Below are 71,627 nucleotides of genomic sequence, written 5' to 3' on the forward strand. Positions count from 1 at the left end.
GAAGATATTTCTCCTTTTCCAGCATTTTCCAAGGATCCTCTCACAGAGAAATGAGCAATTCCAGTGTCACAGGCATGAATTTTAAAGGGATGCTGCGCTTGGCTGCTGCCAGTGTTTGCTGAGCAAACGTTAAAATAGTTGCATTCAAATGCTGCAATTTGCAGATTATGGGAGTTCTTAGCAGTGGAAGGGCTGCTCTTACACTTGCTGGGGAGCATCAATCTGCCCCAAAACTCATGGCCAGGGTAGAAAGCCACCACTTGAAAGGGACTATCAAGTGCAGCAAAAAAATAACCCAAAAGGGAACCAGAAGGAGAAGTGGAAATACCCCATCCGAGAGGACAGAAGAGGCAGAGCGCTGCTGCACAAGGCAAGCTTCACTCTGCTTCTTCACCCTATGTCCTGGCATATCTCATGATGATATTGCAACTGGCACATCAGCTCTTCCCCATCACTGATTCCCAGGGCAGCACGAGGCTGTGCAAGCGCATTCCCATGCAAAAGCAATATTGGCTTTGAAATTGCAGACAAGACTTGAAAATGTGCCTGGGAAAAGCATAGAGGCCAGAAATTTGATGATTTTTTTTTTTAATCATCCATTATGTCTTCAGATCTTCCCTTCTAACCATTCCTGTGTGATGAGGAAGACAAGGAGTCAGTTTTAGTGTTGCTGATCACTAGTTTAAGGCTGACAAGCACCAATAGCATTGCATGGTCTCCTGCTCCACTGTCCCCAGCACCGTTCTCGTGTGGAAATGCAGCAGGGAAATGCTGGGACCGCAGGACGCCTTACACTCAAAGCTGTGCTTTTCACACTGCCTGTGAACTGCATGGAAAATGCAAGCAAAATCATGCAGATGATTACAGAGCCTGAGACCCTTGGGTGATGTGGGGAGAAGGAGAGCCTTCAGCCTCATTTTGCAAAAGCAGGAAAGAAGGCAGGATGGAGAGGGGAGGAACAAAGCCCTGACCTCAAAAAGGAGCCAGCCATAGCATTTAATGTCTTTCTTTTTCCACCCTTTGCTAAAAAGCCATCTGCAGTCAGCCAACACCAGCAGCACCAGCAGCAAAGAAACCAGGGTGGGATGTGGTGAGAGAGGAGCTGGGGAGCCCAAAGGTCTTCAGCTCTGAACCAGACCTATGCTTGCACATCCCTGGGCTGCGAAACCAAAAATAACATGGGCTGTCATCAAAGGAGGAGAAGCAATATTGCAGAGCAGGTGCCTTTATACCAGTTACTGAGGACACCATGCAAGTAATCAATCCTCTTTGGAAGCCTCCAGAAGATAATGAAGTGGTGAGCAATGGTTTGTATTGATTTGTAGGAACAAATCGCATCAGCCCAACCTAATCTCACCCCACAATGTGGCGATGGACTCCTGGTATCAAGGAATCATAGAATCATAGAATCACCAGGTTGGAAAACACCCACCGGATCAATGAGTCCAACCATTCCTAACACTCCCTAAACCATGCCCCTACACACTTCATCCACACTGTTCCTTAAACACCTCCAGGGAAGGTGACTCAACCACCTCCCTGGGCAGCCTCTGCCAGTGCCCAACGACTCTTTCCATGAAGAATTTTTTCCTGATATCCAGCCTGAACCTCCCCTGGTGTAGCTTGAGGCCATTCCCCCTTGTCCTGTCCCCTGTCACCTGGGAGAAGAGGCCAGCTCCCTCCTCTCCACAACCTCCTTTCAGGTAGTTGTAGAGAGCAATAAGGTCTCCCCTCAGCCTCCTCTTCTCCAGGCTAAACAACCCCAGCTCTCTCAGCCGCTCCTCGTAAGACTTGTTCTTCAGCCCCCTCACCAGCTTCATTGCTCTTCTCTGGACACGCTCCAGAGCCTCAACATCCTTCTTGTAGTGAGGGGCCCAGAACTGAACACAGTATTCAAGGTGCAGTCTCACCAGTGCCAAGTACAGAGGGAGAATAACCTCCCTGAACCTGCTGGTCCTTGCCTTTAATGGCAAGAAGTCTTCAACGTTGCTTCAAATGCAGAATTATGATCTGGGAGAATTGATGAAAGAAGACCAAAAACTGATTTAAGTTCAAAGGGAGGTTGAAGGGGAGCAGGTGTTTGAGCGGCTCCAGGATCCCGTGTGACCATTAACAACTGGGAATGAACAGCATTAGCTTGGTAGTTGATGCCAAGATGTCAGGACTGAGACTGAAGACTGGTAAAAGGTAGAAAACCGATCTGGGACCACCCAGCAAGGACAGGAGGATTTTGCTAGAGAGGAGGTGAACACACCAAAACAATAGGACGGATAGCAAAAGGAGACCATAAATCTAAATCCTTTCGGGGATGGAGGAAGACAGGGTTGTCCTTCTGCTCCCTGGGGTTCTTGGAGGCTCACTTTGGGGCTCTGCACTTCAGGAAAGCTATAATCCAACTGGAGAAAGACCAGAAAACAGTGGCTGCAAAGAAAAACAGGAAGGAAATTGCCTGCATCTGAAAGGACAGAGCTGTTTTGGGACTGGACCAGGCTGAATTGAGGAGCAGAGTTGCTACAAGGTGAAAAGGAAGAGCAGAAGGACAGGCAGGTGCAGAGAAGAAGCACTCACAGACTTCAGCACAGTCCCAGCCCCAGCTTCCCCGTGATTCACAGCTTTGCTGAGATGACAATGGCATCCAGTTCCCATGCTAGGACTTCATCACACCCCTCAGGACCCACACCAGTTTTCCCTGGGCAAACCCATAATATTTGCAGCAGGCCAGGAGGGCACCATCATCCCACCAGATAAGAGTCCCCATGTCCCCAGAGCCACCTAGGCACAGTACGGCATCAAAGCACACAGCCCCTCCAAACCTTGGAGCATCTCCAACCTTCAAAAATCAAAGGGTTCAGCTCCCTTTCAGCCGCAGACAGCCTTTTGCTCTCCCATAACCTCTAACGTCACTCACCAACCATGTTTTATGGATTTTGGAGATGGAGCAAAAGTACCCTGCCTCAGGCTCCATTTTTACAGCAGCTGCTCCTTCTCCAAGGAGCCATAGAAAAGGACTAAAAAGTGCTGGGATTTTTGCTGCCCAGCAGACGAAAGCTTGCCAGGACCTCCACACGAAGTGGTGGATCTGGCCCACCAGCTGCTTTGTTTTCCACAGTGCTATTGATTTGTTAAATATAGCACTTAAACGTGATAAATGTGTCCCAAAGTGCTATTTTCGGGAAAAGGAGTCTCCATCCATGAGTGCCACAGCGCTGGCTCAGCACTACCCACTGTGCACATCTGGCACTCCCCACTCGCCCTCCTTCATTGCAAGAGCAGATGCTGTTTCACGCTAACATATTTGATGGTGCACAATCTTTTGACATAATCCCAGGTTTATTCTTCTCCTCCTGCCCCTCCCATAAGCTCCCTTGATTTCTCTGGCTGCTGTTAAAGGCTGTCACTTTAAATAAAGGGTTCGCCCAATTCCTGGGAGCACAGGAAAGGGTGGTCAGGACCACCTCAAGCCATGCAGTCACACCAGCATTCAAAATTGCCATCATCTCTGCAAAATTCAGGAGAGCGTCATTACCTGGTCCCTGCAAAATTCAGGAGAACATCAGGAAGGAGGAATCCCAAGGTGGAAAAAAATCCTTTGGAAAAAAGGGCAGGATAAGAGATTAGGGCAGAGAAGAGGAGAAAAATCAAGATGCAAGAGAAAATGTACCCAGGCTGCAGTTTATTTAATGTGACTCCCAGCTCAGGCTTGCAGAGGTGTTTAGGCACCCAAAGAGTGTCCAGCACCTAAAGAGGGTCCAGCATCCAAATCCTGCTGCCAACTGTGCTGCTATGTCTGGATCCAAACACAGCACAGGCAGCTCCTGGCTGTTTATGACTCCAGCACCCAGTCATCTCGTGCCCAACATAACACCATCCTCTGCGGCCAGGAGCTTATGATCCCCAGGGTCACGGCAGCCTGTGTCCCTTGGCAGCCCCCCAGGGTGGCGGCAAGACCAAGGCAGGCTTTGCAGCAGAGGTAATATCCTTTATTAGCCTGGCAGATACAATTAAGAGAAAATAAATCTGAGAGTGCACTCTTCAGCACTGTGTGCCCCGCGCTGGTCAGTTTTTGTCCAAGCCCATCTAATAAAAGCAATGATCTCCCCACCCCTCAGCACCACCTCTCCCAGGAGCACGGACTGTGCTGGTGGCTGGACCCCACAGCTCCCTGCAAAGTTGGAGAGGGGATGGGGATCCACAAAGGACAATGCAACTAAGTCCCAAAAAGCAAAAGCAATGATAAATTTGAGGCAGCAGTCATAACCCTGCCCGCACCTCTCTCCAGGCTGCAACGCTGATGGATGCTGCAGCATGTCCAGCTCATGGGGCAGGTCAGGGAATGGGGACCAGTGCTAGAAGGTGACCAAGACAGCCCCTAAATCCTCCCTGGGCTGCAAAGGGGCTGAGACAGTCCCAAACCCTCCCTAGGAGGAAGGGATACTAAAACAATCCCTCAAATCCTCCCTGGGCTGGAAAAGGATCATGCCAGCTGTCAGCTTCTCTCCAGGTCTGGTGGGGGAGGACCACAGCAGCCTCCAGCTGCCCCCATGCCGGGGAAGGACCGGGACAGCCACCAAATCCTCCCGGGCTTGAAGGCGACCGAGACAACCACAAAACTCTCTCCAGGGCTGGAAAGGAACTGGGACACCGCCACCACCCCGCCTCAAATCCTCTTCGGAACTGGAGGGTGATCGTATCATCCCTCAATCTCTCCCGGGTGTGATGGGGCCACGGCATCCCCTAACCCCTCCTCTGGCTGGAAGGGGAACAGTACAGCTCCCAACTTCTTTCCAGGGCTGGAAAGGGGCCGCGACACCCTTTAATCCTTCTTCGGGTTGTAAGGGGACCAGGAAAGCCCCGAAATCCTTCCCAGGCTGAAAAGGGTCTGGGACGGCCCCCAGTACCTCTCCGGGCTGGAAGGAAAGCGGGACATCCTGCAAACCTGGGCAGCCTGATCCAGTGGGATGTCCCTGTCCATGGCAGGGGGGTGGAACTGGATGATCTTTAAGGTTCCTTCCAACCCAAACTATTCGATGATTCAATGAAATCCTGTGCGGGCTTCATGGGGACCGCGGCACACCCCAACCCGTCCCTAGGGCTGGAAAGGGTCCGTGTCAGCCCCCCGTAGCGGTGCCGAGTCCAGCTGAACCGAGACGAGCCGTGCCAAGCTGAACCAAGCCGTGCCAAGCCCTTCCAAGCCGAGCTGTGCCAAGCCGTGCCAAGCCAAACCAAGTCGTGCCGAGCCTAGCCAAGCCGAACCAAGCCGTTCCGAGACGTGCCAAGCCGTGCCGAGCCCAGCCAAGCCGAACCAAGCCGTTCCGAGCCCAGAGCCCCGACGGCAGCCTCTCCCCCGCCCATCCCGCAGCAGCAGGCAGCCCCGACCCGTCCCCCTTCCTCCTCCTCCTCCTCCCTCCCCCTCCCCCCCCCCCCCCCCCCCCCCCCCCAGCCCGATTTGGGCAGCGGCGCGGCCAGCGCTGCCCGCAGAGCCGCCGGGTGCGGGCGCGGCGCCGGAGCCAGCGGAGCCGGGGGGGGGGAGAAGGGAGGCAGAGCCGTCCCCCCCCGCCCCTCCATCACCCCCCGCCCCCCTTATCGTCTTCCCCCGTCCCCCCCATGGCCCGCGGCGGAGAGCGGGCAGGGCGGTGCGGCGGGCGCTGGCTGCCCTGGCTGGGGCTCGCCCTGCTGCCGCTGGCCGTGCCCCCCGCCGCCGCCCCCGCCGGCTGCCCGGCCGCCTGCTACTGCGTGACCACCCCGGAGCTGGTGCAGTGCCGCTACGAGAGGCTGGAGGAGCTGCCGAGGGAGCTGCCGGTGACCGTGCGCAACCTCAGCATCGCCGGCAGCAACCTGAGCGCGCTGCCCCGCGCCGCCTTCGCCGCCCGCCCGCTGCCCGAGCTCCGCCTGCTCCGCCTGCACAGCGACAACATCCAGGTCGTCGAGGACATGGCTCTGCAAGGGCTGCCCGCCCTGCACACCCTCGACCTGAGCCACAACCCGCTGCTCTCGGTAGCGCCGGGCGCTTTCTCGGGGGCGCCGCTGCTGCGCACGCTGCAGCTGAACCAGGCGCTGCTGGCCGCGCCGCTGGAGGAGCAGCTCGCCCTGGCCGTGCGCAACCTCAGCCTGCGGCGCCTGGAGCTGGGGGGCAATGCCCTGCGAGCGCTGCCCACCGCCCTGCTGCCCGCGGGGCTGGAGGAGCTGGACCTGCGGAACAACTCCCTGCAGCGCCTGACGGCCGCCGAGCTGCGGAGCCTCGACGCTCCGGGCTTGCGGGGTCTGCGGCTCACCTTGGGGGCCAACCCGCTGAGCTGCGACTGTGCCCTGCGCCCCTTTCTCGCCTGGCTTCGCGCCACCACCGCCCGCGTGCCTGATGCCCGCAGCCTGCGCTGCAGCGGGCCCTCGCCGCTGCGCGGGACTGCGCTGCTGCGCCTGCGGCCTGACGGGCTGGTGTGCACGGGCAGCGAGGGCAGCGAGCCCGGGCAGCTGGAGACGGCCTCGTACGTGTTCTTCGGCATCGTCTTGGCCCTCATCGGCATCGTCTTTCTCATGGTGCTCTACCTGAACCGACGCGGCATCAAGCGTTGGCTGCACAACCTGCGCGAGGCTTGTCGCGACCAGATGGAGGGCTACCACTACCGCTACGAGCAGGATGCCGATCCCCGACGTACCAGCGCCGTCAGCACCCCTGGGCTCTGACGGCACCCTTGACATCCCATTCTTATCCCTCCATGATCCACCTGCCATGCCACCCCTCAACACCTCCGCTCTTGGCATCCACATTACCAAAGCCCCAGCCCCATCTCCCTGCCATGGCACCACTGAAAATTGGTTGCTGAGGACAAGCCGGACACAGGGATGGGTGCCGGGGCACATCACAGTAGGGCGCACTCTCCTCAGAGGGCTCCGGACTGGCACTTCCTGCCCAGGCCCTACTAGACTCTGGAGAGGACCAGGATGGATCCGTTCCCCCCATCCCGGTGCCCATGGGCAGGGGGAAGCACATCCAGATTGATCCCACAGGATGCTGGCACATGCAGCCCCAGTGCTCCCGGGAGGATTATGAGCCGCTTCCTGTGTCTCCCCTCCAGCAGCGAGTTTCTTCAGCAGACTGTGGGATGCCACGCTGTCGGCAGGGCTCAGCACCGAGTGCACGTGAGTGTTGGCTTGGCACATCCAAGGAAGCAGCTGAAAATACCTGAAACTGTCCTGGATGTTCCTGGAGCCTGGGCTTGACTTTGACCATGTACAGTTCTCTTTCCTATTAGATTTCTATTTGACAGGTGCAAAACTTATCTTGATTTCTTTTTTCTTTTCCTTTATTTTTTTTCTTCAAACACAGAGGAAAACACACCGTCCAGCTGCTCCCCCCAAGAAGCAATATGCTTTTCTGAGCCCATTTATCCATTTGATTTTGTTCAATGACATTTCCATCTCCTTCCAGGCACAAAACGATGCAGCTGTGTAGGAAACGCCTCCGCCGGTTGCGTGCATGTTCCCCAGGGCACGCAGGGGTATCTCTTTTCTGACTCTAAAATATATCCTAGACTAGGCTGTCTCAGCACTTTGTAATTTAAAACGAGCGAAGCAAAAGCTCTCGATCTAGTTCAGCCGCCCGTGTTTGCTTTAGAACTGTGCCTGTTACTATATCCTAGAGCAAATATATTGAAAGCTGCATCCACTTTATCGTCTATTTTCCGTAAAGCTTCTTGCAATGATTTCCGAGTGTCCCCCTGACTCAGGCAATGCCGTTGCAATTTCTTTGCTGGAGGAAGGCAGCTGTGGTCTCCTCTGTAGTTTTGCTGGTGCTCAGAAACTTCTTTGCTTGGGCTGGTTTGGTGGCCAGAGATGCATAAAGGTTTTGCATGGCTTGTGCACAGAGCTCAGGCTCTGCCAGTCCTAGTCCTGGTCCTTCCCTGGTAGTGGGGCAGGGGTTTGGGAAAATGGTCCAGGTACTAGGTTTCTAAAGCAGGTTTTATCTCCTAGGTGGTTTGGTACCTAATTCTTGAGATACCAGAGTACTGAGCATCTACACATATGGGGGGTTGGGAGGGGGGGATGGTACCAACAGCATTACCCTGAAATGAAGCCGTAGCTTTTGCAAAGTAGTATCTTAAAATGCTGAATTTCACTGCTGGGCTGAAAACCTAAGTGTTGCATTTGATACATCTGTGTTTGCCTTTCTCCATCCCAGGAGGCTGGTACGAGCAAGTGGGAAAGGGTAAGGATGGGGGCTGCATCCTCACTGCCTACGATCATGCTAGGGCCAGCACTGATGTTTGCTGGGTGCTTTGGTATCCTTGACATGAGGAGCAGCAGGTACCCAGTGTGTTTGGTTTGTAAATAAGAGTTTTGTTGGATTTATGGTCCCCTGAGCCTCTGTGTATGTGCATATCCAGCTCCTACGCCAGACAGAAATCTCTGCCAGGGCAAAGCACAGTTATTTCCATCCCAGGTGTGCCCAGAGACTCTGGGAATGATGAGACCTGGTGTAGGGTCCTTTGCATTTTTTCCTCTGTACATTTTCTTCCCTTTCATGCCCATGGTCAAGGTGGGCAAACCGGTAGGGAAAGGAACTGGGAGATGTGCAGAGCCGTGCATCTGGGCTGTGTTCAGGTAGGGATACAGCACTGGGAGTCATGATTAGTTTCCTGGGTGCTCTGGGCTGGTCCTGCTAAGCAAGGAACTAGTTTGCCAGCGGAGCCAGGTATTGGCTCTGTCCCAGTTCCTGGTGAAGCCCCAGAGACCCCACAGTTCAGGTCATCAGAGATGAGTTTCTCTGGCAGAAACTTGTTACATTTTGGGGACTTTTTCCTGCAGTTTTCTCCCCATGCTAAGAGCTTGTGGGCTCCATCCCCGACTCAGTGCCCCATGCAATGAGTTACCAGGCAGGTTTATGGGAAGAAATCTTAGTTTGCCCCTCACCCTCATCTGCTTTTCCACCTCCTCCATGTCACACCTCCATGCAGCCAAAACAGAGCCCCTGAGCAAGAGAAACAGCAATGGGGTGGATTTGTACATCTGGCAGAGCACCCTATGCCAGGAGCAAATGCTGCTGAGCATCACGGCTTGTCCTGGACCGTGACTTCCCTGGAGCAGCATCAGTTTGTGGGGACAGTGCTGGGAAGTCCCGGCAAGATTTAACATCTTACAGTGAGGAGGAAAAGTGCCTGGAGGGCTCTGCAGACAGACAGGTGTTTTTTTGAGCAGTATCCACCCAGCAGTGGCCACCGGTGCCTGGCAACAGATAAAGGGAAAGAAATCTCTGGGCAGACAGAAAAGTGGCCAAACACATCCTGGCCCCAAAGCCTTTTCCCAAAGAGGGTGGCTAGCACAGGCAGCTGGTTGCTCTGGCTTTCCCTGAGGCCAAAGGGAGGGATGCAGTGGCTTTTAGCCCCCAGTGATGGGGAAACTCCTCCTTTCAGCACTAAGCCGTGAGAGGTTTGGAGCATTGCGCTCCCCATCCCGACTGGGTGCACCGAGACCCTGGGGTGGGGGGGGGAAGGTGCTGACCCTCCCCGGGAAGGCAAAGCCCCATCAGCCCAGCAAAGGTAATATGCGAGCAGGCAGATGTGGGTGGTTGGGTGGACAACCAGCTGTAAGAGTGTAGCTCTTATGGCTTGTGAGCGTTAGGATTATTCTGTACAGCACACACCCCGTGCATGACAAGTCAGTAGGATTAGGGAACCACTGGATTAGTGAAACCAACACTTGTTACCAAGCTGATACTCAAACCGTGCTGCTTGGGTTCCTAAAGACAGCTCTGTGTTTAGAGAAATTTAGCTGCCGTCATGTTTCCGTGCAGTCTCTTTTTGTAAAGGGCTTGGCCAGGGGGATGCAAACCTCCCCCTGCCTCAAGCCTTCGGCAGCGTGCTGCTGCCTGAGTGGAAAGTTACCCTGACAGCTCCTTGAGCCTAATTAAATGCAGGATATAAACAGCATCTCTGATACAAATCAAGCAAAGGACACTCAGAGCCCTCCACAGTGGCTCATCTCTGACAAACAGGGGAAAACCCAAAAATGTCTCTTTATATGCCCTGTGTACGAGATCCTCATAAGTCATTGGTCTTTCAGATCCAGTTTTCCTTCCTTATTTTCCAAAGAACTCAGCTGTTTCTTGGGCTAATCTGGCCAAGAGGCAAACAGTGAGATTTAGCTGAGGAGGTGGGCGAAGGTGTAGCTGGAGTTGGGCGAGGCAATGGTACCTGCCTTGCCTGCATCCATCCTCCCCCTGCACGTGCCCTTGGGTATTTGAGGTGCTCATGTCACTGGACCAGGGCATCCCTCGGTATTTTGAGAAGCATTTTTGCTCAAGTTTGGTGGAAGTTTCTCCGTAGCGCCCAGAGTTGTAGAAGAGGTGGCCAAGCATGGTCTCGTTTAGTGCAGAAGAGGCCAAAAATACTGGCACAGCGATTGCTATTTGCTTCATCAAGTGGAAGTAACTGGGCTGGAGCATCATCCTTGTCCCCATCGAGCGTGGGGCTGCGATGTCCCAGCACTCTGGCAGAGTCAGGGAAGAAAATTAGCCACTGGCTGCCTCCTCCTTCCAAAACTACACAGAATTAATAACAATACATTCTCCCCAGGCAGCTTCACCTCTGAGAAGCTTCACACTAGGCTCCTTGATCTTCATCCTCCATTAGCAAGGATTAACCCAAGCCTACAGAGAGAGGAAAAAAAAAATTCTTTTTAAAATGTGTTTATTTTCTTTATTTATTCCTTTAGAAAAAGCAAGTGGAAGCTGTTGCCTTTGTACATTGGGGAAACTGAGGCACAAACAAAGCAGGGCCAAGTGCCGCATAGAAGGGAAGAGTTTGGGCAGAAAAAACAACCCCACAGAAGTGGATTTTAAACTTCAGCAGGGTTTACTTAAAACTGGGCTGCTCTGGGACCTGCACGTCCAGGACAGTCTCCAGTCTGCTTGCACTTCCTCCAGCTCAGAGGTGGCCCTTGTGCCCTGCCAAACAAATCAGGGTTAAATAGCATCCCACCTATTTGTGCGTGTGCCTGATTAGCTGGGGAGATGGGGTCTCCCAGCTGCAGCCGAGCACGGACCTGCTCAGCACAGTGATGAGCCCCCAGTAATAAGGGGGGGTCTGGGGACCTATCCTGGGAAAGAGGGGGTGGGGGGACCCAGCCCAGTCACAGGGTAGGATGTCAAAGCTTCCAGCATGACCAGTGGTGTGACCCCCCCCTGCGCACAGCCTGCCCGGGGACAGCAGGGACACAGGGCTAACATGGGCTGGGCCTGGAAGAGCCAGGCAGGGGAAGGAGGCTGAGGCAGGGACGTGTAGAGTGGGGATAGACAGGCCAGGATGGGCAAGAGACAGGCAAATCAGGGACCTGGACAGGCAGGGGCAGGATAGGACAGACACTGTTGGGAGGCAGAGCACTTGAGACTGATGGGAGCTCAGCTGAGGAAGAACCCCCCCATATCCCCCAAAGGGGTCCAGCAGTTCCCCCCACACCCCAGGGCACTCCCGGAGGCTGCAGCCCCATGGCCTCATGCCCTCTCAGCCATATCATCCCCTTTGGGGGTGGGATTTCCACCCTGGCTCTGGGCAGCCCTGCAGGGAGCTGGCACAGCACCACCTGGGCAGATGGGGAAGGACGTGTTTCCACTAATCTATCCCAATCTGGATTATTTTTCAAAATAAACCTGCTTTCCCAGCTGTTTTAAGCAAGTTTTTGGCACATTGGGGACCAGTGGGATTCTGGGGATAGGGGAGAAGCTGGCAGAGTTGGAGGCAATGGAGTGGATGTCTGCAGAGTGTCCCCATGCTACCAGGCTCCCATCATTTGCTTGGAGAGCAGGGACCAGAACAACTTTGAGGTGGTTTTGGCAGCACATCACCCAGCGCACGGGGCTGGGATCACCGTGTAGTACTTACTGCAGTCAGTGGGGGTCTTTGCTGGAGTTTTCCCCCATTGAAAGCCACTGAGAAATACCTTGCATCAAAGGATCAATCTGATGCCCATCTCTACCCACCCCATCTACCATTTAAGCAGAGCTGGGAAGTTCTGCAGCTCCCATCAAAATAAAACAGAACAGAAGATGCCTCTGGCCATAGATATCCAGGATGATCCACGTCAGCTGGTTTCTGAGGGTTTGGAGGTTTCTCAGAGGGCCAGGATGAGCAGCATCAACCCAGAGCAGATCACTATTGATCCGTGATCCTGCATAAGGATGCACCATCACAGATAACCCCACAGAGCTGCTCCATTCTTCCAGCACATTTCCCAAGCACTCACCAACCTGACATTTACAAATACCTATTTTTAGATGATCTTCATCACTTTTAATTGTTCAGCCTCAGGACACATCCTCAGCTCAGAGATAAAACCAGTTCCCTCCCTTCAATTCTTTCCACTCCTGTGGTTTTACACCGGTGTGGCTGGCCCCAGCCCTTGGCAATGCTGCCACATTACAGCTGCTCACAGCTCCATTCCCTTGCCATCGTGATATAATTTGCACAACTGCCCTTCCCTTCAGGACAGCTCAAATTGGCAGACACTTGCAGCTATCTGGCTTGGGAGAAGTAAGAAGCTGAGGACCGTGAGCACACCATAAGCTCAGCTCAGTCCTGCCCAGCTCCCTGTCCCTTGCGTAATGAGGGGACGTCCTTGCAGAGCAGCAAGGTGACATTGTGCAGTTGGGGTAAGCAAGCTGGGAGATGGGACCCAAGTTTGCAGCAACAATCCCAGGTATTTACCTCCTTTCCTGTCCCTCTTGGCTGTGCAGGAGTGAGAGCTGCTCAGGTTGCCCATGCCTGGCACACTGGTGGCACTGAGGGAGAAGCATCACTGCTATCTCTCTGCTGAGGACCCTGTATCCCAATGATCAATCAGTAACCCACAATCAAGGTCTATCACCCATGGACCAGAACTGGTGCTCAGGGAACATGGGCTGAATTTGGCTGTACTGCTGGGCTTTTGGGTGCTGTTTCTCTCTTGCTTTGTGCCTCAGTTACCCTTTTGGGGACCAGCACAGTTGAGGGTCTACTCTTGACCCCAAGGATCACGTTCTGGGTGCTGCTGGTCCCAGTCTAACCCCAAGCCCTTTGAAGGGACTTCAGGTGCTCTGGTATGCTCCATATCTTGCTGCAAACACATAGAAATCACTCATTAGCTTTCCCTCATAATGCGATGGAAGCAACCCTCATCACTTCCTGCTGCTCTGACACAGACACCAGCCCATGGCCCCCACAAGCATCCAGGGCACCAGCCACGTCCTCCCATGGTGAGGTAGATCCAACTAGCAGGACATAACCATGAGACATGGACACCCTAGAGATTCTTGTGAGCCCCTGGAAATGCTGAGCCCAAGGGGCAGACAATGTGGACTGTACTTGGCACGTTGGTAATTAATTTAGTTACTAAATTAATATTTAAATTGACAAGACTTGAATGTGAAGCCAAGCACCACTTTCTGCCAGGACTTACCAGCCTCCAGCGACTGTGGCTGCTTCCAGTCTGATGTTCCTGGGTCCCAGAGCTCAGCTAGCAGCACAGATGGACCCGGGAGCTTCCATGCAATGCTCTGGTTCCCCAAACCGCTCCCACGTTTCCAGGAGTAGGCTGTATTGTGCTATTCCTGGAAGAGACGTCCCCGTTGAGCAGGAATAACAGCAGCAGAACCTTGTCCCAGAGTCCTCCCTGCTGAAGCCCACCCAGCTCCTCTGCACCCCAAACCCAGGGGTGCCCATCCGATCCCTTGGTTTTCCACATGCCTCCAGAGGGGTGCAGCAGGCCAGCTGCAGCATCTTCCAGGGCTCTACACGGGCTCGTGGTGACATCCAGTGCCAGGTCCTGTAACTACAGACCAGGGGCTGCTGCAGAGGCTCAGCCATCGCTCCCTGCCCTGCTGTGTCCGTGGGCGATGCCACTGCTCCCCTTCCCCCCAACCCAAATAAACACTTCCATCGCCACATCCTTCCACGGTTTTCTCATTTAAAAACCACTTTGAATCATATAATCACCAGGTTGGAAAAGACCTCTTGGATCATCGAGTCTAACCATTTCTATCTGCCTCTAAACCACGTCCCTGAGCACCTCATCTACCCATCTTTTAAATACCTCCAGGGATGGAGACTCCACCGCCTCCCTGGGCAGTCTCTGCCAGTGCCCCATGACCCTTTCTGTGAAAAAAATTTCCTGATATCCAGTCTGAACCTCCCCTGGCACAGCTTGAGGCCCTTCCCCTTGTCCTGTCCCCTGTCACTTGGGAGAAGAGGCCAGCTCCCTCCTCTCCACAACCTCCTTTCAGGTAGTTGTAGAGGGCAATAAGGTCTCCCCTCCGCCTCCTCTTCTCCAGGCTAAACAACCCCAGTTCCCTCATTCTCTCCTTGTTCTCCAGCTCCTTCACCAGCTTCGTTGCTCTTCTCTGGACACGCTCCAGAGCCTCAACATCCTTCTTGTAGTGAGGGGCCCAGAACTGAACACAGGATTCGAGGGGTGGTCTCCCCAGTGCTGAGTACAGGGGGAGAATAACCTCCCTGGACCTGCTGGCCACGCTGTTTCTGATACAAGCCAAGATGCCATTGGCCTTCTTGGCCACCTGGGCACACTGCTGGCTCATGTTGTCACCATCAATCAACACCCCCAGGCCCTTCTCCTCCAGGCAGCTTTCTAGCTACTCTTCCCCTGGTCTGTAGCACTGCACAGGGTTGTTGTGCCCCAAGTGCAGGACCCGGCCTTTGGCCTTGTTAAACCACATGCCATTGGTCTCAGACTGTAGGTCCAGCCTGTTCAAGTCCCTTTGGAGAACAATGCTGCAAGGGTGCGGTTAAGTTTCTCCCTGGAAAGCACCATCTGTTGCACCATCAGTGCAGCATGGGGGATAATTCAGGGCTAATTCTGGTGATCTGGGAGATGGAGAGGGGCTATGGTATTGAGCAGGGGGGACTCTTCAGTTTTGGCAAGGAGAAAAAATAATGACTCACCTGCAGAACCCCCACAGATGGAGCCTGCAGCCATCACTGAAGGGATGTGGGAATCGTCCTGGACTTGCTGTGCCCTCAGGAACCATCTTGTACCAACCTTGACAACGATTTATAGCCTTAAAATATTAAAGCCAAGCCAGGGTGAAATCAACTGTGGTCTCCAAGTTTGATGTAAGAACTCCACAAAATCCCCAGCAGATGGTCATCTGACAACAGCAAGAGGGCAGTCCCTCTCCCTCACGAGCTTCCCTTGTGGGGCTCTAAAATGGAGCCAAAACCTTCATTTTGGACAAGCGTTCCCCCTGGGTTGGACCTACTTTCTGCCTTGCAGTGCCCTACAACCCCAGCCACTCCACTCCTCGGTTCCCTTTTCTGTGCCACAGGCTCACTAACAGATCCCCTCACTGCCATCACCTGCTCCCTTCTAGGCTGTTGCTCTTCCCGTAGCAACTTCACCCTCAAAACACCATCCTCTCCTCATTCTGGCTTGTGCCTGCCTGTCCTGTGGCCCTAAACATCCAATTTTCTTCCCACTAGCTCCGTAGTGGCATCAGTGGTGACCTCAGGTCACAACCTGCATGTCGGTCCTTGGTGCTCTGCCCAGGGACACCTTCGGTGCTGAGCCCCTTGGAAATAGTATCACAGCTTGACAGAAGAGATCACATTTAGCACCGTCAGAAGGATGAGCTCTGAACATCTTCTTCAGGAAACACTGTTGTTCATGGGACTTTAGGTATCTAAGTAGCACACAGTCAATATTCCTCCTACAGTAAGTCAGGAACATATACTGTCAGCCCTGGTTTTGGGGCAATAGTGTTTGGCTAAAGAAGAACAAAGAAACACGAAGAATTACAGCTACAAAGGGAATATTTTATTACTTATAACACTTCATTCAGCTAAATCCACATAGCAATACACACAGAAATACTTCAGAAAAGTGCAAATTCTCACTCTGTATTTGTAATATGCCCTAGTTTCACAGAAGAACAGATACCTGGTAAACAAGAGTACAGATCCAGAATTCCCCAGGATTCTAGACAAGAACAACGCAATTTCAGATACTTCAATCACCTCGAACAAAGCTATTCTTGAGCACGCAAAGGGTGAGGGAGGATGGAAAACATGCCACACACCTGGAATTTGGTACCAGGATGGATTCTGATCATCCAGGCATCGCCATGCAAAAAGTCCCCCTCTTTTACTTGGGGAGAGAAGATGGCGAAAAGAGGGGGGGAAGACAAAATGAAGTGATGACAGTAATAGTTTTAAAATTAGAGAACATTCAAGTGCTTTCTAAAGCAGACTGCCGGTTCCACCCTGCTCCAATGACAGAAACCATCATCGCCCATGGAGGCTTCTCTCACAGTACGCCAAAAGTTTCACACAAACACACTCCCTTTAAAAAAAAACAGAAACTGAAATCCCGGAGACTTCAGAAGTCAGACAGAGAGGGGATACAAAGTGCTACCTGAGTACCACTAAATCATCGATTGCAACACGCAGGTGTCCTCCAACTAGAGATACAGCAACAGCTTGAGATCAGTCAAGAACTGCTCGAGGCAGGTAAAGGAGCCACAGTGTGTGCTGTACATTGTAAGTTACCTCAACATCTGGAACAAACACACAGAATTTTTATTCTTAATTTAGTCTGTGAATGACACAAATAAGTATTTCCTGTCCTAAGAAGTAAGAGACAGGTATTTAAAATTAAGGACATTAGGAGACTTACTCAAGCAAGATTCCAGTTCTCCTGTAGCCCAAGGGAAAGCTGGGTCCTTCAGACTGCATCCTGCTGGGGCCCAGGCTTTGGGAAGGGCACATGAAGTAGAATTGGCTCACCATCTGAGTGGGACACCACACCAATGACAAAGAGAAAACAGGGTTTGTGCCACTAGAGCTGTGCTTGAAGCTTCCAGTCAAACTCACAAGTGTTAAACGCATTCCCTCCTTCTTGTCCATACAAAAGTTTGATTCACTTCATACCATGGCAGGAAGCATCCTTTAGAGGTGCAGGAGAAAACATACAAATAGCACTTGAAGCTATTTAAACCACACGCCGGACACCACATCACAATTAGGGTAACAAATTCTTCTACAAGCTCTATATCGTAAACATTCAACCCTGCCTTTCAAGTCTCCTGTACTCATAAAGGTCCTGTCTTAGGCCCACAGAAATGCAACTTCACCATGTATCTGAGCAGGATAGACATTAAGCCTATCACATCAAAAGGGGAAAAGAAAACCAAGCCCTCGTAACTTTATCAGATGCTGAGATCAAATCATTGGCTGTATGACTACAGTTGAAACCAATGACTTGCTGGAGACAAACTTTCAAAAGATGTATTTTAACTGGAAGCACCTAGTAAACAACATCCAAAGCGTACTTTGATCTATTATCTGCTTCCTTCCTACTCAAGTTGGAGAAGCCTTTGTTCCTATCTGTAAAGCAGTAAAGGACGGTTGACAACTGGAAGTGGGTTGTACACAAGTCCAACAACTCTTAACACAACATATAACAAAGTTACAGGGCAGTAAAATAAGATAATTGTAGCCCTTCACAGTAATACAGGTAAGGGAAGGAAGATCAGAGGGAGGGGATAAAGGAAGAGGTCCACAAATAGAACAGTATAAATATATCAAACAGTTCAAATACAGCAGGAAAACGGTAGCAGCAGTTTAAAAACAGCAATAGTTACTATACACTTAAAATACATTCAACACATTGTGCCTGTTGCTGTCCTTCCAAAAGCACTATGCGCTGGTTCTGGAATGCCGGGAGAGATTGCAGTGAGTGCAGAACACAGAGGACCAAACACAGAACCTGGATTGCTTCTCCGTCTCCCCGGTCCAATTCCCATTTTTATAATGAGTATGATGGTATGGTCTGGAACATTCCATTGGCAAGTCTGGCTAGCTCACCCTGCACTGTACATTAACGAAACATGCAGAACTGAAAGAGTCCTTAGTTTCTTCACAACTAAAACCATCAGTGAATTATCAACACTTTTCTCATACGAGATCTATAAAACAGCTGCAAGGAAGAAAATGAATTATATCCCAGCCAAACATAAACATGACCTGGCAACAACTAAAACAATATGTGTTGTCAACATAATTCTTATACTAAATCCAAAACACAGCAGCTGCTGTGAAGAAAACTAACTCCATCCCAGCCAAAAGCAGGACAAGTATACCCAGGCAGCAGCAGTGGAGAAGGAGGAGCAGCCTTGCCCAAGTCACCAGCCTGGTATCATGTTTGAAGCATCTCAAAGCTGATTTTACCACCCAGATGGACAGCAGGGGAGGGATGGGTGAGCTGCATCGTCCCGAGACAGGATACCAACTGCATGCAGGCCAAGCCCAAGGATCTGTCTGCTTGACTGGAGAGGGCAGTGCAGGTGCAGCTGCAGCTGGTCAAGGAGACAATATGGGTGGAGGCAGCTGCCCAGGAGCAGCAGCTGCATGCTGTTCAGCTAGTAAGGGCTAAACTACAAAAGTTGTTTTTGTTAGCTGGTAGAGACATAGCTCTTATTTTGATGATCACATCCATTGGGACCTGGCAATGCTCATCTTCCCATCTTATTCCTAAAACCTGGATCTCTTGTGCAGGTCCTCTTGACCTTACTTTTTTTTGTAGCAAAACTGGTTTTCAGAAGGATTTGGATTCACTGCCTCCCATCAGCAGGCAGGTGTTCAGCCACCTTCAGGAAAGCAAGACTCCATGATGTGCAATGGGACTGGAAAATGGAGCAGCAATTTTCCTGGAATATCTCCCATCTGTCATTGCTCTTCCTTGCAACTCACTCAAGGATAGGGATTGGTGACTATGTCTGATTTATAGTCATAGTATCACAGAACGGCAGGTTGTAAGGGACTTCAAGCATCATCTGGTCCAAACTTTTTGGGTGATACAGAGTTTAAATGAGATCGCCCAGCACCTGTCAAGCTGAGCCTTAAATGTCCAGTGTAGGGGAATCTACCACTTCCGCGGGAAGATTATTCCAATGTTTAAGTGTTCTCATAGTGAAAAATTTTCTTCTGGAATCCAATCAGGATCTCCCCAGCAGCAACTTATATCCACCATCCCTTGTCTTTTCCATGTGACTCCTTGTAAAAAGGGAGTCCCCATCAAACACCCTTTATGTACCGGTACATGGTAATAAGGTCTCCCCTAAGCCACCTCCTCTCAAGGCTGAATAAGCCCAGTTCTTTCAGCCTTACTGTGTATGGTAGGCTTCCTAGTCCTCTGATCATCATAGTGTCCCTTTTTTGTATGGCAGGAACCAAAACTGAACACAATATTCCAAATGCAGCCTGACAAGTGCCAAGTAGAGTTCTGCCTCTTCCTCCTCTGGACAGCCCGGCTTCATCCTCCTGTACTAAATGAACTTTCTGTGTTCATTTCTTATGTATAGGGTGACCAATGCCAGTACTGGCTGGTTCTTGCATTTGGCTGCAATGCCTCTCATCAGGGTTTAGGTAGCCACAGCACCCTCTTCAGCACACATCACCTCCTTCTCTAGTGCCATTCCCAAGTCTTTGCCTTCTGTCCAGCCCATAATCACTTCCAAGATTCCTGGTTAACTGGGGTTTCCTATTCAAGCTCCCTGTGTGATCAGCATGACCCAGTTACTCCACGTAGCATCAAGCTGCATAATGTGTAGAAGGAACATTCCCTTTGAACATTCAGCCCGGCACTGGCAGTAAGAGTGTTAACAGAATCCGTGCTTCAGTACCAACCACTTCCAAAGCAGCTCAAACCCCTTCGCATGCCACCAATCTCTCTTTTTCAGAGTATAGCAAGCTTCGGATCCTCTAAATCCCTGACTCCAAAAGCCCTGGGTCAGCCTCAAGTTTCCCCTGGTGCTTTCAGCCAGAGACTCCAGGCAGTGCCATTCTCACCAGCCCTAGTGTAGAGCACAATGTTTACATGTTGTCCTGCCCAAAGTGGCCCGAGGGTTACTGCATGAGCAATCTCCTATAATTTGTTCAAAAGCTTGCTGTGGCTCAGGGTGTCATTTGAAATAATCCTTCTTCCAAGTCACTTGACAGAGTGCTTAAAATCAGACTGTAATTTGGAACATGCATTCTCCAGAAACACACAAAGAGCTCGTGAAACACCAAAGGAACCGCTGGGCTATAGCTGGCCCACAAGTACCCTTTCAGGTCCTTGAAATACCCTCTCCCCTGAGGTAGAGAGTACGTCTACAACTTACTGCTCAAATCTACTGTCAAGAAGAATTCCAGGTACTTAACTCCCCATATTTGTTTTTATTTATTTAGACTATGAACGGTTATTAACTTCTAAGGATGCCCATTTGAAAACATAATCACAGCTTTCTTCCATACTACATTTACAACACTTGCCTACTGATATAAAGCAGATCTCTGGGAAATTGCAGATTCCTGCTCTTTGTACAAGCACAAACGTAACTCACAAGACATAACTCCTAATGCTAACTGCTACAATATACACATAACTGGCCTCAGCACACACACTACGCTTTTTACAGCATTTACCTTTGTTCAAAATTATGTTCCAAGTCACTTGTTCTCTTTTGAGCTACTAGGAGGCTATTGACAAACAAAACCCAGAACACCTAAGGCTTCAATTTGCTGCCAATGGAACACACAGCGAGCCCTCCTTCAAATTCAGTGCAGTCAGGATCCAGAACTGCACCTTTTTGTGGAAAATGAAAACAAAGCAGCAGTCACAAATGAGACCTTCTGAGACCTACCCAGTGCTGTACAATAACATAAGCATATTCTGAGCATAAATGATTCTGCCCATTTTCCCCACCACATCAGTCAAATGTACAATCAAGAAGAAAAAAAGTTTTTTGGCATACATTTCAATTCAATGCAGAACAATTTTGAAATATTTTCTCTTAAAATAAAAAATAAATAAATATTGCTGGCAAATAAGAATTTGCACAACACAGACCTTCCGCAGTACATGTACATTCATATACAGCAAAATACTTATCCACAGTCATAGTGCAAAGCTGCTGTCAGCATGAAATACCAAATACCCGCATAGACACAGAAACCTTGGCGCTCTTTAAAGCCATCTAGATGTAACACATACAAAAACACTCCACACAATCCTATGGCATCAAGCTGTAAGGGTATAATAATACGGAGGAAAAATTTAGAGATTTAACAATAGTGGCAAAACAATGCCTTTAACTTGAGTGCAACTTAAGTTCTTATCATGTTCTTCAACACAGCAGTTAAGTGTTCAGTTTTACCTATTCCTTTTATTTAATTACTTTAAAGTGATAGCAGGGAGATGTTCAGAACACTGACATCACTCTGAAGGCTTATATTTGAAACTTAGTAGTACACATTAACCAGTATTACTCTCAATTAAATCAATACATAGTTTTTCATCAAGGGTAGTTTCTCAGTCAAAGTATCTTCCACAGCTTGTCTGTGCCAAAACCAGGGCTTATTTTCTGAGATACTAGATAACTACACAAGAATTTTTCTGGAGAAAGTGATGAGCAATATCACTTTCTACTTAAGCAAAAGTAGGAAACAGATAATGGGAAGTTGTTAAGAAATTGCCCTAAAAAATAAGGAATAATAGTATTTGCAAAATGCTATTCTAACAGAAATTAGCTTACAAGACATGACAAAAAAAAAATCATGATTTTGTAACTAAAAAAAAGAACCAAATAATGGTGTCAGTATCTCACTTTCACCTTTTCTTTTTCATACAGACAGTATGAATTCAAGCCAAAACAAAAAAATGTCACTAACCGGATTTTTCATTCAAAGTTACTAAATTTCTGAAACCTTTATAAAAAAAAAAAGCTTAAGATCCTTCAGGGATGTGGGACAAAAGAACATTTACAAAGCCTATAGTATCTAGAATGGGAGTTTAACCAAGGAATGAACAAGTTTCTACTCCTGTGGAAGCCTTGGAAAGGCACTATGTAATTCAAAACCCAGACTGCATGTGGAACTGCATGCGTTGCCACTATTGTTTCACTGCCAAGTAAATACTTTAAGATACACACAGGAAAGGTACAATGCACCAAGAGCACCTTTAACAACAGGATACTTAAGTAGTTGAAAAATATCCTACTGAACAACTTGCCTAAACAAGAAGTGCTAACCACTGAACTCTACTTCAACATTTTTTTGTCATTAAGATCTGCAAAAATGATACCCACATTCACGCACAACAGCTATGAATAAGCAGGCTTTTTTGTCACTTTAGACTGATCACTTCCTTCAAACACCACAACTACATGGTTTTGGGTACCTGAAATTAGTTTAAGACAAGATCTACTGGCTAAGATCAGCTGTCTTAAAACCTATTAGGGCTGCATTGATTTGCATTGGTACAGATTAATTAGTGTTTTGGTCAAAAGGACAGAAAATTATAATAAATTCCATCCTTTTCTTTCACCTCCTCTCCTTATCCCAATTTTCTAGCCTAGACTTCAGTGAAAAGCCTGACAGAAGAATGCTCCTTCTTTATAGAATAAAAATATAGCTGTTTAACACACATACACACACACATGTATTAAACTTGGTTCCTTTGTTTCACATGACGCAGTGCAGGCGGTCACTTCTTTGAACACCAGTTACAGGAGACCTAAGCAGAGCGCCAGATCAGCCCATTCTTATCAGGTTCGAGGAAATTCTCAATCAAAGCTTCAATAAGCTTCTGAAGTTCTTCTTCCAGCACCGTTCTGTCACTAGAAAGAGAACAATACTACATCAGACATTTGATAAACACCAGATATCTAGTATAAAAAATGAAAAAAACAAAATCTGACAGTGATGGACTAGGTCAGTTATGCTTCCTACCAGCACCGATGTGTAGAGACTCCAGCCTGCTTGCTTTAACAAGCCATTTTTCAGTAGAGACTACTGCAATATTACATGAATTTAATTGAAGAAAAAATAATTGCCACTAGAGGGCTCTAGCAGAAAGGACACAAGAACTAATGACAGCAAAATCAATGCAAAACTGGTCAGACAGACTGTAAATGGATTCAAAAGTAAGAAAAAGCTACTAATCGAAGAGGTAGATATCTATAGCCTTCTCCTCACAGTGTCCACATGCCCATCGAGGGTATCTGATGGTGTTTTGACTAAAGTATAATTTAGGGGGATTTTGTAACCGGGTGAAGTGTCACAGCTCACAAGGGAACACCCTAATATACTGATCTTTTCCCTATCTAAACAACCAGACATTCACATCAAAAGATAACATCCACATGCACAAACACTAATGCACTGCAATACTCCTTTAAAACACTTAAGTCTCATTAAAGGAAGAGGAACTCAGTCTAACAGAATAGGCAAACCAGGCCTATTTACATTTGCTTTGTTCGTTTGTGGAACTGGCAATATATATCACTGTCCTTCAGGTCACCACTTCCTTTTCAAGAAAATGCTAAAAAAAATGCTGCAATAAAACCGACTTTCCTGATGCTCAGTTAAGAATAATCAATAAACAGCAACTCTCAGAAGTATCTGCAAAGCTTCCCCAAAGAAGAGTGCCTTTTGAGGTTCCTACAGAGCACTTCATGCCTTGAACAAGGAAAGCTTGAAAGCTTTTCAGTCCAATGTTCCAGATAATAACTGCCATTAACTACGGGTGTTACTAAAATTCAAGGTCAAAGTATTTCTCCGACTTACCAGAATGAAGAACAGCAGAAGCCCATCTTTTAACCATGTTTTTAAGCCATGTTCCATTACAGCAACCTATGGAAAGCTGCCTAGGCATGGATCTGCATATCCTGCCATGGGCACATTTTACAAGCAAAGAATCTACCACTCACTATCCACTGACTGCCTAAATCTGACCAAAATATCCAGTGATAAAAAAAGCTCACCCTCAATTCCTGCCAGTAAGTAGAAATAAACACTGAATCAGAAGCCCATTTACATTGTTATTCCCCATTGTCTGCTCCACAGGAATGTTGGGACATGAGTCTAAAAGGAGGGGTACTCATGCAGTACAGGTTAGGAATCCAGTTTAAGAGCTTGCTCCTCTCCATAATCTAGACTGAGAATCACAGAATCACAAGGTTGGAAAGGACCCATTGGATCATCGAGTCCAAATTGATGAACCTTAGCTCCTCATTCACACTTCTGATTTGAATGGTGTAAACATACCCTATATGTTTTTCCCCTCTTTTAAAGTGGAAGAGGCTCAATCTAGGTGGCTGTCAAAAAGGGGCAGACCTCCAGTTACTACCTAGTAGCTGAGAACAACATAGCAGATTCCCAATGCAACAGGAATCCAGATGGGTTTAAGTGTACTTGCCAGCAGCAGCACAACTTCATCACTTTTTAATTCTAAGAGAATGAGGAATTGGGTGAATAAAATAAGTCTCCTACTGCAGCAGATGCTAAAAATTCAGTTCTTTACAGAGATGATCCCTTACGAGCAAGAACGTGCACCAGTTCATCAGAACTGGTCAGTTCAAAAGGCTGAAACAGTCAGCTGAGGCTCAGGTCTCCAAGACGGCAGCAGAGGAGTTCCCCACCAGGTCTCCAAGGAGGCAGCAGAGGAGTTCCCCACCAGGTAAGGACTGCATTCCTGCATACTGACCTTTTGGCCCAAAGGCCCCTGGCAGTGTGTGCATGTAGACCTGCTACTGACCTCTGTTCAGGCAGCGCGCACATCTCTGCGTAGTACTTGATTTTTGGCTCTGTTCCACTTGTCCGAAGGGTGGCAACACAACCATTTTGAAATGTAAAAGTGATCATCTGACTGCTTTTACTCACTGGCAGCACCTACATAAATAACATTTTATTACAGAACACCTCAACTAATAAAAAGTTGTGGGGTTTGGTGTGGGATTTTGAGGAGAAAGGTGAGGGGTAAATACAACATTCAGTACATAAACCCAAATAAAAATGCTAAAAGTCCCTGCAGTATACATGCACTAGCCAATGCAACAGACTAGAACAAGTAATTTCAGCTTAACAGGCAGGTCTATCTCCTAAATCAGACTCCATATTTCAGGAAAACGGGATTGCCTCTTACTTCTATTCAAATTACACCATCTGGAAGCCTAATAGACAGGTTAAGAGTTGTAGGAGCATCAAGCTCACTTCAACTAGTAAAGTTCATTCATTGTTGTACCAAAATAGTCAAAACAACAGTCAAGCCAATACACATTTAAGCAGTTTTCTTCCTGTTGTTAAGCAGATGATAATTATGCTGCCATCTTAGTTGACATAATACATCTTCCTGCACAGTTCTTGATGTATTTAACTTTCAGTCTCTTCAAAACCAAAACCTCTTCTGCAAAAACACTTTGTAACTCACCGATTTCTTATTCGGCTGGCTGCTATCGTAGCCAGTGGTAATATCTCGTACATGCAATATATTGTAAATACCACAAAAGCTTGGGTAAGACTGTGGACCATCAAAGTTCCGAAGCTTCTCAAATATCCTTTTGATAGTCGGAGGATCATAGCACAAGAAATAAGAAGTCTTTGATATGTGATATCCATACCTACAAGCAGATTAACATTTTCAGTTACAAGATTGAGAAGTTTTCTGCACATTTGGTATCTAAAGAAAGCCCGTTTGGAAAAGCAACAACAGAAAGAAAGCAGTTCTCACAGCTGTGGAAACATATGTACAGACAAATGTTTGGACTCTGAAGCAGATTTCGCTGCATTACTCATATCATCCTAAGCTACTTTTAAATTCAAGCAAAGGTTGCAGTTGCAAAGAAATAAAAGCAAACCATTTGGCTAAGTGCAGCCTTGGTAGCCCTCAGGAAATTCATGTGATATCACTCCCACACCATCAAAAACTGTCTGCTGTAGCCACGTAAGCAGCCACAACAACAGATTATTTCAACATTCTCTGAGGAAGGTGACGGATTGTTTCATTCAAGTTAAAATTACTGGCCCCGCTAGGAGCAGCAAATACGTTTGCACACTGTAATTTAAATTGTTCTTCACTATATTCCACTCACTCCTCATTCAATAGATCTCTGTAGCTTAAAAAAATTAAGTGACCGGAAAATTAATCTTTGTTATCATCATCACCAACAGCTTTTTCAGATCAGCTCTGCAGATTTCTTTCTGCTACAGTTTGCATATGACAGAGGAAAATCCCAAGTGCCACAGACTGACAAATGCCAACCACTGTTTCTGCTTCTCTGTTCCAAGTTCAAGTGCCACAGTCTGTCTGCTGGGCCAGCATGAAAAGGAATGGCACGTATGATTTTTTTGTACCATGCTGCTAGTTAATATAAAGAACAGGAACTTCAGCTGATGAGCTGGCCTTATCACAGGATGGTTTTTAATTCTGACACAAGCATGTTTCCCATTTTATTGCCGTCAACCATGTCCACAGCTATTGAACATCAGCCATTCCTTTAGTCTCTCTTCTATTACAAACCTCTGCAAGAGCAGCACATGTTCTTCCAACATTCCCCAGACTGTGCAGAAGCAAAAATCTTAAACGCTAACAAGAGGTACACGGACCACAACTAAGATATAGCCACCCATCAGAAGACAAAAGTAGTAACATAGCATGAATCAAATACAAAAGAAAAGGCTGCCCTGATGATCCATGTGCAAAATTCTGCTCTTGCACAATTTATTGCAGAAATATGACAGAAAAGGCTTCTTGAGTCCTGTGGGAGACAGTATTCAACTGGTATCTGTAACACTGAAGTCCATCACAGAACCAGAAAAAAAAAACAATTCACAATGAGAAAATAGCCAATGAAGGCATTAAAAATATTTACTAGATTATTCTCAGCTCCAGAATAGTTAAGTAGAACACACTCGCAAAAAATACAGCTTACGTTTCATGTATCTCGATAAGTTTCTGTGCTAATGTTAAGTTCTTGCTGTCCAGGTAGGTTGCCATTTCAGCTATGACCACAGCTGCACTTACACCATCTTTATCCAATACTGATGTGCCACACATGAAACCTAGAAACAAAAAAAAGAATGACTGAAAAAGATAAGCTGACATTATTACACTAATTTACTTGACTTAAGCTTCAACCTTTTTCCTGTAGAAGAAAAATCAGCTAATACATGTAAGCTGTTTTTATTACTGGATACGCATTCACCTTTTCTAAGAAATCTAATTAACTTACGGGTCAATAAGGCTAGAAAGATACATGCTATAATCAATTAATTCCAGACTGATAACACCTGCTCTGAGGGGATGTCTCATAGTACAGCACTAAACATAATGATTCGCTTGCTTTGCAAATATCAGCACACTGATACCGTAGAATCTTGCCAGTAATCTTGCCAGGTCTGTAAAATCCTGGACTGCTTGAGAACAGACCCTATGCTTAATCTCAGCTAAAAGGCCACAAAGCAACAGTTGTTTGACCCTGGCATCTCAGGACTTTCAATCTGTAGCAGATTGAAATTGTTTGTATGAGGAAACTGCACAAACAATATCAGAATCCAAGATTCACGTATCATTAATTATAGTAGTTGGCAAGTTGATTTGATGAGTGCAAAATACCAACATTGGTAACTACAACAACAAATAAAAAAATTACTTCTGAGTTTTTCATAACTGTGACACTTTTTAGTGTCATTCCTTCCCCACAGTTCAACATTTTAAAAGTATATTAATATACACACCAATAGACTCTTCAAAAGCAAAGAGAACTTCTTTTCCATTATCTAGGAGATCTTTTACTCTGCTTCCAATCCATTTAAAACCAGGGAGTGTTTCCTGAAACAGAAAACTGCATTAACAAGTTTCAAGTCAAAGAAGAAAGTGCAGCCACTATTCCCTTCACTTCCAACATGCTCCCTTGAATGGGACTCCAGTGTGCTAGACTTCAAAGTTCAGGAAAAAATGGGGTCCCTAGACTGAAAAAAAAATTATTATCCATTCTGAATTTTAGGGTAAATGGGAAAGACTGCTGCAGCGTCAAAACACTAAAGCTTAAGGACATTTTTCCTATTTTCTTGAAATAATTTCCCTTAATTTAAATCTAATTAATTGACCGACAGAATAGAGACTGTAAAGACAAATATTAGACAAGTTGTATCTTCGGTATAGAGTATGAACCTAAGGCTAAGAGTCACTCGACAGCATTTTACTAGCTAATACTCAACTAGGACATGAATATCAAGGAATGAACGTGCTAGAGACTGCAGTTAGATCAGATCAGGTAAGATCTTCCATGGCACTTTTCAGATGAGACAAGTATAAAGTTAGTCAAAAGGAGAAGTTACAGAAATATAAACAGCAATTTTGGGTGATGTGAGGGAAGAGCACTGCCCGTGTTCTGCAAATCATGCAAAAGCAGAGAAAAGCTTAGAAACAGTCCTTCTTGAATAGAAAGAAGGTACAAAGACAGGAATATTTTACGGAGGAGACCAAGAGGTTCTGTAAATTCCTAGCTACTTACTAGTCAAATGTGCTCCTTTCCAGAAAAAAATTATGAACAGTATTTAGTGAGAAAATGAAATTCACTGCAAGGCTGTGATATTTAACCCAATTAAAGCAAATTCAGACCATCAAAAAAAAACCCTCAAAATGGTTTTCATAGTGCTTTTAATTTTAGTTTTTAATTCCTCATTGTTTGGCACAATATTTTTTCCTATCACTCACGGATTTAATTAAAACACATATCAAACAAGACCTGGATCTTTCTTTGTGTTAAGCTTTAGAAGACTTGCATTTCTTACGTTGCATCCAACAGTCTCATTTTAGTTCCTGCATTCAAATTAACTGTCAGTCTGCAGGGGCACCACCCATTTTCTTTTTTAGCAAGTCCTTAATGAAACTGCTTTAATGATTTGAACATACAAGTGCCTTTGTCACAATTTTGAACTAAAAATCAAATTTAAAGCCTACCACAGATCTGGACACCTGAAGGAAGATTGTGCAGCCTCTAAGTGTTTGTTACAAATCCATCAAAAAGCATTTGATTTTTGTAGTAAATGCTCCAAGCTGCACATTCTCTCACATGGAAGAATTTATCTCTAGGGAAATAACCAAGACAATGGCATTTGTGTTACATGTAAACTAGGGTTTGATTTCTGTCACCTGTTACAGCCTCCTTGCAGCTTTGCCTAAGTTGAACTCGCAGCCTGCATTCACTATAACATGCAGTGAGAAACACTGGAGATGCTGAAATCAGGCTTGTGTAGGTAGAACAGCATTTTCTGCAAGTTGGAACACATCAAAAACTCCCAGAAAAAGACTGGAGGTTACCTGTCCATTTTTCATTTTGTGAAGTCATAAGCAGGGGGTAACACTAAATGGAGAATATGGCCATCAGATTTTACTCTGCCAAGACAACATCACAAAAATCATACTTACTTCAAAGTGAAATCCCTCTTTAAGTGCAATTGCCCTCAAAATTTTTGAGGAGACTGTGGTCGCTAACATGTAAACATTCTTCACATCAGCATCTTCAGAGCAGTTTTCCTTCCAGCAAGAAAACATCCACCACCCAAACAAAGCTGCTAGCTCATTGCCAGTGAACACCTTCCAGCAACCACTGAAGACAGGACAGAAAATAAGAACATTTTCAGGTTTCCTAGGAGCATCTACTCAGGGGCAGATGTTCTCTGTAATCACTGGAACAATAAGAATCTGAGCACAGCACTGACAAGCTGCTCTATACAAAGCCACTGTACTAACAGGACTCCACATTTAATCACATCTCAATGACTTACAAACCTGGTGCAGGCTGTTAGCAAGCAAAGATGCCAATTAAGTATCCTTGCTGTCGGCTCTAAATCAGCCTAAGTCTTTTTAATTTATCAAACAGAAGTATAGCAGCCTATGCAGTCTATACACTGCAGCCAGGCAACGCCTGTGCAACCACGCATTACAGACAGTTACTTACACAATGATCAGAAATTTTGCCTGTTAATGGAAGAAAAATAATTTCTATTCAATATGAAGCAGTCAGGGTGGGGGGAAACAAAAAAAATCTCAAAATTCCACAACAGCTGGCTGTCTCAAGGCAGAATTTGTTTGCTTAACAGAAGTGAAAAAAACTAATCACAAAATTTTACTTTAGCAGCCACTCAACTTTTAAGTTAAGTTTTATCTGGCCATTTACTGTAACAGTGGTAAGTACTTAATCTTTTCTGAGTTATTAACTGATTTTATTGAAGACACATTTTCTCAGGTGAAGCTATACCAAAAGACAAAGCTAGCAAGAAAAATACCCAAATAGCTAAGTCATAACAGGAAGGAGTGGGCTGAAGGTGTGTGCCTGTCTACCATTTGGAGATATCCTGCAACTTTCACTACCTCTTCTGCCAAATGAGATAAAGTAAAAGGTCCCATCACTTACTTCTCCTGCTGTTCTGCCACTGCTAGTCTATCTGCATCTGGATCAGTGGCCACTACTACTTTAGCATTTTCTTTCTCTGCAAGCCTCAATGACAACTCCTGGTAGGAAGAAAGGGAGTGGGGAAAAAATGAACACAAAAAAAAATAAACCCACAGTCTTTTATATATATATAAAACATGCAGTTAAAGAAAATCCCATATGGATTGCCCACTGCATTAAAACTGCTAAAAGCCAGGTACTCCCTGTTGTCTCCCCCAGCCAGGTACTCCCCTTCTTCTTCTTGTTTTTCACCTCAGCATCAGAGTCAAGTAGAGAAAAGTCCATAGAAATACATAACTCTAATGAAGTAAAAATAAAAATACCAGCACAGATTCTCCTTCCTCAGGATTTGGGCATTTGACAGTAGAGAAGTCCGGATCTGGATCTCTTTGTTCAGGTACAGGAATAGGGGGATGAAAGCCAAATGCTTTGAAAGCAAACTGCACGTAGTCATGTCCAACTCCATGAAATGAGGTATGAACAAACTTCAAATTTGTTTGCACATTCAGCTCCCTAAGAAGGAAAAGAATCAAGAATCTCAGTGAGATTTTAGTTATTTAACAAGACTACTTTCATGTGAGAAAGCAAATGAAAACACAACTACGCTTTGTACTGTTCTGGTAATTTCCGCATTAATTTCAAAGAAGGAAGGAGTGGAAACTGTTCATTTGGTCTTTCACTAGAAATTGCTCCTTTAAAGCTTCTTCTGGAAAATTAGATATTTACCTTCTGCTGAATCAGCTGAAATTCTCTTAATAACGAACTATTAATTTCTGCGTGAAACCCAAGCTCTTCCACCACCCTGAAGATCTTCGGCTCTACTCAACCTACATTATTCATCCTCCTCCTTTTATTCTGGCCTTCTGCTCCACCTAACTTCTAAAATTAATCTTCTTACCTCTATCCCATACACGCACACCTAACCTTTACTCTAAATTTCTGCATTTTATTGAGAACTCTTTGAGCATGGTAATTTGCATTAAATGGTTCGAGGTGCTTACTGTAGCCTAGTGTCCAAAGGCTTTAATGCCAAGAATTATCATTTAGTCCTAACAGTGGCAACTATCTAATTTAATGACGGATCAGAGGAAGGATGAGGTGAGACAGAATAGGAAGACTGAAAACTATTCCCACCATGAAGAGCACAGAACAATAGCCTTACGCAGACAGTGATGTCTGTGGCAGAGTGGGGCACCCAGCTTCTCTGAACCATGCAGACAGAAATCAAGTCACTCATTTGTGACAAATCAGTACAGGCAGGCTCAAAATTATTAAAATTTTGGAAGAGACTCCATGCCCTATACTCCAAACAAAAATGTATATGTATGGCAGCAACTCATGCTGTATTATTGAAGTCTGTCAAAAGTCAATTTTCCACACGTAACTCAGAGCTTACTTAAAAACATAAATTAAGTACATTTTGGGTTATACAGTACCTATGATAGCAGATCTTTTTCAAATCCTCCATGTAACTGTCACAAATTTGCTTCAGAGGATCCTGTCTAAGGGGACTGGTATCTACTAGATTCTCATTCCAAGAGCCATTCCATGGTTCAACACACTCTTCTATACATTTTATAATTTCCTTATCATGAGGAGAGGTGATCTGTGCTCCATTTTCCCAATAAACCTGGTGTAAGTTGAAAAAAACCAAGATACAGTTTATTTACAAAGATTACCAACTTCCTAAGTTTTTAGCCATAGCATTCTGCATACTTTTTGCTTCTTGAAGTCAAACAGAAAGGGCTGGCATCAGACTCAGCAACACGACTTAAAATCAAAAAAAAAAAGCTGGTATTCAACTATTATGACTGAAACTACCAGGACGTGAGAAACAAACTTCATTCAAGAGTGTTGTGCAAACTGCAACAAAAGAAAAACATTACCTTCCACACAGTCTGGCATTTTTTTAATGCCAAAGCAGCATGACTTGTTTTTGAAATCAAAGACAACAGATAAGCAGTGTGCCAAGGTACATGTTTTTCCTTAACTGAACTAATACAATCTTTCGTCTGGAAGCACTACCAAACCCTGAACTATAAAAAGTCTGTTAAAGAATTATTTAGATGCCAGTTTTCCCACAGGTTGTCTCCGATAGCACGGTTGAGTTCACAGTGCAGACCTTCTATTCAAACTGATCTGCCTCTGTTCTTGTCTGCTGGCTGTCATGAAACCTACAGGCACTCAATATCTTCAAAATTACAGGTGTGTCAAGTTCAGTTAGAGTTGTCCAAAACCTTTAGAAGCTGCCAAATTACAAGGGTAACAGTAAAAGGCAAGACAACTATTGTGAAAAACTAGGAAAAAAAACAATATCCTGGCAAAACTAAAATGCTTTATATCAGAAGACAAAAACATAACAGCTTCTTCATAAATGAAGCACACAGAAAATGGATGCAACTAATTTTCTTATTTATTGCTATAGCTAAGCAGAAGTAAAGGCTGGTGAAGTATTTTTCAACTTGTTCCACTGAGAACAAGTGCAGTACAGGCACCTCCAAGAGTTCTCCATGTGGAGTAAGACTGTTTTTTCTATCATTGCCATTACTCACTCTCCTGTTACTAAGCTTCTAGAAAGCTAAGTTTAGTTAAAGTTTAGCTTTAGTTCAGATTATTATGAATTTTAGAGTATAGTTTAGATTCTTAGGAAATTATGAAAGGAAATACTGTGTTGCAATACTGCGTAAGCAGCATTTCCTATTATAGATGGTTATACTGTTCCAAGCTTTTGAAATGAAGCCACCCACCTCTTTCCCAATGCCCAGAAATACAGCCTTATAGGGAGCAATACAGTACTAGAAAGTTTTATTCATCAACTATTAAGCCATCACCATCTTCAGCACAGCTACCTGCTGTGTTGACTAACTCACTTAAGTTCTCGCTTAGTTTTTAAGCTCATTTTTAAGTGTAAGAAGTAACACAATTAATTGCTCAAGCACTTCTTCAGCTGCTTATTAGACTCTATGGAATGTCACAATGGACCTGTGCTCAAGATACACAAGGAGTGTGGAAAGTGTATAATTCAGGTTACAGAAGGATCAACCACTTGAAATGATTTTTCCTTCTAATATATACACGTGTGCACTCCAGAAGATGCCAAATGCCAAAGGCACACAGGTAGTACTGGGAAGCAGCCAGCTGTAACATGCTATGAACTTTGAGTCCATGCCTTACCTTGTACCCATTGTCCTCCTTCCGGTTGTGGGATGCTGTGATCATCACACCAGCCACAGCTTTAAGCTGCTGAACAGCATACGGCTAAAAAGAAAACCGAGAAATGTCGATTTGCACGACAGTTCTGCAGCTTGCACAAAACCATCACATCATTAGGACAATTATACAAAAGGATGCTACAGGAGAAGTGGCTCTTAACATTTCACCATTTTGTTTGAAAATTGTATACCTGAATGCTCATCATTCTGTTTGCTGTAGCGAGTAACAGAGAGAAACCTTGTTCCACTCTGCATAGGAACACTCTCCTATTTCCCAGGTTAACTGGCCAACTAAAGAAAGACTACACTCAGATTACACTAGTATTTGAGAAAGAGAAAAAAAGCTTGAAACAGAATGCAGGAATTCACTGAAAGGCTTGTTGAAATAGTTTTAGGTATTTCCAGTTAAAAGCATTCAGTCCTTTCAGTTCTCCCCTCAAAACAAGATCCACAGCACACAAAGCACACTAGCAAAGCTTGCAGAATAGAAAACAAGGATTTAAACCCCTGAAAGAAAAAAGCTTCTGTGACTAGAACAAAAAGCTTTATTTTTTGAAATATTAAAAGTAGAGACAATCCTTCCTTCCACTCCAAGCAGTGTAAGTCTTCTGTCCAAAAACACACAGTCTTCTATATATGTGTATATATTCACACATACATAAATATTAGCTTTGATACTTATGGCACCCAGGTAACTAAGCACAGAAGAACACCAGAATGCTTCACCTGTAACTAATAGAACAATGCCCGGACTGCAATATTGCTTGTCCTTGCAGAGCAGTCTAGGGTGAAATGGTATTCTATTGACTATCCACAGAAAAATTCAGATATGTTCTTGTTACAGCCTCCTTGAAGAGCCAAGCGTACCAAGCAGCACCTATTTTTCTATTAAAATAACAGAATTTGAGAAGAAAATTGCTAGTTCACATTTTTAGAAAATTTTCCAATAGTCCTTTAACTGCATGGTTCACCAATAACAAAGAGAAGATGACTCACCACAAACGGTGTAGGGACATATGTGGAAAAGAAGTACACGGGTACATCTTTAGCCAGCAGGACTGCTGCAGTGAGCTTTGCAAGCCTACCAACACAAAACAGAAAAGTCAGCCCAACTCCCCACAACAATCCAAAAGCCATATGGCATTACTATCCAAGACAGTGTTTTTTTTCATGGCTTAAAAAGCACAAAGCACTTCAGTTAATTATGTAAATAAATCAATGATAACAAAAACAAAGATACAGAACCTACTGGTCTGACACTTGTCCTTCATTCAAGGACAGAACTAACCTCACAGAAAGTTTAAAATGACAGATGTCTGCAACAGCAGGTCTAGAAAAGAATTCAGTATCCCACACAGAAAAACTCATTTGCCAGCCTTGTTCAGCAGTTTAAGACAATATCCATGAAACAGAACTATTCCTAAGACACACTTGTACAAACCAGCACGCTCTTGCTTCAGAAAGTTCAGAAATAGTAACGGTATCTGTGTTTTTTAAACCTTGCCTTTATAATAAATTTTTCCTTCCAAGCAGCAGGGAAACTCATTCTCCTTCAGGTAACTGAAATTCTTCTTTTTAAGTCAGGCACACACAGCTCAGCAGTAAGTCTCAGAGTCAAAACAGATGAGAGATTAAATAGTCTAAGTTTGCTTTGCTCACCTGTTTTTACAGACAAGCTTTAATACTTGTTCCCTTATCTCCCACAACAAGTACAGTGCAGTCTAAGTTTCAGTTACTCAGAATCTCACTACAGCACCTATCAAATCTAACCTGAAACCACTTAAAAAGAGTTTGAGAGCTCAGCTTGCAATTGAAGCTACTGAAATTTTGCTTGTGTATCACAATGGCTTACAGCAACTCAATTATGGGATACAGCCAAAAGATGAGCCATCTCCCTTGGCACTGGAAGTGATGCAAAGAAAGGGGTGCTCCTGCTCATATAGTGCTGGACAATCACGCTGCACCAATTGAACACACTCTCTTGGGAAAGTTTAATTTGATTTTAGCATTACTGTAGCTGTGTGTCAGCCCAAGGGGACGAAAGAAACACAGTTGAGAACTGATTCGCTCCACAACTGCACTGACATCAAGTCTGCACTCCAAGCTTGCTGTGGCTGAAAAGGAATGTTTTTCTTCCACATTTTCAAGCTGTGCATAACCCAGACAACTGCGGTGAAAGCCTTGCAAATACAATACAACAGATGAGTTTAAAACCCTTATGCCAAAGCCTGGCAGATAATGCGCCACACACATACAGATAAGACAGGAAAATGTGGCAAGGTTAATGTAGTCAACTACTTTAACTAAACAATAATAAGCTACAGAGTCAGCTCTCTTTTTTTGTAAGGCACACCATTACAACGTGTTTTGTTCCCCAAATGACAAGGGTTTAAGACTCTTAAAGCACTGCTTTCTGAATTCTATTACCAACCCTCTCTCCTCTTTCCCTGCAAAGAGCACCGTTCTTCATCGCTGGAAGTTTACATTTTAATCATTCCAGATAAGAAATTTCAAGCGTGGAAATGCACTGAGATCACAGAGTAGCATTAGGGTACCAAAATACTGGGTTACAGTAGGCTGCAGGTAGAATTTGTTGTCCCCAAGCAAGCTTAAACCAGACGTGTAATACAAAAGAATGACGATGTTGTTAACAGAGCACCAACATTTAGTGATTTCAGACTAGACGTTAGTATTCTGGATTTACCTTCACATTCCAATTACTCTCCAGCATATAAATTTCTTAATGTCTGCCTAATGTTCTTGTGCGTTAGACTGTAAATTCTTTAGTGAAGTGACTAGCCTTACATTACATGTTTGCTGGCAACTGGTATTATAAAGGCTTTAGTCCACACCTCTCTTCATTACTACTTAAATAGACTAAGAGACGGGAGTGTGCACAGTTCATGACAAATATATTCTGATAGAATAGAATGCATTCAAATCCACAATTTAATTTCTAGTCTTGAAATGTAATCAATACTCATACTTCTTACTGCTGCAGTTGCTGGTCACCTGACCTCGTGTGTCATATCCAACAACAAAGCCTCTCTGCTTAAAGTCTGAAAAACACCTCTCGAGATACTTGTAGATCCCCTAGAAAAAAAAAGGTAGAATTACATTTTTCACAATGGACAAATAAAGTCAATAGACAAAATACAGCTCAGCAAAAACATCAATAACGATATCCACAAAAGCAGCATATTTATTTTTTGCTAAAGTGTTCACTGAAAGAACTAAATCAAGAACTAAGACAAATAGATACGGGAAATAAAAGCAGTACAGTAAGTGACCAAACAGCGTAAACAAAGCTCAAGCCAGCAAAATCAACCAAACTGGTTTTACATGTTGTGCTTTTACATATTCAAACCATCTTCTTAAAGACCCAACTGAGAAAAATCCATTTTTTGAAGGCAATAAGGCTAATGCTTGTCCAAGGTGGTCACTATCCTTGCATTCACCATGCAAGTCAGACAGCTTTTCAGCACTACTTCCCAAGTTAAGTTCTAAATCTGCATTAAAGGATGCTCTGTTCTTACCACTTTTTCACACGAAGTTTAGTACTAGCAACCTGCTACAGGTGGACAGATTAAAAGTTCTCCATTCATATACTATGCAGATAGAAAAGCACAAATACAAGCTGTTTTCTATACATTGAGACAGAATATTTCCAATTGCAAAATATCAGAGTAGACCTTGATGCAGGGAAAATAAAGGGGAGTAGGTTAAGGAAGTACATTTTTAGAACACATTGGGGGTGAGGAGAAATATGTGCTGAAACACACACAGGAGAAAAACAGACAGCCTCTGTTAGCCACAACTTCTTTTCAAAACAGGAGGAGATGGGTGCTCTGAAATACTGCATTACATAGTGTTCCAGCTTCACCATCCCTGTGGCTTTCACATCCATTCACTTCCCAGACAAACTCTCTGGAGTTCCATCACGGAAACAATACGGAATGGATCAGCAGTTTTAGACAATAAGGTAGAAGGACTATTGTTGGCAGAAGTGTCCAGAGGCTAGAGTTCACTCCAACCAGAAAGCAGCCTTCCCTAACGGAAACATCACCGAACTTACCTTGGCCAAGTTTAACTTTAAAAGGCAGCCCTTTACAAGGTACAAGCTTCCTCTTGAAAGAAGGGGAAGAGGTTGACTTTCCCACACACACTACTAAATGCAATTCTTTGCAGTGTCCTTATCTGGAACTGACTCTATCACCAATAAGTAATCTCTCAATTGAAAGCAAGTCTGACTCCTACCCATGAAATTCTGTTGAACTGCAATTTGTAAACGCTTTTTTCTCCCTTTATCAACAAAAAGTGTACTTCAAAGCATTAACAACTGGATAATGGCATGTCTTTGGAGAACCATTTCAGCTGCAGATGTAGTGTTTCTATAGAGGGATTCACAGACAGAGGAAAACTTTATAATAAATAACAATCTTTGAATATTGATGGAACCGGAAGCTGTGCCGTAGCATTATCGTCAGCTGAAGTCGCCTTCACATTGAACCGAAATGCGCTGATACACAAACATGATCACACCTCCCTGAGAACTTTGAGAACTTTCTTTCACAGGTGGTAAAGAGAGATGAGACAGACAGCAGATTTCTGAACAGATCCCTCTGCTGCACAAAAAAGGACAAGATTTACAGGAGAAATAGGACCATTTCAGACAAACTGGTACTAGTTAGGACCAGAAAAACTAGTTAGAAGCAGCACAAATTAATGGAAGTTCAGCTAGAACAACAAATACTCCTATCCACATAAAGTCAATACATTACAAGCCACAAAAACTCTTCACAAATCCAAGTGTTACACATGATTTCTATTTCATACCTACTGCTCAGGAGCTTTCCCTCAACAGCACAAGCATCCCTTGGCCATTCTGGTAACCCTGGCATCTCTAGGATCCTACACATCAAATTTCTTCCTGACCCTTTACTTCCAAATGATAACCATCATAGCCAGTCTAGGTTTTTGGCTCCAATGCCAGCTTTCCATTCCTCAAACACAGAAGAGCCCATTTATTTTTGTTGCAAAGTAGGGGCCTATACTTATCTTTTTCAGTAGGCTGTATCTTCTGTATTTTTTCCCCTACACTTCATCCCTGCTTTTTTGCCAAAGTTTTTTTGGCAGCTATTGGGTACCACCACAATCTAACAACTTTCTTCTGAACAGTGAGACAAGACTTCTCCTAAGACATCCTTTTACATCAGTTTCACTGTTTGATAGACATCAGAGACTTTATATGAATAAAACCAGCAATGTCTTTACTTTCTACCACAGAGTTCTGTTTAACTAAAACAGCGTGATCTGCAGTACAAGAACAAAATACCTTAAACTTAGCTAAAGTTAAAATTAGTCCAGCCCTATTGGACTTGCTTACTACCCAAATACCTTAAAGCTGCAGGAAACAAAAGTAAGTAAAACATGACAGCAAGAGGAAGCAAATGTGGTCTCTCTCCATTATCTGAACCCTTTACTCAAGTTCATGTCTATTTTCTTCCATGAGTCACTCTCCCTTTCTCAGAAAGCAGGTAGTAGCTCCAATATCTTTTGGGATAAGCCGTTTCTTTAGTAAGTTCCTCAAATTAAAGAATTTCTATTTTCTTTTTTACAGGACTCAGGTTTTGATAGCATCCTCATCTAATTTCTTACAGGATAACTATTACTTCCAAATTGAAGATATCCAAGTCAACATGTTGCCATGACATACTTGGTCATAACTACTTACTAGCAAATGTCAGCATACCAGTGTATAACCACCTCCATGGATAGAAAACAAAATTCTCTTCAGGTGCACAGAAGTATGAGAAATATTTCTACTGCTGCACAGCTCAAGGGATTTCCCCACATAAAATTAAGACTGACCTAGTCTGCTTCTACAGCTGTGTTTTAAATAATCGTCTTGCACATCCAGTCCCTTATGATCAATTCCAAAAGAGAAATGAAGGGAAGAGAAGGTATCAAGAATGGAATGGAAAGATTTTTGTTTGATGAATCAAGAAAGATAGTAACAGCTTTATAAAGTCCAGTATTCAAATCTTTCACCTATTATCTTTAGGTTTGCTGATACAGCAACACAAAACACACAGCAGTGACCCAGAGCTGACTGATTTTGTCATTGTGGAGGCCACTGACAGGTTGCTTACCTATCAATAAAAGCAACTGGTTCAGCAGAACACAAGCAATGTTTCAGCAGGAAAATCTAGGCTTTATGAGTAGGCACCTACAATCTTCAGAGGAGTCAAAAGCAGCTTTTGGATGTTCCGTACCTTTCTGGATCTGACTTATTATATTAATAGACACGCAAATGAAAAACACGGCATGTACTTAAGTAAGTAACTTGCTAATGTTTAATGGAAGGAAATATTTTAATTACACTGAAGTCTCCTTTTTCTGAATGGTCATTTTTTCCTGTGGCAGGTAAGGACAACATACAGACAAATGTACAGAGACAGGGTTGCCTGTTCTCAGATTAGCTTCAGCAAAACTGTTAATGTCATTAGCTTCTGAAACAAGAGTGCTCAAAGAAGTTAAATCCAATGCAGTTTACTTCAAAAAGAAGCTTTAATCTGCTTCCCAGCAATTGCCTTCTCCAACATGAAACATGGCTTTAATAAACAACTAAAAATAGAAGCTCCCAGTGGGAGCAAACGAATACAACCCAGTTTCTTATTTTCAGAAAACAGCAGTGCCTATGAAACTGAACTTGCAAACACATTCTCTGCTGATCAAAATGAAACTCTTTGCTTTCTGCCAAGAATGTGTATCAGCCAGCCAATCCAAGCTCAGTCATGCTCTCACAAGACTGGAAACAAAGGCAGCATGCAACATTCAGGCGCTCACAGCATGAACAACTATGAATTCAGACTCCACAGGCCAAAAAGTAAAGTGACTATTATGAACTTCCTCTGCATTACCAAGATATTTACTCTGCTTCAAGGAAAACTGAACTTGTTTAAAGCAATTTAGCTACTCTTAACAATTCTACCACTGGCAACAAACTATCAGGTTTTAAACTACTGTTTTTCTTACTCTTTTCAGTTCATTTCCTGTGAAGACCATCAGTAAGTTTTGTTTATACCACCGCACTATTTGTATCAGGTGAGTTTGATAAATTAAATCAACATCAACTACTCCTTCCCCATGTGTTTATCAAAAAGGTGGAGAAAGAAATGAGACAGAGGACCAAGTTCTTTGAGAAAGAATATATCATCTACACTCAACAGACCAGCACTTCAAAGAAAAGCAGAGATGCTTAAGCGTTATATAAATCAACAGATTGATTTATTTAGACAACCAAACATACAACTCATTAACATTACTTGAAAGAAGCAGAGAAATAAACTGAGAAGATTTTCATCATTTTCCAGCCCTCTTCTGGCATTTAAGACCAAAACCAACAGAGGAAAAAAGGAAGGTAAATGATATTAAAAAAACAAGCCCAGAAAATCATATTTCTGGTTGTCAATCAACTTAAACAGCTAGTCAAGAGAACCTAAAGCATGGTTCAAGGAAAAGACGTCACAAGTGCAGAGTCTCTGCCATCAGTCTTTGCCATCACAGCACTGGTAGCATTCATGACGACACAGCAGCCTCTACCCAGCTCCTGAACTCCACATAGCAGCTTTTGTGCCATTCGAAATGAATATCAAGTGTCACCACCAGCAGAGCCCTGGTCTCCAGCAGAGTAGCTGAAAATTAGGACTAAAACCTCCCTAGCTACAGTTTTATCCCACATGCAGACCCATCCCATCAGACCCTTTCCAACAACACTAATATTCAACTATCAGTATTGCTTTTTCCTCTTATTTCCTGTTCATTTTTTAATTAAACCTGCTCTTTTAGTACAAATATTCACAATTCTGACTAAAAATGAAAGAAAAGGCTTGTTTTGTTTGGGAAGGGTTTGCTTTTTGAGTTTTCTTGTTCTTTGTTTAGTTTTTGACAAATACTAAAATTTCTTAACATGAAAGTGGTGAGGCACTGGCACAGGCTGCCCAGGGAAGCTGTGGATGCCCCATCCCTGGAGGTGTTCAAGGCCACATTGGATGGGGCTTCAGCAGCCTGATCTAGTGGGCGGTGTCCTTGCCGATGGCAGGGAAGGTGGTACTAGATGATCTTTAAGGTCCTTCCAACCTAAACCATTCTATTATTCCGATTTCCAGCTTCAGAGTAGTATGCTGGATGTTAACTACTGGCCAAATTCCATTGGAAGCGATCATATTTTGCCTTCTAGGATATCCAATTACACCTGTTCAAGTTACCGTCCTTCCAGCACTATGCATTTCATGCTATCACTCTACTGTTGAGCGGCTGCTGTGTTACACCCTCAGCTTGTATTTCAGCAGTACCTGACCCGAACATTTACTGTGAAACCATTCAGTTCTCTCACATGCAACTATTCAGCTTACCTGTGTTGACTGGATCACTGTAAGATCATTAATGTAGCAAAAGCCTGCTCCCATAGCAGAGCGAAGCCCAGCAGTCCCAAAGGTCAGCCTGCAGCAGAGACGATCCCGTAACTCACTATGATTTCCATTCTGTAACAAGCTTTCAATCTGTTCTTTTGTTTTCTGGTTCTGCAAAAGAAGATTAATGTCTTCATTTAGTTCCTGAAATCAAGATCTGAACTATACAGTCACTGGTTTTTTTAGATAATTCCTAGTTCTGTGGTGCAACAAGTTCTTCCTATCCTGTAAAACGTCTACCTGCACAAACTAGCCTTCGTTGTAACTCTAATTACTATTGCATTCTCTTTTCTGTATCATCTTTATTTATAAAAGATTCAAGAGCTCTTGCTGATGTGTTTGCCTAGTCATTAATACAGTTTCCAGCTACATGAAGCCTGTAAATGAGGAGCACAGACCTCAGAACAGGTTTGTCCAAGGCAGGTAGCAAAAATGAATTCTCCATCTGTGCTGCTGGAAAACTACAAAAATCCTAACTCCAAAGCAGTATTTTCTGCCACCATATCTGCAGGAAACGTCTGTAACAGGCAGAGTAAAATAGAGCTGGCATTGTAAAAGCAAAAATAAAGCTTTGTCAAGTTACATTAATCGTTAGTGAGAGTGTCAGAGCTATTTACCACAAACCCTCAAAAAAAGACAGGTATTTCTGTCAGAAAATCCCAGTCATTTTTGACGCTTTCCCCTCTCAGTAGGTGCACTGGATATGAGTGCGTTGAAAAAAAAACTAAGTCTGCTCCTGAAGGTATCACATGCATCATTAGAACAGCCACTTCCATCACGCTCTAAACTCAGATTTTTAACTTTATTCAGGAGGGTCTGAAGAATTGCATGAGTAAAACCCAGAGAATTAAAGCCAAACTTTTCCAATTACTTAAAAGTTCATGAAGAACACACTTTACACATAGTATGTGATACAGGCACTAAACAAAGAATTTTTCAAAGAAGTCACTGGATGTATCTTGAAGAGCTAGCATCTTTCAGAAGAGAGAAAAAAATCCGCTCCCAAAAGCGGTACTCACATCAGCGAAACATAACTTTATTACTGGTCTTAGAGAACACAAAGGTAACAGCTGCTACCAGTTGCTAGATGATGAGAGGGCTGGAGCACTTCCCATACGAGGACAGTTTGAGGGAGATAGGGTTGTTCAGCCTCAAGAAGAGAAGGCTCTGAGGAGATCTCCTAGCGACCTTCCAGTACCAGGGCTACAGGAAAGCTGAGGAGGGGCTGTTCGTGAAGGCTTGTAGTGATAGGACTCGGGCCAAAGGGTATAAACTGGAGAGGAGAAGATTTAGACTAAACATAAAGAAGAATTTCTTCACTACAAGAGTGGTGAGGCATTGGCACAGGTTGCCCAGGGAAGCTGTGGCTGCCCCATCGCTGGAAGTGTTCAAGGTCAGGTTGGATGGGACCTTGGGCAGCTTGATTTAGTGGGATGTCCCTGCCCATGGCGGGGGGGGTGGAACTAGATCATCTTTAACGTCTCTTCCAACCCAAACTGTTCTACGATTTGCCCCCAAAATCAGCAAAACATACACACACTAAGCCCACTCAGAAGAAACATTTAAAACCACAATACAGATTTGTAACCAGTTGCTTTGACATACATCAATATATAAACAGTCTTATGGTTCCTATGGAACAGATAGAGACATTTTCCCTTTCTGGAATCACTGTTGGCTGACTCTTACACTACTGCCCCTACACTTGCACAGCTTATTGCAAATAAAGGCTCCCTGCAGTTACGGGCTGAGATTTGTACAATGTGTATCTCAGCACGGACTTGCTTGTTGGCTGCTCTACCATCACCTGAAAGAAGACATACCAGGTCAGCCCAAAGGGCTGGTTTGCCCAGCAACCTGACAGCAGCTGTCAGCAGATGCCTAGAAAAAGGCATAAGGACAGCACAATCACAGCAGGAATCTGGACAAAGGTGCAAAGACAATCCCAGTATCTCTTAGAGTAGCGAGTTCCTGATGTGAACCGGAGAACTTTGTACCAAGCAAAGGGATATAAACACCAGACAAGTCAGGACATAACATTTTTTAAAGTGTTTTCATCCCATGCTTTTATCTAAAACCTATCACTAAAACAAATGGCCATGCAGCAAGAAAAAATTTGGCTAAATAGAATAGCAGCAAGCAATTCTTCTGATCTGAAACTGATTACAATTCAGAGTCATTCCATTTATGAAAGAAGATATGCATTTATCATTCTCATGTATAGATATATCTACTACCATTCCTAGGTTCAGCTGAGGGAGTGATTATACAATCTCAAAGGCTTAAATTGAGTATTTACTTTAAGGTAGGAAATCCTACAATGCTACAAATGTTTTGAAGTAAATCCTACAACGCTACAAATGTTCTAAAGTAAATCCTACACAGCACATACTGTGTTATGTGGTAGGGTGCGTAAGAGACACTGATTACTGAAGTCTCTGTTCCTTCAGTATTTTCCCCAAACTTGCATCACTGTCAAGGCTATGACCTCTCAAGCATATAAAACATACATCCATACATACTATTTGTTCTTCATAGTTATTCGGCACTCCTGACTAACACTGAGGCTAGGAAACAATGGGATAAGATAGGTAAACTTGAACATTAACTACCTACAATGATTAGAATTAGATAGTCACGGTAATACTAACCACGCTATCCTGGACATGGTTGAGGAGACCTAAGGGATAGTGAGAGAAGGTGAGTCCAGTTCTACAATGAGAGACATAAGAATATTGACATGTCCTTTTACAGCACGTACAACAGGGAGCAATTCACCCACAGGATGCTGTTTTGAGGAAAGTGGATGTGTAAGTACCCATATTTTATAACACAGGGATTTTGAAGGCTTAAATTTATTTGGTCATCAAGAAATTCAGCTCATCTGACATCCATCCAATTTGGACAAGACACTTCACAGCTCCTATAAACACAGCACAACCCAGCCAGGCTTGCTGACAACACAACCAGTATAGAAGGCAATCAATACACGGCTATATAGAACAATGACTCCAGCTGTGTGACAGCACAGCTCAGGCTGCGCAAGTGCTTGTGAAAACAGCAGTGCTTCAAGCAGTGTGCTAGTGAAGAGTTAAAAAAGGCAAATGGAATCTGAAGGGCAAGGGTGAAGCATCCCTGACATTTAAAATAGAGGTCAGCCAGCTCCTGCAGTGCCTGCACATGGGTGCACAGAGAGGTTTTTCAGGAGGATTTGAAAAATGCTGGGAAAAGCACAGCGATATGAGTTGCAGGAACTTCCAATAGGAAAAAAATACTCAATAAAACTTGTTGAAAAATCCAAAACTATTTCCACAGCTTGACAACAGATCTTTAACACCAGCAGAATGAGTCATGTGAATTTAAAATGCATTTTCAATTCTTTGTGCCTTAAAATAAGAAAGCAAGCCATTATTGTTCAGGCTCTCGGATAGCTCTGCAACCAAAGCAAGCCATTACTCACAACACAGCTAAAAAAGAGACCTAAAAATAAAACAAAAACAATGGAGCACAACAAATATTAAATCCCAGAAGTGAAAGCCTCTCTTTTAGCTTCTCACAGGCAGTCAACCAGAAAACCAATGACTAATCTGAAAAGAGTCTGAAGCAAGAGGAGATTAAAACCGATTTTCACACTAAAATTCAATACATAGTTTTACTTTAAAGTAAGGTTATTAAATGACACAGTCTCTTTAATAGCTTTTTAGGATATGCTGTACTACTTTCCTGCAAGAATAGAATAACGCATAGTACATTACGTAGCTTACAGTCTGGAGTTTTGCAAACCTGAGACAAGACTTTCCTGATGAAATAGCACAAACATTTATTTTACAAATAGATTAACATGCATTTTTGATTGAAGCTACCTTATTTATTTCCTAGGGAACAAAAATGAGTCAACTAAAATAGCTGACATTGCAAATAACATTTTAATTTGCACAGACCACACTCAGTTCACTAAAGCTTCCTGCAATCAGAAAAGAAGAAAGGGAAAAAAAAGTTGCAAGCGAAAAGAAAAAGAAAAAAACAAACCTCAAAGCTTTCCCCAGATGACCTGAAACTCCGGGGGCAACAGAAAGAAGGAATTTTACAAGATTCGTTATAAACTCAAGATGTGCTCATTATCCATCTCATGCTCTGGGTTACAGATTCAATGGCACTAGAAGACTGATGTCAACAGAGCTCTTAGCACAGCCACCCATGGCACAACCCTTACTGCTTTTCATTGTTTCCCACTTTTCATTCTTAGTCTGAACAGGAGTTTCAAAGCCTATGGACCAGTTTAGCTTCTTGCAACACACTGCTCAGGTATGCACCATTTCCCATACTAAACCATGAATTTCAAAAGCACTTCAGTCAGGTGGGACTAACAGATAATGAAAGCTTCCACCACTGACATTTAACCCTACTGCAAATACTCAAGAAACAGGTTTTTTTGCCGTTTTGCTTACAGTTATGAAATAAAGTAATACATCTAAAAGTTTCACAGTAGCTCTTATGAAGGGTCATTTTTCAAAGCAGGACAGCTGCAAGATTAAAAAACACAACAAATTTCAACATTAGAGAAGAAAGGTTATGAAGAAGCATGCCTCTATACAAAGCATTTTTTCTGAAGTCATTAGCATCACTGCACAGTCACTCTCTCCACCAATACCAATTTCCCTATCACGTGAAGCAAGAGGCACTCGGAGGTTACAGCAGATTAGCCAAGCTATGCAGCATCCCATTGCATTTCAAAGTTTCAAGGAAAGAGTATCAATTCCGCCTATGGATGCAATTATGAGATGCTGAGGTGAGAGGCTTATTAGCAGCTTTAAGTCGTTCAGTGATGTATTCAAAAATAACCACAACAGATCACTGCTTAGAGAAGATTTTCTCAAGCTTCTGAAGCCAAGAAAGACAGCAGCATGAAGTCAGCACCAAACTCAATTAGCTTATAAGCACAAAGTTGGACAACTGAAGTGTCTGTTCTTAACTGTTGCCTGGATTAGTACATCACTAAACTCCATTAATCACAATGCAGAAGCTTAGCATAACCAAAAGAGAAGCCCATCAACCACAGTGTTTGGATATTGCATTTAATATGCTTTAAAAAAACCACCCAAACGTGGATTAGAGATTTGAAAAGCCTACAAAATTTAGTGTGGCTTTTAAAGCCAAGCAGCACGTGGATGTCAACGACACAATAACAGCATTTCTTTCAGCATCCACTAAACGTCAAACGTCTGCACTGCTGGCCAACAAGACTTTCTGGAAGAGCAGCTGAAGCAGTCACAGTGGAGCAGCTCAGAAAACACGGACTGGGGTAGGGACCCCTGCCACCGTGCCAAGAAGTGCAGCATCACTGCTGTAGGCATAAAGGGTGGGATACGAGGTCAAAGGTGCTGCGGAGAGCTCGGTGCCTGCAGCCTTTCCCTACCAACGCAACTCATGGTCTTTCCTAGGGTCCCCCAGACACATTTGTGACTCATGTGGTAGGGATACCCCAAAGGGTTCAGGGGCTGACTGCCAGGTACCAGTTTGTCCCTCACTGCCCTGTGAGGCTGAGCAGGGAATACCCCAGTAACTAGGCTGAGGTTGCTATCCCACACTAGGAAGTGCCCAGGAAAAGTGGATAAAGAAGAGGCTGAGTCCATTTCAGTACCATGGCTCTGGCAGGGGCTGCCGGCCGCAACAGGAACACGTGTGCACAGGTCTGAGCTCAGAACCAGGCAGGATGTCTGGCAGGAACAGCACTGACTCTCCTCAAAGGAGGCAGAGACTCTTCGAAGCCTCCGCACCACATGCTGCTACTGGCTTTTAGAGGATTAGTTACTGGTGGGAAAAGCAACTGGCAGAAAGCAGGGTCTTTCAAGCCTAAATAGACCAACCTTCCAAAGGCAAAGAGGGCAGAGAAGAGGGTAGAGGCAAGAGCATCCACAGACACACATCCTACAGGGATGGAGACCTCTGCTGCCAGCCAAACTTGCCATCTATCTGCCAAGCAGCCACCACGCCACAGGGCCTCACCCCGGCAGCTACACACACACATTGTGCAGGTCAGGAGGAAGGCAATCGAGAAGCCACAGATACTGTTCCTCCTGCTCCGGGTGCAGAAGGGGTCCCAGTCACTCCCAGCTGTGTGCAAGGAGACAGTAGATAAGGTGACAGCAGTCAGGAGTGCCCTGGAACAAAAAGCTTGTGCTACCCAGTGTACACCGCTGCTGTCAGAAAAGGACTGGGGAAAGAAACGTGCCTCTGGCTGGTGACTGAGATGACTGTGGCTCTCACCTTTTTTTTTTTTCCTCTTGGCCCAAGAGGCAGAGGACAAGCAGGAGAAACAGCACCAGTTCCCTCAGCCTCACCCCACAGGGCAAGTGTTTCAGCTTCCAACCCTCTTGGAGCCTCTGTTGAACTTGCACCAGTTTGTCCATAGCTATTCTCTACTGGGAAGCCCAAAAAGAGATGTAGCATCTGGATGCAGGATAACAAGTGCTGAGTAAAGGGAGATAATTCCTTTCCCACAATGGCCCGGGATGCTGTCAACCACCTCCACTGTCAGGGGAAGCTGCTGGCTCCTGTTCAACATGCTGCCTACAAAGACTCCCAGCATTGCCGCAGGGTGTTCCTCCTTCCCAAGTGCAGCCTGTCCTCACAGACTTTTACTTCATGTCCCTGTTGGTCCCTTCCCTTGCCCTACTTCCCTCTGAATAGTAGCTCTGCCCTCAGCTGTCTACTTCACAATTCAGCAGCACCTACAAACCCAATGTGAGTGCTCTCAGAGACATTAATCTATCATTTTCAAATGTAAATTTGCAAAGCATTCTTAATTTTTAAATAGCTTTGAGGCTTGCCATTTGATATGTGGGAAGCATAGAGCAACCAGAGGTCAGGCAACGTTTTCCGATCCCATTTCAAGGAAACTCTACCAAGTGAATTCAGCCCTCTCCTTCTCACAGAGGGTGGTTTTGCATGACTGACAAGCCAGGAGAAGAGAGAATGAGACCATCAGAAACACCCTTCCCCCTCACAGTGTTACAGATTTGTTGCCACGAAGAAACGCAGACAAGTAGTAAGATCTGCATATTTTTTCCCCTATAAGATTATTAAATATATACACATGCCATCCATAGGATGCGAGTACTACTTCCTCAAAGTGTTTTTTGAAAGTTACCTGTTTTGTTTGTGACTAGCTCTCAGCCAGGAGCTTCACACAACCTATATTAGAAGTCCTGCGGAGTTAGATGTTAAAGTAAATACAATGGCTTTTAAGCAGGGGGAAGACAACGAGCCTGCTGGGGATGCAAGATATACTTCAAACAACTACTTGTACACGTTTATTGCCAAAACTGGATGTAGGGCAGTACTGTGGTGTCATATCCCACAGCAGTCCAGCACAGGAGTTGAGAGTCTGCAGCATCAACACATTTATGAAAGGCTTGAGGTTTTAGTAAACAAAAAAACCTCTGCTGAGTTGTGTTACACTTCTTCATCTTCAGTTTTCCACATACTGCACCATTGCCTACCGAGACAGAATTACACTTTTTTTGTAGCTCATCAGGATACATAATCCAAAAGAAGTAGAGAACTAAAAGTACAGGGTCATTGCCCGAGTATTTCCTACTGGTTCTTTCACTCCCAGTCATGTTAATAGTATGTACTTACTGTCAGTTAAGTTTCAAAACTAACACCCTGTCAACCTAAGTGCCAGTTTACAACCCTCAGCAATCATTTTTTGTTTTGCTGACACTCTTTGCATATGTAGCCTGGAAGAAGGGGGGGGGGGGAAGCCTCAAATTGCAAAATTCAGCAAATCTGACAGCCACAAATTAAGTGCTTCAAGCTCTGCTACCCAGACTTTGGTTTTTAATCAGCAATTGTTTTAAGCTCTTTCTGAAATTAAATCCAGGTCAGTCCCTAAGATCCCAACACACCAGAGCATCTATTTGTAGGAACATCTAACAAAGAGAAACACAGCATTGTCTGTGGCATAGCTGATCACCTTATATACACTACTCGAGATCACATCTTTTAGAAATTGTAGGTTCTCTCTTCTTAAGCAAGAAACATTTGTTTTCACATCAGCAACCATACCAACATTATGTGAAAACCAGTTAGGTAACTGCAAGCAGGCAGTTACTCAGGCTAGTTACTGCAGTGGGAGAGGGAAAGGTGACAGTGGAGCAAATCACAGCCTCTACGCATTGATGTAAATACTCGAGAGGCAGAAGACTCGCTAAAGAATACCCCTTGTCTTTGCCAAAGACAATATTGTGAGTTTGTCTTGTTCTGTTTTGTTCCCAAATCCTGGTGCCTCAGAGAGCCACAACACCTCCATAAGAATCAAACACTTCTGGTAGGGAGCCCATAAGAGCGGAGGAAGCCAGGCTGAAAGAACATTTTAGTTAGGCAGAATGGATGTAGACTATCTGGAGTGAGCGGTGGAATACTTCTGCTCCATGCACCAAAACACATCCCCTCCATACTGCCCCTAAAGGCTCTATACCTTCCCCTTAACTCATACAACCCATGCACTGAGGACCCAGTCTTCACACTACCAAAACCATCACACCACCACCACTCTGACCTAAGGAGAGCAATGGGTTCCTGAGGCAGGGAGGCTGCACATCCTGTACAAGATGGGCTTGGCCAAGCACTACATCGCATTAATAGTGCCTGCTCACCCATCCTGGAGGATGTAAGGCCACAAACAGTAAGACTACAGCACACTGTAGTGCAGAAAGCACATGCAGAACGCACCACTGACATGCTACTACCCTTGAAAGGCATAGACCATCATTCTGTCTTTTCAGGAATGCCAAAACCTGGAAATCTATCTGCAAGGAAGCATTATAAAAAGCTCCAAATTTGCAATTCTCTGATTAGAGACCCACAGTCACATCTCAGAAAAACAGACAACACAAGACCAAACACTAACGGCAAGAGGAGCAAATGGTCAGTAGAGCTTGAAGTCCCTTAATTCTGTGGCTCAGTGTACAAAACAGGAAGAAGTCACAAGCAAAGCAGGTCACATCACCGCACTGTTCGACAACATGAAATAGCTCACAGCACACAGATTTCACACAGTTCTCTACTCTTCCTAAGGGTCATGGTAAGACTGCATCCAATAAGAAATTGAGAATCTTTCTGTTGGCATTAATTTTGCTACTTCCATTTTTGTGGAAGATTTTGTACAATACATATAAACAATTTCAAGAAAACTTGTTTCACAGAACAGGACCTTCAGAGGTCATTTTTTTCCCAATCTCACTGCTCACAAAGGGAGACCAAGAATCAGTTGCCTAGGACCCTGTTTAGAAAGCTACTGAATACCTCTAAGGATGGAGACTCTATCACTTGCCCAGGCAACCTGTGCCAGTGCTCAGGCATTCCCACAGTAGAAAAAAAAAATGTTTCCTGGTGTTCAGAGGGATCCTCTTGTGTTTAATTTCGTACTTATTTCTTCTGATCCTGTGATTTACAGAAGCCGTAATACTTTTGCAGTGAAACAAGGAGACAAGCTAATTTACGTATTTTGTTCCAGTGTCTAACTGAAGTGTGTAGTACATGACAGCCGCTGGCAAAATGTTTGGTTCACATCAGGGAGAGAAAGATGAAGTCCCTGCAGCTCACACTGGAATGTCGTCAGTGCCGTCCACAACTCATGGATGCAGGCTCTGGCACTGGACATGTATTTAATCTTAAACATATGAAGCATTACCTTCAGTCAACTTGACAAGCATTCTTCTTCCAGAATTTACAGATTCGTAGAATGGTTGGGGTTGGAACGGATCTTTAAGGTCAGGCAGTCCAATCCCTCATCAGTCATCAGGGGAACCTGCCATTACACCAGGCTGCTGAAAGCCCCATCCAGCTCGACCTCGAACACCTCCAGCCACAGGGGCATCTACCACCTCTCTGGGCAACCTGTGCCAGTGTCTCACCATCTTCATCATAAAACATTTCTTCCTTACATCTAGTCTGAATCTTCCCCTCTTTTAGTTTAAAATCCCTTGTCCTATATCAACAGGCCCTGTTAAAAAGTCTGTCTCCATTTTTCTTACAAGCCCTCTACTGTTATAGAAAGATGGCAATAAGCTCTCCCAAAGCCTTCTCTTCTCCAGGCTGAACAACCTCAACTCTCTCAGTCTTTCTTCACAGGAGAAGTGTTCCAGCCCTCTGATCATTCCTGTGGCCTCCTCTGGACTCAGTCCTACAGGTCTGTTATGTCCATCTTCTGCTGAGGGCTCCAGAACTGGATGCAGTACTCCAGGTGAGGTTTCACCATGGCAGAGTAGAGGGGCAAAATCAGCTCCCTCAGCCGGCTGCTCACACTCCTTTTGCAGTCCAGGATATGGTTGGCTTTCTGGGCTGCAAGTGCACACTGTCAGCTCACACTGAGCTTCTCATCCACCAGCAACACCAAGTCTTTCTCTTCAGGGCTGCTCTCAATCCATTCTTCACCCAGACTGTATTTGTGCTTGAGATTGCCCTAACCCAGGTGCAGGACCTTGCACTTGTACTTGTTGAACCTCAGTAGGTTCGCATAGGCCCACCTCTCAAGCCTGTCCAGGTTCCTCTGCATGGTATCCCAACCCTCCAGCATGTCGACCATACCACACAGCTTGGTGTCATCTGCAGACTTGCCTAGGGTGCACTTAATCCCACTGCCTATGTCACTGATGAAGATATTAAGCAGTGCTGGTCCCAATATGGAACACCGAGGGACATCACTTAACACCCATCTCCATCTGGACATTGAACCGCTGACTACTACCCTCTGGACACAATCATCCACGGAGCAATCTACCCATTAAATCTACATCTCTCCAATTTAGAGAAGGATGTTGTGGGGGACCATGTCAGAGGTCTTACAGAAGTCCAGATAGACATCTGTAGCTTTTCCCTTATCCACTGATGCAATCACTCCATCATAGGTCACTAGGCTGGTCATGCAGGACTTGCCCTTGGTGAAACCATGCCAGCTGTCTTGAATCACCTCCCTGTCCTCCATGTGCCTTCAAACTTCTGTATTTCACCACCTCTGTACCCCATCACTGTCCTACAGGTAGCTAGAAGCTCCCCAAAGCCAAAATTAGCCTCACCACCACCCTCCATCTCCACACCTTTTCATGACCTTACCAGCAGCTAAAGAACCCCAGAGCTGTGAACAGAGTAATCTCCCCACCATCCACCTTAACTAGCTCCTCAAAACAGTTTCTGATTCATGAACCCATTAGCTGGTTCTTCCAGTTTGTGGAAGAACCTCTTGAGGTTGTTCCCTTTAGTCTTTGTTCCCTTATATTTATGGATCTTTAAATATACGTATGGGTACCTGTATGTTCTGTTTTGTTCCCAAAATCCACCACAGGGCTGGGTGCTGCAGGGCTCCCCTGGAGCAAGCCGCACTGGCCAGCAGACAAATAACCTCTGATACTGGCCCAATAAAAAAAATAAATAAAAAAGGAAAACCTTACATAACAGTTATTTCCACATGCCTTTTTAAATAAACTGGATTGAAACTTGTTGTACTAATGCTTTTTAGCTCTCTGCTGCGAAGGATGCAGTTCTCGCTTTCCCAGACTGCTCCCACTAATGTGCTGGCCCATTTCTTGTGACAGGAAAAACACTTACGCAGCTGCAGCAACTCTGATCAATAACAAATCCACTCTCTTTTCAACCACAACCCTGGATCCATTCCCTGAACAACTGCACAAATATTGTACCAGCTCAGGCAGGTGGTGAGGGGGAAATACAGCAACAAGGAAGAGCGAGACTACCCTCTTTCTACAATTCTCTTATTATGAACTGATACAGAATAGAAACCACCCATGCCTCAGAACATTTTTAAAGCATTAAGTTACCCAAATAAGTGTAGACGAGCAGATAAAAAAAAAAAAATTAAAAAAAACCACATTGCATTCAATACTGACATTTATGAATGCAGAGGTACCCAACACAGGGAAGTTTCAAGTTACAAAGCAAGTCTTAAGGCCTGAATCTTATTCCTGGTATGTGAAAGTTGGTGTATAAACACATAACAATACTCTCTCCCACCTTCAAGACAACAAAAGAAATTGCAAAATAGTTTTTTTATCAATACAGAGAGTAATGCCATGAAGTACAAGCTTCAAGAGTATCCTGATGGTCTTCATGTAGTTTAATGTCTTAGAACAGGCACCAAAGCACAGTACTTGTGTTATTTCAGTTTCTCCCATTTCACTGACTTGTTTACACCCTCTCAGTAGCCTTGGATGTACTAAGACCGGTTTTCTGCCCCAGTTGACCTAGAATCAACTATTTTGATAATTCATAATTTTATCTTCTGTGTTTTAGTGTTAGAGCTTGCAACACACACAATTTTGAAGAATTTCTCTTCTCCTTTATGGCCAATTCTTAAACTTCATTTTCCCATTTTTATTCTTAAAACTTCACTTAGTCTTTATAAGAAAAAAATACTGCAAGTTGAATGACACGAGCAGGTTATTGGTCTGTAATTACCATGACCATTTCCTCTTGAAACACATTAAAACTCAGACTTGTTAGCAAGTAGGAAGCTACGCATGCCACATTTGTGCACTGACAGTGAGTCCATGAATTAATAAAATAAAATGAGAGGACAGTGAAAGGGGCTGCACAAACAGCTACAGGAGAACTAACTTAAGTTCTCTCCCTCCATGTGATGTTCTAAGAATGCTTCTGTCATAACCACAAAACATTCCCTTCTTCCAGGTACGCTGCACCACAACATCCACAGCCTGGGAACAGCTTGTGTACAAACACTCCCCATATCCTTATTGATGATGGGAAAAGCTACACTACACTGCACGTGCCAGGGAACAGGAGTCTTGTCAGCAATCCTAGGGCGAGTTTTAAATCAGCAGCCAACTGCTTGAACTTAAGCTTCATTTTCACAGTGTGAGGACTTACTGAGGGAAAGCAAGAGGGTACCTAGTATCCACTCTGACTTGTAGGCAAAGCTGTGAATCTTTCTTTGTGACTATGTATTTCATTAAGCAGATCAGGATCTTAATCATACTGCTTTCTCTCCTACCAGCTGCTGAGGCAGTATCTGACCCTCATACTTGCACTCAAATCTCCTCAGCTGCTCCGTACAACAAACACTCAGCTACTGGACTGAGCACATCTTATTTTCACACCACTGTGATTCTTGCCACTCAGTCAAAGTCACCTAATCAAACACAAACTCATTACTACAACCAAGGTCCAAAATCCTAACATTAGCTCTAAAGCTAAGTAGTTTTTCTTGGAGAAAAGCACTCTGACATAGCTTTATATGCAAGCCAGACTCCTTTAAGAGACTCAAGGCAGGTGTGGAAGTATAATAGGAAAGTCAGAGAGCAGATGAAAAGAATTAAAGGGGGGAAATATAGAACAATGACTGATTTACTATTTGACTAATAGCTTACCAATGAGGACCCAACAAAAGGCAAGTACCCTGTCCCTTCAAGCCTGTTTCAAAGAAAAAAGTAGACATGTTAAGGAGAGAATGGGAAAGGAGGAAGATTAACTCAGTCAGCTTCCTCTAAGCCAGATGCTAGAAGCATTAAAGAAGATGCACGATACTGATGAGAAAGAGGAGGAAAGCATAAAAGTTTATCACATGGTCAGGTTTCTCACACTCCAGCCCACCATCAGTTATAGTGTTAGAAGAGGTTAGCACATATCAAAAAGAATGAGGAGCATAGCTCTAAGGAATTAATTACAGCAAGCCATTTTCAATTAAGCTAGAGGACAAAAGCTCCCAACATTGAAATACAGCTGTGAACGTGGCATACAGGTATTTCCTTGATCACAGGCAGCAACAGCCCCTACTGCCAAGAAACTGGGGATGGGGAAGGGGTGAGATAGCCAGTTCCTTGTCAAGTCATTTGATAAGCAGCAAACCTACAGAGACTTCATTTCCTAGGTTTGTGGTGAAATACAAGAGCATCAGACAAATAATCCCTCCTCACTGCTGGTTTCTCCTGGTTTTCCTTCCCATCCCACACTACCTTCACCTCCTTCATTTGCATGGGCTGCAAGTGCTTCAGAACCACCTATGCTCCCAGCCGTGCCGCCCCTACTCCTGCAGGTGCACCGAGTCCTCCTCCTCCAGGTGATTTTCTATTTACAAATTTTACAGGAGCTTTCTCTGAAACCTCTCCAAGCAATACATTCAAGCAGGCTTGTAGGAAAGGTCAGGATTATCACGTAGGGAAGCAAGGGCAAACAGTAACAATCAAACTGACTCTTCAGCTTGTATTTTATTGGTTAAATTCAGCCTTAGAAGGAGCTACAGAAACAGTAATATTTCACTGTTGCTGGTTTTAATCAAAATATTTTTCCTAAATACCCTTATCTCTAAAAGGTGTAAGTCTCCCACTTCATACATTTTTATGATAAATATATATTAATATGCTTAAAAAAAAAACAACTTACTATACACTAAACCAGAAGTTACAGAAAAAAACCCACCCATATTTATTCGGGTTCAATCTGGGTTATCAAGTATGTTATCAGGAATGTTATTTCCCCTTTTCCATTCCTTCCCTCCCCCCTGCCATTATTCCTATGTATTTTCACAACAGCAGCTCTGAGCGCAGAATGTGCAGATGGCAGGTGTTAATTCCTGTGAAAATGAAAGCAGCAAGCATATTTCCAAGTAGCAGAAAGCTCACCTAAGGGCCATCAGGTAGAATTTACTTGTAACCCTCCCTCTTTGATCCTTATAGAGGCAGGAGAAAACCACAGAGTAAACAGTACAAACACAGACAATCCTTCTCATTAAAATAAAAAGGTGGGAAAAAAAGAAGCTACAGACAGAAACTTGAACCACTGTTGTCTTGGATGGTTTAATCAGAACAAACAAAGCCTGTAGTGCTCCTGACACCCCTCTGGAGCTGAAAGGGAAAGGAGCAAGACAGAACTCGGACCTCTGGATTCTTTTTCTTTCCTGGTGAGTGTGTTAAATTGAGGAAGCTGAGAAAAACAAAATCATGCCATTCAACAAACTGTATGCTAGGCCATTAAACTGTCCTTCCTCAAACACAGCACAGCCTTCCTGCCAAGAGAACCTGTGGCTGCCCCATCCCTGGAGGTGTTCAAGGCCAGGCTGGATGAGGCCCTGAGCAACTGGGTCCAGTGCGATGTCCCTACCCATGGCCAAAGTGGGTGGAACCAGATGATCATAAAATGGGAAGGGGCACCTCCCACCAGACCAGGCTGCTCAGAGCCTCATCCAACCTGGCCTTGAAGGCCTCCAGGGATGGGGCAGCCACAGCTTCCCTGGGCAACCTGTGCCAGTGTCTCATCACCCTCATCGAGAGGAGCTTCCTCCTTTACGTCCAGCCTAAATCTTCCTCTCTCCAATTTAAAGCCATTTCTCTCCATCCTATCACCACAAGTCTTTGTAAACAGCCCCTCTCCAGCTTTCCTGTAGCCCCTTCAGGTACTGGAAGGTCGCTATAAGGTGTCCCCACAGCCTTCTCTTCTGCAGGCTGCACAATCCCAACTCTCTCAGCCTCTCCTCATGGCAGAGATGCTCCAGCGCTCTGATCATCCTCACAGCCTCCTCTGGACCCATTCCAACAGCTCCAAATCCTTCTCATGCTGGGGATTCACGATCTTTAAGGTCCTTCCCAAACCATTCTATGATCCCAAACCCATCTTCACCAGCCCTGAGTCTCCACCTCGGGCAAGGAGCAGCAGTCGCCCCGAGTGCCGCTGCGATGTCCCCACGCGTCCCCTGCCCAGGTGGAGCCCTGGGTGCCCGCATGTCCCCACCCCAGGGCACTGTTTTTCCAAGGACACCTGCCGCATCGAGTCCAGCCCGGCTCCGGAGGGTAAAAAGGGCTCGGGGCGGGAGCAGGGACAGCTCGCGGCCCCGGGAGGGCGGGGTGGCTCCCACCGGGAACCGGTGGGTGGGGAGGGGGGGGGTCCCGCCGCCGCCGCCGCCACGCACCCACCTTGTCCCAGCTCAGCCACTGCCACACCGCCCTGTCGAGCTGCGCGTCTCCGGTGCTGCGGGAGATGAGCACGTTCGAGTTCACATCCCCGGGAGCTCCGCGCTCGCCCATGGTGCCGGACAGCAGGGACGTGGTGCAGGAGACGATGACGAAGATGACGATGATGATAGCGGCAGCTTCGCACTTTCACTTTGCGGCGCCGCACATCGCCTACGGGCAAACTGGGAAGGGAGAAGGGCGGGGGGGGGGGCGGTGGCCGCTGTTTATCCCAGCCCGGCGCTCCGCAGCGCGCCACGCCCCGTCCCGCCACGCCGCGCGCCACGCCCAGGCCACGCCCACAGCGCGCGAAACGCCGATGTCCCGGTCACGCCCACAACTAGCGTAGGCCACGCCCCCACAGCCTTCGCGGCTCCGCCCCGCCAATGCCGTATCACCCACACCGCCGACGGGGCGGGGTATCACCGCAAGGCATGACGGGAAATGTAGTCATGGACTCACAAAATAGTTTGGGTTGGAATGGACCTTAAAAATCATCTAGTTCCAACCCCTCTGCCATGGGCAGGGACACCTCCTATTGGATCAGGCTGCCCAGGGCCCGGTCCAACCCGGCCTTGAACACCTCCAGGACTGGGGCATCCGCAGCTTCCTTGGCCAACCTGTGCCAGTGTCTCACCACTCTCTTAGTGAAGAAATTCCTCCTAATGTCCAGTCTAAAATTTCCCCTCTCCAGTTTATACCCTTTGGCCCTAGTCCTATCGCTACAAGCCTTCATGAACAGTTCCTCCCCAGCTTTCCTGTAGCCTCTTCAGGTACTGGAAGGTTGTTATAAGATCTCCTCTAAGCCTTCTCTTCTTCAGGCTGAACAAGCCCAAATCTCTCAGCCTGTCCTCATATGGAAGGTGCTCCAGCGCTCTGATCATCTTTGTAGCTCTCCTCTGGACCTGTTCCGACAGCTGCATATCCTTCTTACATTGAGGATTCCAGAAGTGGACACAATACTCCAGATGAGGTCTCACAAGAGAGGAATAAGGGCGCAGAATCCCCTCCCTCGACCTGCTGGCCACGCTTCTTTTGATGCAGCCCAGGATATGGTTGGCCACCTGCACTGTGAGCACACATTGCCAGCTCATGTTGAGCTTTTCATCGACCAGCACCCCTAAGTCCTCCTCAGCAGGGTAGCTCTCAATCACATCATTCCCCATTGTGTACTGAAATTGGTGATTGCCCAGACCTAAGTGCAGGACCTTGCACTTGGCTATGTTGAACCTCACGAGGTTCTCACAGCCCCACTTCTTCAGCCTGTCCAGGTCCCTCTGGATGACATTCAGTCCTTCCGGTGTGGCAACTGCATCGCTCAACTTGGTGTCATCTGCAAACTTGCTGAGGGTGTACTCCATTTCGCTGTCATTATCATTGATGAAGATATTAAACAGCACTGGTCGTGGTACAGACCCCTGAGGGACACCACTTGTCATGGATCTCCATCTGGACTTTGAGCCATAGCCCTGTCCCTGCAGAGAGGAGGCATTTTTGAGCTGTGTCTCCCCCCTTAGGGGCCTCGGGCCCCACAGGTGGGAGCCTTGGGCACTGGTTTTCTGGAGGCCTGAGCAGCATTGCAGGGGCGGGGGGGTGGGGGAAGGGAAGGCAGGGAGGGCTGCAGCTGAAGGGGGGTTCCCTATGCTTGCTTGATATGAAGAAAAAGTACTGTAAAGCTCATATAGCGCCCCTCTAAACAGGCCTCCTTGCCTCCTGTGATACAAGAAGTAGTCACTATTATAAAAAGTGGAATATTTTTTTGTTTAAGCTCAAGTACAGTGAAGTTTCGTCTAAGTAATTTTATTTTTTCAAAATTGGACAGAATGTCTGATAGCATGTTTTCTTTCACACAGTGGTTTTTCCAGACACTGCTCATTCTTTGGAGATGATAATGTCCTGTGTGAAGTATGATCTGTGCTGAACAGTTGTCCCTTCTTCTGTAATAACCTCTGTTTGCAGACTTTCCCCATCTCAAATTCAAGGTCAGGCAGAGCTGGCTCCAAAACTTCAAATTAGCAGTAGGTTTGACTGCTGTGAAGTTCATCATAACATTAAAATTAGTCCTTGGAACATAACAGAATAGACATAAGGTTTCTGGGAAAATGTATACATATGCGTGTAAGGAGGAAATATATTCTGTACTGAGCTCTTGTTTTGCTGCACGGGATGGATGGAGATCACACCCTCCTGTTGTCCAGGCCTGATAAAGGGCTCTTGCTCTCTAAAACTCCAAAACGAGTCTTAGAGAGCTTATTTGCCAGCATTTTCAGTATCACCTGGGTGAGGAGGAAAAGCTAAAAACCTCCCTGGCTATTCCCCTGCTTCAGCCCCTGAGGCAGACCAACATTGCCAAGCACATTATCCATTCCCTCTGACAGGATGATGGAAACAGTGCTACCCCAGGGGACAAGCCTGTTGTTCAGAAGCATTTCCAGAGGCCCTCAACAGCAGTTAAATTGCCACTAGGAGGAAAATCACAACCCCCACCTCCCCTTTTCAATTCAGTTATTGAATTGCCTTTTCCCGAGCAGAAGGCCATTGCAGTGAGCACGTCCTACAGCGCATCCTCATCCCACAGAGCATCCTCATTCCACTGTGTTTCCTCACAGGGGTTGCTATAGTGACAGCAAGCACTGTAGAGGGATGAGAGGCTTCAGGAAGACAAGCGGAGGGTGATGGGACTGCTGCCCAAGTGATGCTGGGAGGTATAAAATGCGGCGGCTGTGAGTGGCACAGGCTCCTGGAGAAGGTGGAGAGACTGAAGGTGCAAGGAAGGGGTGGCAAAGACGTGGGGAGGTGGTTTGGGGTACCCAAGCAGCACAGGAAAGGATGTTATTGAAAACTGTAAATATAAACAGAAACTATCCATCCTAAGAAATATTAGAAATCTCAGTTTAACATCTCTTCCCTTTGAAGCTCCAAAGTCCATGTCCTGAAGGGACCTCTTTCTTGGCTGCAGACACAAACAAATCCTCTGTTCCATAGATCTGACTCGGATGTGGGGACATTTATATCAGTCTATTACAGTAAATTGCTGATAGAGTCCACATAAGGTAAAGATAAGTCAATATAAGTCTTCTCTTACCACTAAAAGACACTCCTAAGGTTGTTTCTGGTATAGAAGGAGAAGAATAATCTGGACTCCAATAAAGCTAGAGAGAGGAAATCAGGCATAATAGATAAATTAAACAGTAAGTAAGTGGGAAACTCTGTCTCCACGTGGATTTGGGGCTCCATCATTTGGTACTGATGCTCATAGAAGAAGTGGGCCTGCAAGACAGTAAGAAAAAGGTCCTCAGACCGGAGCTGCCACGTTGTGAGCCTTACAGGACCACAAGTCTGTAAGAGGTGACTCTGCCAGCCCAACCTGAGAGGAAGACTACACAGCACCACGCCTCACACCAGCTCTGTCTTCACCGCATGGGCATCTGTACCCGACACCATGCTGCCCCTCACGTTTTTCCCTCTCCTGTTCTTGTTTGTTCTTGTTCTCGCACATGTCTGCATAAAGAGGTGGCTTCTGTAGCAGTGCTGATCCCATCCTGAGCGCAGCAGTCTGATTTAAACCAAGTCCCAAGCAGGCAGATTCTTGCACACTTCTCCAGATCTCAGAACAGCTGACAGGGGTGGCTCCTGCAGTGAATTTACACCTCAGAGTTGGCATGAGGCACAGCAACGGTCTTTCATACGTTTGCAGCTCTTTTCTCCTCCCTTTATGTTTTGCCTTCAAGGAAAGAAGACTAGACCCCAACGTAACACGGGCTCCAGACCATAAAATCTTTGGGTTTCCCCCCAAAAAAGGATAATGGCTGTGTTAAATACCTATCCAAAGAGCATTTCTTAAAAAAAAAAAAAAACCCATAGCTATTTGGAAAGGCAGGAAGAGATGATAAAATGAAACTTCATACTCAAAATCCTTCCATTCATGTCTCCTTTTCTTTTTTTCCCCCCTGTATGCTTAATGAAAGCTTTCAATTATTCTGAATGGTGATACTTTGCCATCAGGCTCTTTCTGCACATGAACCTTGATCCTCAGTAAGTGGTTTCACACACGACAGTGGCAGCTGTGCTATACCCTGCGTTATCAGTGCTCAGCTATGTAGCCATGTTTAAAAGATATCTAGATACGAGAATTATCATGTCGTCAGATGTCAGTGTGCCCCCATGATGATTTCCCTTAAGAACAGAGAAAAAAGCCTCATAGAAGATAAAAGTCTCCACTTGTTATTTCTTTCCGTAGCATGGAGGGTTTGAAATTTCTCAGGATCTCACAAATGCATTCAAAAGTCAAAGAGTGATGATCTGGCTTCTAAATATTTCCCTGTGTAAGGAGGACTTTGGTTAGCTAGCTCCAAGGCACCACAGTGCACACAGCAGATGCCAGGCAGCCCGAGCTGCTCCGGAGCAGGGTAATCATATAAAAAGATTAAAGGCGATATGGCTTAGATTGTGATTATGGAGATTTGCTGTGTTCTGGAGAAAACACTGATTTCACAGGACATGACAACTAAGGGTTAATCAGCCACCAGAAGCATTGCTAGAGCTGATTATGTTGCTACAGAAAATTTAAACTGAGTCTCATCTGCTTTCATGCTGTTGCAGAGAGCAATGGTGAAGAAGCCAGCATGACTCTGGACTACACTGTCCTGGGGTCTGGCACATTATGGCTCTCCAGGAGACTTTTGGGTGACTGCAGAGTCTCCTTGCACTCACTGGCCATGCATGTTGCCAGCAGAAATCTCTGTTTACACCTATTACTAATGATAAAATTTGCAGTCCTTATGGCCATGGAGGAAAGCCAGAAAACATGAAATCAATATGCAAGTGAAGGAAAGCCAATATTTCTGATTTTTCACCCTCACGTATCATTTTGCATAATTGAGGCACAGCATACTTAGACCAAGCTGAGCAGCAGCAAACAGTCTGGGGGTTGAAAACCAGCAGAGAAGCCATGTTGATGAGTAGGAGCCAGGCTGGCAGAAGAGCTGACAGGCTGCTGACAGGAGACAGCTCGGGTGCTGGGAGCTGCCAGAGGCAGCAGGAACTGTGGCAGGGGCTCAGCTGGAGGGAATGACTTCTTCCCAGCCAAAATTAGCATGTGCATCCACACATGCATATACATGACCGTGTGCATGTGTTGCTCATGCCTTCAAGGAAAGGCCCTGCTCCCTGTTGTGCCACTGTTATGAAACCCAGTGCTCCCACATGTAGCATAATCGCAACTATGGAATGGCAGATAACTCTCTGCCCTAAAAATTAATTTTTTTCTAATGTAAACAAAATCATCTAGGTTAATAGACAGTCAGTAATAACTCATAGCTCCTGCTTGGGATTTGCAGCTATGCAATGCAGAGGTAAAATGCATATCTGTTCTCCTTCACATGGTTAAATGTACCAGCCTTCTCAGAAAGCTTGGGTTTGCAACATCTTAGTATTGTACCCCTGAACAAGGATGTGCACGTTTAGTTCTTATCAAAGCGTTTAATATTTTTTTTCTGCAGAAGAACAGCTAAGCACACAGTGATGTCACTGAATATCATAAATAAAAATTGTCTATATGGTCACCTTAGCATCCTCAGCAACCTGGTACTGCAGACTGGATCTGGTACCACAACAAACTGGATTAGCTCTGTTGATCACACAGCTCTGCCCAGCCCTGTGCCAGTACGGTGTTTCCATGGCAATTTTACCACAGTTTATTCCAGATTGCCTGCAAATGGCACAGGTCTCCTATGATATTCCAAGTTGTTTTTCTGCCCTGTGTTTCTGCAGTGAGCTGGAGTTACACAGGATGAATGCAGCACATTTGCTGCCGAGCTTCTCAGCAGGCACTGTGCATGCCCTTGCTCTGTGGCACAGCTTTTGTTTTATTATTCATGTATCCTGAACACCCTGTTCTCCTGTGCCTCTTGGGTTACCTTGTAATAACACAGCAACTCCTATCCTTTATTCCCCTCTCTGAGAGACATGTATTGCCAGAAAGGCAGTGCAACTCTAAGCACAGGCACCAATGCCATCCCTGCCAGTGGATACCATGCTGCACAGGGAGGGCCATGTGCTTTTTTGGGCCTGAATGCTGGTTTTAATCTCATCCAGGGTCAAGTCACCTGAAGTGCTTTGTCCTGAAGAAGCGCTGGTGCTCTGCAGGAAGAGCACGAAGAAAGGAAGCAGGCTGGCAGGTGGGCAGGATGCAGCAGGGAAAGGAGAGATCAGGAAAAGGCTTTCACATTCTTCAGCTGCCCCTGGCTTGGTGCTTTACCATGTCAGCCCTCGGAAGGCTTGATCCTGCTGTCCCTCTAGCACTGAAAACACACTCACTGGCTTCCTCGGGAGCAAAACACCCTAAATACCCACACTTCAGAAGCAGTACATAGTATGAAGCTCAGAGCCACTGCAAAACCTCCACTCTCAGCCCAGAGGGAGGGCAAGGAGCAGCTCTCCTTGCCATTGCCACAGTCTTGGCTCCCCAGGTCACGGGCCCTGCAGTAGCTGCCAAATGCAGCTGTTGAGATGGTTCATATCGGGCAGCTTAGAGCCAAAAACACACTGCAAGTCTAATTCTGCCAACAGGCATGTTTCTGGGCAGCAGCCTGTAGCCAGTAAGCAGAGAGGAACTCGGGCTCATCACCTCTTCCCACCCTAATCTTGTCTCCTAGATGATATAAAAAAACATACGCTCTGGTGACTAAGCACTTAAAGCTTCATCATGTATGTGTGATGGTATTTACCGGGGCTGAGTAGCGAAGGGGGTTAGTGTGTCAGGTGTTGGTGTGGGAAAGCCATGGTGAGCATACCTGTCCTCAGCGCACCTCTGGAGGAGGCTCTCCACACCCACCCTTTGCTCGGGGCACAGGCTCCTCTCAGGGCTGCTATTTGCTGTGGGAAATTCGGGCACCTTCCACTCGCTCAGGCCTCAGCACCCTGGGGAAGCTGGCTTTGATCACCGATCCCCTCGTATATCAATGCCTGTCCTTTACAAACCAGAAACCAAGCACAGACCTGGTTATTTTTAATCCTCCCCTTTAGGTATTAATAGCCCACGTGCATGCTCTGCTGAGCAGTTGTCCAGCCACATCTACTTGCAGAAGAGGGATGTGATGGGCCTATTGCATCTGGTGACAGAACAAGAAAGGAGTATGGATCAGCTTTTTCACCCCAATTTATCCCCTCAATTAATCCCAAAATACAGGGTAAGTTGTGTGGAACTGAGAAAATTTGTACTGAAAACTTTCTGCAAGAGGAGTACCTGAGATCCCAGGTGTCTGGGATTTCCTGATTGCCAGTAAAAATAAATAATGCCCTAATCTTTACTAAGAAATGCTGCTTTTTCTTACTGTATGGTGCAGGTTTTGTAGGTACCGATGGGGTAGTCAGGCTGAACTAAATTGCCCCATGATTGCACAGTCCCAACAGCTAGTTTTATGACCCAACATTTGATAACATTGCTATAGCTTAATGCCAGCATGTGCATATCATCCTTCAGCTGGACTAACCTCAGATCTTCCTTTCCCATCATCTGGATGAGAGCGGGCGAGGAAAAGGGGAAAAAAAATGGAGCAGAAAAAGGAGAGCCAGACAGACCTGTGTTGCTGGAACAGCTGTGGTGCAAAGCAGGCAGGGGACATGTCTTACCTGTGAGTGCACGGTGTCACGTAGAAAGGGTCCAGTGTTGCCCCAAGTCCTGACTCTTCTTGCTGAGGGCTCCTCCGCTAATTAACTTGGCAGCTTTCAGTAATGTTTGGGAGCATAGCAGGTAGCCATAGCACTACAAGTGCAGGCCACTGTGGTATTGGACACCAGGGAAGGGAGATGGTGCTCTGCTCAGAGGCTCAGAAAGATGAAGTCTCCTGAGAACTGCGTTTTTCCATCCTGTGCTTTAATAAAAAGTTTGTAAAATGGTTGATCTGGGTTAGGCAAGAACTGGAGCAGCACTCAGCACTGCTCAACAAAGGGCCAGGAGTGAAAAATGTTGCAGAAGCAAACATCAAAGCTGCTTTAAGGAAGATAGACACATCAGAGGTAGTGTTTGGGCTCAGCATCCCCTAGAGAAGGGTTGTCAGGAACTGGTGCTCTCCACGACTTTGCAGAGATGCTTCCCATGCTGACAGAACCACACAAACCCGACCTCACAGAGGAGCCAGAGGGGGCTAGCTTAGAGAGAAAGAAAATGGAGAGGGGCAGAATAAACATTTTTCATGCCTGCACATAAATAATTTCTTTTCCTGCGTCTTCATCTAAAGCATCAGATACCAGCCTGGTGTGAGAGAGGCAGTTCAGACAGATGGACACTCAATGCAGCAGGATGATAGAAAAAAAGAGAAAAAGGCCCACAGAGGATTTCAAATGATTGAGCCTGCATGACAATTCCTGTAGATCTTAGAAACGGGTTAGGTTCTTTGGTTTGAGTAACTTTTGTTTCTCTCATTCCTCTGAACAAGAGTATTGCTCCAGCAGTAATGCCGCAGGGCCATCAGCAAGGCAGGTTGTAGGAACAGGTTGTGTCTTTGCTGGGAGGAATTGGTCTTTAGAAGAAATGGATGTGTGTTTTGGATACTGTGGATTTCTGACATGAAGGAAGAGTTTGTGTGTCTGAGAGTGGCCTATTTCCATTATAATGACCTTATAACCTCCCAGAAAATCTTTTTTATGTAGAACAGGCAATGGCCAACCCCATTTCCAAACAGGGCTGGTTGAGTTACCCCACAGGACATCAATTCTGCTCTCCCTCCAGAGGAAGATGGGCAATAAATGAATAAGTAATGTCACTACTTGAAACCGCTCCATAGGATGCTGTGAGCTGTGTAACAGGGCTTTCATTGGACACCCATAGCACTGAGGCCCACAGCCTTGCATCTGCATAGCCAGGACACAGTTACAGCTTCATGTCCCATTTCTTGTAGGCAGTGATGTATATGAACTGTCCTTAATGCCCTCCCCAGCTTTTCCACCCCTCACTTCATAGTATTTAGTTATAGCTCTATGCATGGAACAAACATAGCTCGTTAGGACTCCTGAGGAGATAACACTCAATGAATTAGGAAATAAACATCACCTGGTGGTATCTATGCACCAAACCTATCAGCCAAACAGTGCTGCAGTGTCTGCTCCAGATCACAGTGTGCTCCCGCAAGCACAATGAGCATACCCAGAGAGAACGGCTGATGGGGAGGACAAGACAGGCCTGGGGAAGTTAGGACTGCAGCGTGGAAGATGCTTGACCAGTGTCTGTCAGCTGCAGCCCAGGAGATACTCATTTGCCATCCATCTGCTGAATTGCAGTGGATGCTCATCTGGCGTCCATCCACTGCAGTGCAAGGAATGCTTATCCAGCACTTCTCTGCCCTGCCATGAATTAGGAGTGCTTTCCCTTTCCCTCCCCACTTTTTTTTAATGTTTCCCGACATTAACTTTCCCTATCATAGCCCCTGTTTTCCACAGGCTGCAAATAAACATTCTTTTATGTGAGCCTGGCCTGGCACACCTGGTATGCCCTTCCCAGGCCAGCAGCCCACTTCTTCCCTGCACTCGGGCTCCATTGGCTGTGCAGAATACCCACCGGGTGCTGACCACTGCCTTGGAGAAAGAGCTCGCCTTTAACACACCTTTCCATGCCTCAATCTCACTGTGCTGTATATTCACCTGCCAAACCCAGCACACCACAAACTACTAGAGGCACCTCGTGTTGTTAGCTAAACATTCACTGATATCTACTGGCATTGCTCAGCAATACCATCACTATCAGTCCCTTCACTGCTGTTGTTTCACCTTGTACATTTCTTATCAAAATGCCCAATATCAAAGCAGTCCCAGGAACAGATCTCTGCTATTCCCATCAACCCAGCAATACTACCATTGCTTCGCTAAGCCAAGGTCAGCCTGAACTTCCCATACACACAATGTTTTGATATCCTTTTCCAAGTATCAGGCCAACTGCCACAGACATCATCTCTCCCATGATTCATTGCTGTGTGCCAAGGAAAATAATCTGAAATAAATTGGCCTCCCATGAGCCCTGCTTTTTTTCTAGCTATATTGCTTAAAACCTGAATGTAGTCAGCTACAATTTGCACGGTCAGTTTTAGTGAGTCAGCCAAGGCCAGCACTGCCCCAGCTCTTCTCTCTGTGAGCCTGAGTGCGTGTTGTTACTGATAAAACAAAGCACATGAGCATTACCCAGAAATTGTCTCCTCTTCCGGCTGCAGCACAGGGAGTGAGGTCAGAAACCGATTAGCTTTGACAAGGAATCTCTGAGCTCTGGGATGAGTACCTAATTAGTCACAAAATCCTTTCTCCATCAGCTGAAGCAAACCCATTTCAGGAGGCTCCCAAAACTGAACTTTCCCATAACCCCTGTTCCTGCATCCCTCTGAGCATCCTCAGCAGCCCAGTGCAAAGCCCTGTTGAGGATGAGTTTGTCAAGACAACCTGGAGCCATGGGTCCCAATGGGACACCAGCCAGCCTGGAACCATGGGTGCCATGGGGACTTTGGCCAGCCTGGAGCCATGGGTGTCATGGGAACGCCCAACAAGGCTGGAGGTGTGGGTCCCAAGGGTACGCTGGCCAGCCTGGAGCCAGGCGTGCCATGGGGACATCCAACCAGGCTGTGGGTCTCTCAAGGTAGGGGCTGCTGCTCTGCCCCTGGGCTCCCAGGCTAAGCGGAAGAAGCATGGCACAGGGACCTTGAGGCAGCTGCCACAAGGTGGCACAGGGACCTTGAGGCAGCTGCCACAAGGTGGCACTGGCACCTTGACACTGAGCCTGGTGACGTCGAGCCCGAGACTCCAGGATCACTGCAGGAGCTGTCTCACACAAGGGTTTCTCCTCCTTAGTCTTCTGGCTTAGGGAAAAATAGCATTTCTTTTCAATTTTTTTATAACATGCCACCCTGTAACAGGGTTGTCCATCCCTAGGTCATATCAGCAGAAGAGACTCTGGGGTCACCAAATCTCTCCCAGCCTCCCAGGAGGGACAGTGGCTATCAGGAGAGGCAAGAAGCCATCACTGAGGGGTCTGGGGTACCATGCTCACCAGTCAGCACCCATCCCATCACTGGGACACCTATCTTGGTCCTGGTGTGAGCAGCTGCTCCAAAGCTTATCTCAGCAGAGGAGCTGATATTAGAGGAGTGCAAAAGTGCACTCCACTGCAAAAGTGGAGAAAACCAGAATATGGTATGTGCTTATACAAAACCAAGCTGGCAGAGGGTTGCTGTCTTGGCTATCACCACTTGGCCTGATTCTCCCTATTTATTTGCAGATAAAGGGTTTATTTTCCTTTCCCAGTGCTAAAACCACAAGATAAACATGGTGAAGCCTTTCAAGCTACTTCCCGCTTGGGCCAAGTGCCAGGAGACATCGGTGGCATTTGCCCTGCACCCCTGGAAAGCCCCACTGGCACAACATGCCTGGCTCAGAAATCCCACCTGGCTCAGCCCCAAAGCAAGGAGCCCCCACTGGCTCCCCAAAACCCTCTGCCTTGGGTTATGTGCCCAAGTCAAGGGCATGGGAAATCAGGCATTGGTCGTTGAGCTGCTGCCATCCTGGTGCCAAGGTTTCCAGCCCTACCCCAAATGCGCTCACATCCAGTATTATTTTTTGGATTAGGGTTTGGCGTCACTGGGCTCAGGCATTGCAGCCTTGTTTAACCTTTGAATGCAGGCGGAAAGGCCCCTATGGCCTCTAACTGCCATTAACGACATTAATTATGTCAGTATTAACAGCTTAAGATGTACTAGGGACTGGGTCACTGATGCTGCCCCCCAGCCTGTTTTGAAGGATAGGAATGTTTACTGTCCTGGACACTGGCCACTCCACAGACCAGTCCCAAACTCGGCCAGCAGGACCCCAGAACATCCCCTTCCTGTCTGCCACTTCACCCTCACCCCATGGAAAACACATTTGGGACCTGCGGTACAAAAGGCCAAAGCTACAGCCGACAGCAGGAAGGAAGCAGGAAAAACTTCGGCATCACCGTCCGGAGCCCGGAGAGACCTTCAGGGACGTGCGGTGCCGGATGCCTCTGGGCAGGCTCAGGCTGCACTTGCAGTGTGTGCCCACAGCTCAAGTGATGCACCCCAGCCAGCGGCAGGGAGAAAGCATCTCATGTCCTAGGACGGAGGCTGCAATGCCACCAAGGGGTTGCCCTTGGTGCCCTCTTGGCAGCACACAGGGAGAAGGTTTAGCCCTTACAGCATCTCTCAGGCTCCAGCAGTCAGCGCAGTGCCCTGGCACAGAGAAGTACCCCACGGATCATCCCCCAATGCTGACTTTGCTCAGAGAAGAACTAAACACGACCCTACTGGAAACCGCGACCTCATTTAATTCCCAATCAGAAAAGCGGGGCCCAGCCCAGCTGAAGAATTACAGGGTTTTAGCACCAGAAAAGCCCACGAGCCATCTCATGAAGTTGCTGTTAGCCCACGAAGGTCAATGGTGGCCACTCTGAGCAAGAAAATGGTGAATTTTTCTCCTTGAAGGCCCCTGCCAGTATCAGCAGACCACAGCGAGAAAGGAGCTGACTGCCATCCCCATATTCCAGGGGTTCAGCCAAGATACGTCTGTGGGACTGGGACCTGCCTGTGGGTCACACCCTACCAGCTCCAGCCAGATGAGAGCCGTTGCCCAGCCAGGACATTCCTGAGCTGTTCACTCTAGGGCTGAGCACCTCCGTGGGGGCACTGGAGGGGTTTCCCAGCAGCTTTGGGGCCAGGCTGGCTGGCAGTGCTGCCCTATCCCACAAGCAGCAGGATGTGCAGCAGCAACATGACCCCAAATCCACCAGCTCCTGGGGTATAAGACATCGGTGCCGGGCTCAGATCATGGAGACCCTGTTCTTGATGTAGACGTGGTATGGGTCGCTGCGCTTGTCCACCTTGCGGGAGCGAGTGTAGCCCAGGATGAGGCTCCCCACTGTGACAGCAAAGAGCGTCATGACGAAGAGGATGTACATGTAGGCATTGTCATTACGGCTGGGATGGCCAGGGTGGGCACTGATGTTGCGTGCAGCAGCAGTGGTGGTGGCAGGACGGTCGGTGGGGCAGAGGACAACCCCTTGCAGTGTCTGGTTCAAAGCATTAAGCACTGCCTGGAGGCTTTGGTACCAGGTCTCTGTCCGGTTGTTCTCCTCCATGTCTTCAGGCTGTGGGCGAGGACAGGGAGGCTCAGCTGAGGCTGCCCCCATGGCAGCAGTGTCCCTGGGGCGATACTGGGCATGTCCTGCCATGACCCAACGATGACCCCAAAATGGTCACTGAAGCACCTCCTCTGCTACTCAGGGAGGGTAGAAGCCCTTTGCATTTGCAACAACCCCATCCCCAAATTTCACTCCTTCTGTGGAGAGAATAAAGTCCCTGGAGCTTCAAGGCAGCTACCTGGCCCCTCTCCTCCCCAGGCCTGGGGACAAGGGGAACACACAGCTGTTCTGGGGCGCTGGGATAGCTGGCCAGGGATGTGTGGGGACAGCAGGCATTACCTGTGTCCTGCACTCTTGCAGGGTGCAAAACCAGCACCTAGGTGACCCGGGGTGGGGGGGGGGTTGGTGTGCTGGCTGGGATCTCCCATTCTACAAAACAGCTCTAGAATTGATCCTGCCATGCATCAAACTCACTGGTATGAGCAAGTGAGGAGCCCCTTTTCTCCCCATTGGTCCTAGCCAGGTGGCACAGCTCCCCAAACACCCCTGTGGACCCATCCCAAAGGGTTGCTG

At 45.7% G+C, this 71,627-nt stretch overlaps 3 protein-coding genes across 3 annotated transcripts in view; 1 reads left to right on the top strand and 2 right to left on the bottom strand.

Annotated features, from left to right (window-relative positions):
- Nucleotides 1–5,583: 5,583 nt before the first annotated feature.
- TPBGL (trophoblast glycoprotein like) lies at nt 5,584–15,117 on the top strand. The gene has a single exon (XM_054056719.1). The coding sequence runs from the start codon at nt 5,605–5,607 to the stop codon at nt 6,679–6,681; it is 1,077 nt and encodes a 358-aa protein (XP_053912694.1). The 5' UTR covers nt 5,584–5,604; the 3' UTR covers nt 6,682–15,117.
- A 6,616-nt stretch (nt 15,118–21,733) lies between these two features.
- Nucleotides 21,734–58,158, bottom strand: PGM2L1 (phosphoglucomutase 2 like 1). The gene is made up of 14 exons (XM_009566399.2): nt 57,887–58,158; nt 41,886–42,053; nt 36,455–36,561; nt 34,465–34,549; nt 33,431–33,514; nt 31,693–31,886; nt 30,580–30,769; nt 30,218–30,315; nt 29,230–29,410; nt 27,534–27,627; nt 26,729–26,858; nt 25,228–25,417; nt 24,556–24,689; nt 21,734–22,636 (listed from the first exon to the last, which is right to left on the bottom strand). Exons 1-14 carry the CDS (start codon nt 57,995–57,997, stop codon nt 22,534–22,536), a joined length of 1,869 nt encoding a protein of 622 aa, XP_009564694.2. The 5' UTR covers nt 57,998–58,158; the 3' UTR covers nt 21,734–22,533.
- Nucleotides 58,159–66,829: 8,671 nt separating this feature from the next.
- The window catches only part of KCNE3 (potassium voltage-gated channel subfamily E regulatory subunit 3), a 5,860-nt gene continuing 1,062 nt past the window's right edge, over nt 66,830–71,627 (bottom strand). The window contains exon 2 of the mRNA XM_054068487.1: nt 66,830–71,060. Coding sequence (XP_053924462.1) covers nt 70,734–71,060 — 327 coding nt within the window. The 3' untranslated portion in view covers nt 66,830–70,733. The remainder of the gene's footprint in view (nt 71,061–71,627) is intronic.

The sequence above is a fragment of the Cuculus canorus genome, chromosome 1 (genome assembly GCF_017976375.1).
Source record: "Cuculus canorus isolate bCucCan1 chromosome 1, bCucCan1.pri, whole genome shotgun sequence".
In the NCBI taxonomy this organism is placed as follows: domain Eukaryota; kingdom Metazoa; phylum Chordata; class Aves; order Cuculiformes; family Cuculidae; genus Cuculus; species Cuculus canorus.

Bases quoted from the DNA above. Each gene is read 5' to 3' on its own strand.
- TPBGL (XM_054056719.1), top strand. From the start codon at position 5,605: ATGGCCCGCGGCGGAGAGCGGGCAGGGCGGTGCGGCGGGCGCTGGCTG.
- PGM2L1 (XM_009566399.2), bottom strand. From the start codon at position 57,997: ATGGGCGAGCGCGGAGCTCCCGGGGATGTGAACTCGAACGTGCTCATC. The intron at 33,515-34,464 runs GTGAGTCATCTT...TTTTCTTTTTAG, and splicing joins ATGTCCCTACACCGTTTGTG to CCGTATGCTGTTCAGCAGCT. The intron at 24,690-25,227 runs GTGAGTTACAAA...TTATTTATGTAG, and splicing joins GCCAGCCGAATAAGAAATCG to GTGCTGCCAGTGAGTAAAAG.